The sequence below is a fragment of the Pristis pectinata genome, chromosome 1 (genome assembly GCF_009764475.1).
Source record: "Pristis pectinata isolate sPriPec2 chromosome 1, sPriPec2.1.pri, whole genome shotgun sequence".
Classification (NCBI taxonomy): Eukaryota; Metazoa; Chordata; class Chondrichthyes; order Rhinopristiformes; family Pristidae; genus Pristis; species Pristis pectinata.
Window position 1 is genome coordinate 2029606 of NC_067405.1, and position 72089 is coordinate 2101694.

General features: G+C 48.9%; 1 protein-coding gene across 3 annotated transcripts; it reads left to right on the forward strand.

Annotated features, from left to right (window-relative positions):
- Positions 1 to 15002: 15002 nt before the first annotated feature.
- On the forward strand, positions 15003 to 55986 carry LOC127569499 (FYVE and coiled-coil domain-containing protein 1-like). 3 transcript variants are annotated; one of them, XR_007956204.1, is made up of 13 exons: positions 15003 to 15271; positions 20330 to 20418; positions 20501 to 20607; positions 23571 to 23696; positions 28283 to 28389; positions 29635 to 29778; positions 30297 to 30422; positions 31638 to 31695; positions 33597 to 35630; positions 40208 to 40311; positions 49737 to 49871; positions 51716 to 52767; positions 52909 to 55986. XR_007956204.1 is itself a non-coding variant. In XM_052014212.1 (12 exons), the coding sequence occupies exons 2-12, from the start codon at positions 20367 to 20369 to the stop codon at positions 51822 to 51824; spliced, it is 3102 nt and encodes a 1033-aa protein (XP_051870172.1). In that variant the 5' UTR covers positions 15003 to 15271; positions 20330 to 20366; the 3' UTR covers positions 51825 to 55986. The 3 variants fall into 3 exon arrangements, 2 of the variants coding, with proteins under 2 accessions (XP_051870172.1, XP_051870181.1); XM_052014212.1 differs by having other exon boundaries at positions 51716 to 55986; XM_052014221.1 differs by having other exon boundaries at positions 15182 to 15260; positions 51716 to 55986.
- Positions 55987 to 72089: the final 16103 nt, after the last annotated feature.

Sequence of the window (72089 nt, forward strand, 5' to 3'; positions counted from 1 at the left end):
TGTTTATGAGAATGTGTCTATGTGTGTGTGTGTGTGTGTGTGTGTGTGTGTGTGTGTGTGTGTGTGTGTGTGTGTGTGTGTGTGATGAAGTATACAGCACAGAAACAGGCCCTTTGACCCACCGTGTCCATGTTGACCAAGTTGCCTACCTGAGCGAGTCGTGTTTGACCCCCGTCCCTCTGAACTTTTCCTATCCATGGACCTGTCCAAGTGCCATTGTTCTTGTACCTGCCTCACCCACTTCCTCTGGCAGCTCGTTCCACACACCCACCACCCTCTGGGTGAAAAACTTGCTCCTTGGGTCCCCTTTAGATCTTTCTCCTCTCACCTTAAACCTTTTCCCCCTCGTTTTAGACTCCCCCACCCTGGGGGAAAAGACCGTGACCATCGACCTTATCTCTGCCCCTCATGATTTTATAAACCTCTATGATGTCACCCCTCAGCCTCCTTCGCTCCAGGGAGAACAGTCCCAGCCTCTCCAGTCTCTCCTTGTAACTCCAGCCCTCCGGTCCCAGCAACGTCCTCATGAACCTTTTCTGCACCTTCTCCAGTTGAACAACGTCCTTCCTGTAGCTGGGCAAGTGCACACTCAACATCTGTAACATGATGTCCACCTCCCTTGTACTCAGTGCCCTGACCGATGGATAGAAGTGTGCCAAACACCTTCTTCACCACCCTGTCCACCTGTGTCACACCACCTTCAGGGAACGATGCTCCTATACCCCTGGGTCTCTCTCTGGAGCCCTACCATTGACCGGGTAAGTCCTGGCATGATTTAACTTCCCAAAATGGATCACTTTGCACTTGTCTGAGTTAAATTTCATCTGCCATTCCTTGGAAGGGCAAGATGGGGAGGGGGAGGATCGGTTGAGTTTCAACCCTCCTCCACACACTGAACCCCACCCTGCGTTCACCTGATACTCTGGGTGCCTGGGAAACACACCCCACAAGGGCTGCCCTTCTGTCTACTTCCTCAGGAGGCTAAAGAAATTCGGTTTGTCCCCTTTGACTCTCACCAACTTTTACCAATGCACCATAGAAAGCATCCTATCTGGATATATCACAGCTTGGTACGGCAACTGCTCTGCCCAGGACCGCAAGAAGCTGCAGAGAGTCGTGGACACAGCCCAGTGCAACACGGACACCAGCCTCCCCTCCTTGGACTCTGTCTTTACCTCTCGCTATCTTGGTGAAACGGCCAACATAATCAAAGACCCCACCCACCCGGGACATTCTCTCTTCTCTCCTCTTCCATCGGGTAGAAGATACAGGAGCCTGAGGGCACGTACCACCAGACTTAAGGACAGCTTCTACCCCACTGTGATAAGACTATTGAACAGTTCCTTTATACAATGAGATGGACTCTGACTTCATGATCTACCTTGTTGTGACCTTGCACCTTATGCAAGAACAGTTTTTCACTGCACCTCGGTACAAGCGACAATAATATACCAATACCAATACCACCATGACCTTGGCGCAGAGCAGACTGTGGGGGTTGGTGGAAGTGGTTGGGGAGCAGGGTCTGGTGTTGGGGTGGGTGGTTGGTCAGGGGTGGAGGACGTTGCTGAGATGATCAGGAAGTGGCCGCTGGTTAACGTCTCTGTGGGAGCCCCAGCACAGGCACGGGGCACGTCAGTCGCAGGTTGAGTCCACATCTGCTGGGTATAAAGTTCTGCATTGCTGTGTGTCCAACACTGGCAGCCGGCCAGGACACCTCAGCCAATCAGACCCAGCTTTTACTCAACTGTTTGGGATTAACTAAAACTTGGCTTAGTATCGCCACCCAGTGTACTTCAGTGGTACTGCAGACCCAGGATCTAGATTTTTACTGGTATATATCATACATATATATACTGAATGTATAATTATTGGTTCATTATTGACACGTACTGAGATACAGTGAAAACCTTGTCTTGCATACCTACATCAATGGTGCTGAGGTCAAGAGGGTTGAGAGGTTCAAGTTCCTGGGAGTGAACATCACCAGTAGCCTCCACAGCCAAGAAAGCTCACCCTGGCCTCTACTTCCTCAGGAGGCTAAAGAAATTCGGTTTGTCCCCTTTGACTCTCATCAACTTTTACCGATGCACCATAGAAAGCATCCTATCTGGATGCATCACAGCTTGGTACAGCAAATGCCCCGCCCAGGACCGCAAGAAACTGCAGAGAGTTGTGGACACAGCCCAGCGCATCACAGACACCAGCCTCCCCTCCATGGACTCTGTCTTTACCTCTCGCTGTCTTGACGAAACAGCCGACATAATCAAAGACCCCACCCACCGGTCATTCTCTCTTCTCTCCTCTTCCATCAGGTAGAAGATACAGGAGCCTGAGGGCACGTACCACCAGGCTCAAGGACAGCTTCTATCCCACGGTGATAAGACTATTGAACAGTTCCCTTATACGAGATGGACTCTGACCTCACAATCTACCTTGTTGTGACCTTGCACCTTATTGTCTACCTGCACTGCACTTTCTCTGTAGCTGTGACACTTTACTTTGTACTGTTATTGTTTTTACCTGTACTGCATCAATGCACTCTGTACTAACTCAATGTAACTGCACTGTGTAATGAATTGACCTGTATGATCAGTATGCAAGACAAGTTTTGCACCGTACTTCAGTAAAAGTGACAATAATAAACCAATACCAATACCAATGCCAGATCAATTCATTACACAGTGCATTGAGGTAGTACAGGGTAAAACAATACAGAATGCAGAATAGAGTCACAGCTACAGGGAAGTGCAGTGCAGGTAGACAATAAGGTGCAAGGTACAAGGAGATTCCCCTTTCTCTGAGACAGTCCCTCTGGATCGAGAATTCAGGGAGATGATCAGGGAGGGTCGGGCTCCCACTCCGATTCTGTGGGGCTGGAGGTGACAGATGAGGTCGGTGTGGGACTCACAGACAGCTTCACAGAGGGCTGTGACGTGGTGGGGGTCAGTTTGTGAGGTGGTACACCACCCAAGTGGGGTCTCTGTGAGCTCCCGATGCACGGACTCCAAGTTCTCAGTCCCATCCCCTTCTCCATGTTAGGGATTCAGGAGTTATGGAATTATGAGAATATAGCAGATATTAATTCAAATGAGAACAAGCCTTCAGTTCTTGATGTAAATTGCAAGCAGTAATCAGTCTGAAATGAAAAGGACAGCTTTGTAAGCAGCCTGTACTGTCCACAGAGCAGGGGGCTGGCTGCTTGGGGCATGTGGTTTGCAAAGTAAAGTGACCATGAGATGTTCTTGTATGTAGGTAAACGTAAGACAATGGTGGTATGTTAGCTGGCCACATCAAAACTATGGCTAAGTTATTTTGCACCATTGTGAACAAGTCCAAGGAAGCTTGCAGACCAGACCGATATTGTCACCTTGCACATCAAACATAGGCAGATTTGATCGATCAATAGTTGGGATACCTGTGTAGTCAGAGAGTCAGCCCTTAGAGTGTTAACTCTGGGCATTAGAAGCTCTCAGACCATCCGTGTGAATTCCTTTGTCCGAGCAAAGGTGTTTGAACCTTCAGAGGTGTCTCCCATTGTAGACACGTAACTCAATGGCAGCATTGTCAGACTCTGTCATTGTAACCATTGAAATTGTATTGAGTCACCTGCCGTTACCTTTGATCTTAAGTGTATAAAAATGTGATGCACTTTGAGCTTGGGAGACTCTGTTGAGAAGGTCTCCAGGATAATTCCTGTTTATCGTGATGAATAAAAACTTTCATATCATCAGCTTCAGTGTCTCTCTGGTGACTCTGTTCACAGTCACAACACACCACACTGAGCAGGGGTGGGACAGGAGATTCCCAGGAGTCAGTGGAAATGAAGCATCACTTCACGGAGACTTTGGGAATGTCTTTGAACCTTCTCTTCTGTCCACCTGGGAATGTCTTCCCCTGACAGAGTTCAGAATAGAGGGTCTGTTTCCGGAGATTGGTGTCGGTCAAGTGAACGATATGACTCGCCCAAAGGAGAGACTGTGTGTGAGCAGGACCTTGGTTCTGGGACAGTTGGTCCCACTGACCTCAGTGTTGGGACGATCAGTCCCATTGACCTCAGTGCTGGGACGGTCGGTCTGGGGAAGACACTGACCTCAGTGCCAGGATGGTTGGTGTGGGGGAGACACTGACCTTAGTGCCGGGATGGTCGGTCTGGAAGGGTCACTGGGTCTGAACCCGGAACTCCCTCCCCAACACACGCTGCAGCACATTTGGACAACACGATGGTGCAGAGGAGATTTACAAGGATGTTGCAGGGACTCTGGGGGCTGAGTTACAGAGAGAGGTTGAGCAAGTTGGGACTTTTTTCCTTGGAACATAGGAGAATGAGGGATGACGCAGAGGTTTATAACATCATGAGGGGTGAATGGGCACAGTCTTCTTCCCAGGGTGAGGGAATCAAGAACTGGAGGGCACAGGTTTAAGCTGAGAGGGGAGAGATGTAATAGGAACCTGAGGGGCAACATTTTTACACAGAGGGTGGTCCGTATATGGAATGAGCTGCCAGAGGAAGTGGGTGAGGCAGGTACGTTAACAACATTTAAAAGACACTTGGAGAGGTTCACGGATAGGAAAGGTTTGGAAGGTTTATGAAGCTTTACATGACTCTGGTTAGGCTGCATCATTTCTGGTCACCTCATTACAGGAATGAACCCAGTGACTGAACTTCCACAAATTCACCATCTTCTGGGTGAAGAAATGTCTCCTCATGTCAGCCTTTTGACAGTTTAACCACCTTCCATTGACGTCCAATGGCATTCCTGTCACCAAGTTCCCACCATCAACACCCCAGGAGTCACCACTGACCAGAACTCAACTGGACCAGCCACATAAACACAGTGGGTACCAGAGCAGATCAGGGGGTGGGGATGTTGTGATGACACCTGAAAGGAGTGTGATGGAACACTCCCCACTTGCCTGGGTGGGTGCAGTTCTAATGACTATTGAGAAACTCAACACCAATCAAGACAAAGCAACCCTACTCGATCGACACCTCATCCATCCCCCTAAACACTCCCTCCCGCCACCACCGGCACACAGTGTCTGCAGCATGCACCGTCCTCAGAACACACCGCTGTCAGGCTACCCTGACAGCACCTCACCAACTCACCACCCCTCCCACTGAGAAGGACAAGGGCAGCAGGGGTGCACCACCACCCACAGGTTCCCCCCCAGTCACACCCCACCCTGATTCAGAAACACGTTGCTGTTCGTTCATCATCACTGGCAGTAGTTCCTGTAACTCCCTCCCCAACAGCACCGTGCAGCGCATTCTGACAGCACAGGGGTGCAGCCTCACAGCCCCAGTGACCCAGGTTCAATCCCGATCTCCAGCTCTGTCTGTGTGGCGTTTGCACGTTCTCCCTGTGACCGCGTGGGTTTCCCCCAGGGGCTCCGGTTTCCTCCCACAACCCAAAGACGTGCGGATTAGTGGGTTAATCAGCCTCTGTAAATTGCCTCTCACCCCCCCACCCCCACCCCTGTGTGTGGGTGAGAAGTAGAATGTGGGGGGAGTTGATGGGACAATACGATGGGATCAGTTTAAATGGATACTTGGTGGTTAGCACAGACTCAATGGGTGAAGGGCCAGATTCGATGACTCGAGATGCTTGGTAAGTGGGAGGCTTTCAAAAGTGAAATATTGAGAGCACAGAATCTGTATGTTCCTGTTAGGATAAAAGGCAAGGCTAACAGGTTTAGGGAACCTTGGTTATCGAGGGATATTGAGGCCCTGGTAAAGAAAAAGAAGGAGGTGCATATCAAGTACAGGCAGTTAGGATCAAATGAGGTGCTTGAGGAGTATAAATCAGGAGGGCAAAAAGAGGACACGAGGTTTCTCTGGCAGACAAGGTGAAAGAGAATCCCAAAGGGTTTCTATAGATATATTAAGTGCAAAAGGATAGCAAGGGACAAAATTGGTCCTGTTGAAGATCAGAGTGGTCACCTCTGTGTGGAGCTGAAAGAGATGGGGGAGATCTTAAATGAATTTTTTGCATCTGTGTTTACTCTACAGACAGACACAGAGTCTATAGAACTGAGGCAAAAAAGTAGTGAGGTCATGAACCATATCCGGATTACGGAAGAGGAGGTGCTGGCTGCCTTGAGGCGAATTAGGGTGGATAAATCCTCAGGGCCCAATGAGGTGTCTCCTCGGACCTTGTGGGAGGCTAGTGCAGAAATTGCAGGGGCCCTGGCAGAGATATTTAAAACGTCCTTAGCCACGGGTGAGGTGCCGGAGGACTGGAGGATAGCTCATGTTGTTCCGTTGTTCAAGAAAGGCTCTAAGAATAAAACAGGAAATGATAGGCTGGTGATCCTGACATCAGTCGTGGGTAGATTATTGGAAGGTATTCTGAGGAACGGGATATATAAGTATTTGGATAGACAGGGCCTGATTAGGGACAGTCAACATGGCTTTGTGCGTGACAGGTCATGTCTAACCAATCTTATAGAGTTTTTCAAGGAGGTTACCGGGAAGGTTGGTGAAGGGAAGGTGGTGGACGTTGTCTACATGGACTTTAACAAGGCCTTTGACAGAGTCCCACATGGGAGTCTGCTCCAGAAGGTTAAGTCATTTGGCATTCAGAATGAAGTAGTCAATTGGATTCAACGTTGGCTTAGCAGGAGAAGCCAGAGAGTGGTAGTAGATGGTTGTCTCTCTGACTGGAGGCCTGTGACCAGTGGTGTGCCGCAGGGATCGGTGCCGGGTCCGTTGTTGTTTATCATCTATATTAATGATTTAGGTGAGATGTGGTAAACTGGATCAGCAGATTTGCAGATGACACCAAGATTGGGAGTGTAGTGGACAGCGAGGAAGGCTATTAAAGCTTGCAAAGTGATCTTGGAATTTAATGCAGACAAGTGTGAGGTGATGCACTTTGGGAGGACCAACCAGGGTAAGACTTACACAGTGAATGGTAGGGCTCTGAGGTGTGCGGTAGAACAGAGGGACTTGGGAATACAGATCCATAATTCCTTGAAAGTGACATCGCAGGTAGATAGGGTCGTAAAGAGAGCTTTTGGCACATTGGCCTCCATAAATCAGGGCATTGAGTACAGGAGTTGGGATGTTATGTTGAAGTTGTACAAGATGCTGGTGAGGCTAAATTTAGAGTATTGTGTGCAGTTCTGGTCACCTACCTACAGGAAAGAAATCAATAAGCTTGAAAGAGTGCAGAGAAAATTTATACAGATGTTGCCAGGACTTGAGGACCTGAGTTACAGGGAAAGGTTGACTTGATTAGGACTTTATTCCCTGGAGCACAGGAGAATGAGGGGAGATCTTACAGAGGTATACAAAATTGAGGGGTATAGATAGGGTTTTATTATGCAAGTATGTAAGACAAGTTTTTCACTGTACCTCAGTACAAGTGACAATAATAAACCAATACCAATACCAATTTCACAATCATACGGAATTGGAATTGGTTTATTATTGTCACTTGTGGGACAGATTGGAGGGACTGAGTGGCCTTTGACTTTAATGTTACTCAGCAGGTCAGTCAGCGCCTGCAGAGAGAGAAGCAGAATTAATGTTTCTAGGAAAGTGAGGAAATGGGTGGGTTTTGTGTATCAGAATGTCTCTGATTGGGTGGGGACCGTGGTTGCCCAGGTGACATGATGCTTTTGCAGCCATCCAGTTCATAGATGAAGGAGGGCAGTTGGAGAGAGAGGTCACCCTGTTATAGGAAGGACGTCATTGAACTGGAAAGAGTGCGGAGGAGATTTACAAGTATGTTGCCAGGACTCGAGGGCCTGAGTTATAGAGAGAGGTTGGACAGGCTGGGACTTTATTCCTTGGATACTGAGGGATGACCTTATAGAGGTGTATAAAATCATGAGGGGCATCGATAGGGTGAATGCACTCAGTCATTTTCCCAGGGTTGGGGAATCAAAAAGGTTTAAGGTGAGAGGGGAGAGATTTAATAGGAAACCGAGGGTCAACTTTTTCACCCAGAGGGTGGTGAGTATATGGAACGAGCTGCCAGAGGGAGTGGGTGAGGCAGGTACATTAACAACATTTAAAAAACGTTTTGACAGGTCCATGGGTAGGAAAGGTTTAGAGGGATATGGGCCAAACGCAGGCAGATGGGACTAGTGTAGGTCGGCATCTTGGTCAGCATGTATGAGTTGGGCCGAAGGGCCTGTTTCTGTGCTGTATTACACTATGACCCTATGGCTAATAAAGATCTAAGGGACCTGTAGGGACTTAGGGACACAGAACACCACAGATGTTGGAAATCTGAGACAAAAGAGATTGCTGGAAATGCCCAGCAGGTCAGGCAGCGTCTGAGGTGAGAGAAACACTGGGCTAAAGTTAGAGATGGATATCCTGGGACAAAACAGGCCAGTTCTGACACAAATAGGACAAGCAAGTTACCTGATATTGTTGAACTCAGTATTGAGTCCAGAAGGCTACAACATGCCCAGGTATTGTCCCTCAAGCTTGCGTTGAGCCCTCTTGTAACAGTACAGGAGTTGATAGATCAGTGTGGGAGTGGGATGGGGAATTAGCGGGAAGCTCAGGGACGTCCCTACAGACTGAACACAGGTGTTCCACAAAGCGATCACCTAGTCTGTGTTTTCTGGATGAAAGGACATGTACTCTGAGGTGAGGTTGGACAACCTTGGCTTGTTTTCTCTGGAACGGCGGAGGCTGAGGGGAGACCTGATAAGATTATGGAGGCATAGATAGGTTAGACAGCCGGTATCTTTTCCCCAGGGTTAAAATATCTAATACCAGAGGGCATGCATTTAAGGTGAGGGGGGAAAGCTCAAAGGAGATGTGCAGGGCAAGTTTTTTTTACACAGAGAGTGGTTGGTACCTGGAACACGCTGCCAGGGGTGGTGGTGGAGGCAGATACGATAGAGGGGTTCAAGAGGCTCTTAGATACACAAATGTGAGGGAAATGGTAGGATATGGACATTGTGCAGGCAGAAGGGATTAGTTTAGTTGGGCATTTTATTACTGATGTAATTGGTTCGGCACAACATTGTGGGCCGAAGGTCCTGTTCCAGTGCTGTACTCTCCTATGTTCTATGTTCTAAGAAGGCTACATCTATTATCAAAGGTCCCCACCATCCAGTCCATTCCATCTTCTCGCAGCTACCATCAGGCAGGAGGTACAGAAGCCTGAAGTCCCACACCACCGTTCGGGAACAGCTACTTCCCTTCAACCATTCGGTTCTTGGACCAACCAGCACAACCCTGATCACTGCCTCAGTACAGCAACACTGGAACCACTTTGATCACTTTGCACTAAAATGGACTTGGTTTGTTTTTGTTCTAATTGTGTTCTTTCCTGTAAAAATTGTGTTTAATTTATGCTTAATTCATGTTTTTCTTGTGAGTGCTGCTTATCTGATGCTCTGGGCCTGTGATGCTGCTGCAAGTTTCCCATTGCACCCGTGCACACATGGACTTGTGCATCTGACAATAAACTCGTCTTTGACTTGACTTGACTTGGTGTCTCCAGTGTTGAGGAGACCACAGTGTGAACACTGGATCCAGTGCACAGAACTGGAAGAAGTACAAGTGAATCACTGCTTCACCTGGAAGGACTGTTTGGGTCCCCGGATGGTGTGATGGGAAGAGGTGAACGGATGTGTTGCACTGCCTGTGTTTCCACGGGAGAGTGCTGTGAGAGGAGAGTTGGTGTTGGTGGAGATATAAGAGAGGACCACAAGTTCACGTAGAGAAAGGTTCCTTCAGGACACTGGAAGGGGAGGGGAGGGAATGTGCCTGTGGTGGGCTCGATTAATTACTGAAGTGGACAGATTGTCTTACGAGGGAAGGTTGGACATGCTGGGCTTGGGTCTGCTGGAGTTTTGAGGAGTGGGAGGGGACTGGATTGGACTGAGGGGCCTCGCCAGGGTGGGTGTGGAGAGGATCGTTTTCTCCTGTGGAGAATCTGGAACCTAGGGGCATGGTTTAAAACCAAGGAGTTGCCCATCCAAGCAACATTTTTTTCTCTCTGAGGGCGGTGACTCTGGAACTTTCTTCCTCAGTCGGAGAGAAACAGACTCTCTGAATGTTCTTAAAGCAGGGATAGGTCGATTCTTGATAAGGGAGGAGGTGAAAGGTCACTAGGGGAGAGGGCCATATCTCAAATAACAATGAGTCGGAGTACAGGAAGGAGAGCTTAGTGACATGGTGTCATGACAACAACCTTTCCCTCAATGTCAGCAAGTCAAAAGAGCTGGTCATTCACTTCAGGAATGGGGGCAGTGCACATACACCTGTCTACATCAATGGTGCTGAGGCTAAGAGGGTTGAAACTTTCAAGTTCAGAGCAGTGAACATCACTAATACCCTGTCCTGGTCCAACCACGTAGATGCCATGGCCAAGAAAACTCACCAGCACCTCTACTTCCTCAGGAGGCTAAAGAAACTTGGCATGTCCCCTTTGACACTCACCAATTTTTATCGATTCACCATAGAAAGCATCCTATCTGGATGTATCACGGTTTGGTATGGCAACTCCTCTGCCTGTGACCACAAGAAACTGCAGAGAGTTATGGACACAGCCCAGCGCATTAAGGAAACCAACTCCCCTCCATGGATTCTATCTACACTTCTCACTGCCTTGGTAAAGCAGCCAGCATAATCAAAGACCCCACCCACCGTGGACATTCTCTCTTCTCCCCTCTCCCATCGGGCAGAAGATACAAAAGCCTGAAAGCACGTACCACCAGGCTCAAGGACAACTTCTATCCCGCTGTTATAAGACTATTGAACGGTCCCCTAGTACGATAAGATGGACCCTTGACCTCACAGTCTACCTCGTTATGGATTTGCATCTTATTGTCTGCCTGCACTGCACTTTGTCTGTAGCTGTGACACTTTATTCTGCATTTGTCTTGTTTTCCCTTGTACCACCTCAATGCACTGTGTAATGAAATGATCTGTATGAACGGTGTACAAGTTTTTCACTGCACCTCAGTACATGTGACAATAATAAACCAAATGACCAAAAGACAAAAAAAAGACACAGATTGTGGGTGCCTGGAACGGGCTGCCAGGGGTGGTGTTGGAAGCGGATACATTAGAGGTGTTTCAGAAGCTGTTAGTCAGAGACATGAATGTGCAGGGAATGGAAGGAGGTGGATCATGTACATTCAGAGAGATTTAGTTTAATTCAGCATCATGGTTGGCACAGACATTGTGGGCTGAAGGGCCTGTTCTTCTGCTGTACTGTTCTCTGTTCCGTGATCAGGAGACGTCCCCAACTCTCTGATCCTGCAGGGAGGCAGGGCATCTGTCAGGCATTTCTCTGTTGAGTTATTTTCCTTCCAGCCCAGCCCTGGTGAAAGATTTACTTCACTGAGTTAGGCAGTCATCCAGGCGTGAACGGTTAAATCACTCTCTGGTTTGATTAAATTAACTGAGTGTTGAGGTAAACAGCAGTGTGGCCCCTCCCTCTCCCCTCTCCCCACACCTTATCAAAACACAAGGCCCCTCCCCCTCCCCTCTCCCCTCTCCCCATACTGTACCCAAACACAAGGCCCATCCCTCTCACCACAACTGCCAACTCTCACCGTCAGGTACAAAGGGCAAATCAGTCAAGGCCCAGCCCAGCTGCCAACCCCACTCAATATCAACGTTCTTCATTCCTTTCACTCTTCATTTTGCTTTAAAAAAGTGCACATTACAACATCGGTCTCTAACCCCAGGACACACTCCAGTCCCTGCAGTGTCCACGGGTCTTGGAAGACCTCCAGAGAGTCAGTGGACACCATGTGCTCCCTCTCCAGGGACACCTGGATACAGATGTATCCTCGGAACATAACAACATAAGAAATAGGAGCAGGAGGAGGCCATCTGGCCCATCGAGCCTGCTCCGCCATTCAATAAGATCATGGCTGATCTGGCCGTGGACTCAGCTCCACCTACCTGCATTGTCCCCATAACCCTTAATTCCCCGACTATGCAAAAATCTATCTAACTATGTCTTAAATATACTTAATGAGGTAGCCTCTACCGCTTCCCTGGGCAGAGAATTCCACAGATTCACTGCTCTCTGGGAAAAGCAGTTTCTCCTCATCTCCGTCCTAAATCTACTCCCCCGAATCTTGAGGCTATGTCCCCTTGTTCTAGTCTCACCTACCAGTGGAAACAACCTTCCTGCCTCTATCTTATCTATCCCTTTCATAATTTCATGTGTTTTTTGTGTACAAGATGATAAGAGGCATAGATCGAGTGGACAGTCAGAGACTTTTTCCCAGGGTGACAATGGCTACACGAGGGGACATAGTTTTAAGGAGATTGGAGGAAGGTAAAAGGGGGATGTCAGGGGTAAGTTTTTTACACAGAGAGTGGTGGGTGTGTGGAACGCACTGCCGGCAGAGGTTGTGGGAGCAGATATATCAGGGACATTTAAGAGACTCTTAGATAGACACATGAATGATATAGAAATGGGGGGCTAAGTGGGAGGGAAGGGTTAGATAGATCTTAGAGCAGGATAAAATGTCGGCACAACATTGTTTGCCAAAGGGCCTGTACTGTGCTGTAGTGTTCTATGTTCTATGTTTCTGTGAGATCCCCTCTCATTCTTCTGAATTCCAGTGAGTATAGTCCCAGGCTATGATGGGATATGGGCAAGACCCACATCTGCCTCTTCCATCAGGAGTACATGAAGGGGTCGACCAGGAGGCGATCGTCTGAGATCGAGCGGCTTGAAAGGGGGGTCCCAGGTATAGAGGGTCAGGCAATTGGCTTAGGGCAGAACCCTTGATGCCTGCTGCCTGGACCTGTGAACGGCCACCTTGGCCAGGCCCAGGAACAGACCGACCAGGTGGTTCTTCCGACTGACTCACCCCCTCCGCACCGGCTGACCAAAGATCAGGAGCGTGGGGCTGAAGTGTGAGCAGAACCTGAGGAGCAGCCCCTTCAAACACTGAACCAGGGACTGCAACCCCTCACCCTCCGCACAAACATGGAACACAGACTCCTCCTGGCCGCAGAAGTGACAGGTGACCTGGGAGTCTGTGAACCAATTTAATGACCTGTAGCACAGCACTGCCCTGTGTAATACTCTCCCCCCAAGGTCCCCCATGTAAAGGAGGAGGGACTCCCACGTAGAGAGACCTCCACTGGGGACCCCCTCACTGCCGGACGACAGACGGACCCCCACGGTGTGTCCGGCTGGCAGACACGGGTGAGGAAGCAGGAGCAGCCCGTACAGGGAACACCCCATGGAACGGGACGGAGGGCATTTTTCCAATGAGTAGAAGAAGAGTGAGACATGGTCCAAATCAGACAAGGTCTGAGCCAGCGACCTCACATACTGCCTCAGGACCTCTCACGCTCCAGGTACCTGAGTGCCCTGGTGTTCTGTTCACCTGCCACAGGACCGGGTCCTTGATAGCTCAACACAAGTGGGACTCCAAGCCAAGCACCCACCTCTCAAGCTGCTCGATCTCAAACAATCGCCTCCTGGTTGACCCCTTCACATACTCCTGGCGGTTTTGCCCATATCCCACCATAGTCTCAAGGAGGGTAAGTCATTGAGTCTGGAGCAATACAGCACAGAAACAGGCCCTTCGGCCCAACTGGTCCATGCCGACCAAATCTCCTACTTGAGCTGGTCTCATATGCCTGCACTTGGCTCATATCCCTCTAAACCTTTCCTATCTATGTACCTGGCCAAATGTCTTTTAAACGCTGTAATTGTACCCGCCTCTACCACTTCCTCTGGCAGCTCGTTCCACACACCCACCACCCTCTGTGTGGGAAAACTTGCCCCTCAGGTCCCCTTCAAATCTTTCCCCTCTCACCTTATACCTGTGCCCTCTGCGGAAATAGGGTGAATGTGCACAGTCTTCACCCTATCTATGCCCCTCATGATTTTATAAACCTCTATAAGGTCACCCCTCAGCCTCCTTCACTCCAGGGAAAACAGTCCCAGCCTATCCGGTCTCTCCTTTTAAATCTCAAGCCCTCCAGTCCCGGCAACATCCTGGTGAAACTCTTCTGCCCCCTTTCCAGCTTAATCACATCCTTCCAGTAGTGTGGTGACCAGAACTGCACACAGTACTCCAGGTGCGGTCTCACCAACATCCTGTTCAGCTGTAATATGATGTATCAACTTGTGTACTCAATGCCCCAACCGATGAAGGCAAGCATGCCATACACTTTCTTCACCAGCTTGCCTCACTGTGTTGCCGCTTTCAGAGAACTATGTCTCTGTACCCCTCGGTCTCTCTGTTCCACAACACTTCGAGCCTTGTGAAGTCACTTGATTCCCACTTGAAGTGCAGCTTCCCCGTGGAACTGTCAGCCCACCCCTGTGACCTCCCAACCTTGTCAGCTCCCCCCACGCTCTGCACACCCACCCACCTTATTGGACTTATAACCACCTTCTCTTCCTCTGGGATGTTCCTCCTTTTTCTTTCCAGCGACAGAAGTTGTTGAGATGCAGTCAGCCTCTCCCTCCGGCTCTCCCCCTCCAGCCTCTGACCCTCCACACAGCGGGTTCATGGATCTCACACAGGTGTCTCCAACTGGCAATCACCTCGTACTGTCCCTGCCCCAGGGGTGTGTGATGGGACGGTGTAGAGGGAGCTTCACTCCGTGTCTGACCCCGGGAGTGTGTGATGGGACAGTGTAGAGGGAGCTTCACTCTGTGTCTGACCCCGGGAGTGTGTGATGGGACGATGTAGAGGGAGCTTCACTCCGTGTCTGACCCCGGGAGTGTGTGATGGGACAGTGTAGAGGGAGCTTCACTCTGTGTCTGACCCCGGGAGTGTGTGATGGGACGGTGTAGAGGGAGCTTCATTCCGTGTCTGACCCCGGGAGTGTGTGATGGGACGGTGTAGAGGGAGCTTCACTCTGTGTCTGACCCCGGGAGTGTGTGATGGGACGGTGTGGAGGGAGCTTCACTCTGTATCTGACCCCGGGAGTGCGGAATGGGACAGTGTAGAGGGAGCTTCACCCTGTGTCTGACCTTTTTTTTAAACAAAGCAAATTATTTTATTTCCAAAACTGGAATATTACCGAAGTTTGCTTCTTGGACATTGTTGGAGCTGAACAAGCCCAGGAGGGAGAGAGGAGGCTGTGGGCTGGGAAGGGTTAAGGAACTGGAGGTGGATCCATTGTAAAGTGGGACACTTCCTCTGCCGGCAAGGCAACTTCTGCAAACGAGCCAGGCGCTGTGAGAAGCATTCTGTGGGACAGGAGCTCCCAGAGTCTGACTGTGAACCAAAGCCCCACAGGCACAGCCGGGGACATGAGGCTGACTCCAAGGAGGGATGGGAAGCAGGTGAGGAGGAGGTAAGGAGACTCCCACCCCACACAGCAGGTCGTCCTGTCAACTGCACTGCTGGACTCAGCGCAGACCGAATCCTGCAGACACATGGGCAGTGGGGCACAGGCAATCCAGCCGAGGCAGGCACAGACGGAGACCGAGAGACAGAGAGCGAGACAGAGTGAGACAGAGGTCAGGCAGAGGGGGACCGAGATTGCGGGGGAACCCACAGCAGGGAGTCAGGTGCAGGGCAGGCTGGGCCTCAGAGGGTGCTCAGCCACCCTGGTGCCCGGTTTAGGGTTGTTTTCCTCAGTCCCTTTCACAGCTCCAGAGACAGTCCTGCTGTGGTCAACACCCATCGTAGAAGACGTTGGCGAGGCAGCATTTGGAATATTGTGTTCAGTTTTGGTCACCCTACTGCAGGAAAGATGCCATTAAGCTGGAAAGAGTGCAGAGGAGATTTACGAGGATGTTGCCGGGACTCGAGGGACTGAGTCATGCAGAGGTTGAGCAGGGTGGGACTTTATTCCTTGGAGTGTAGGAGAATGAGGGGTGATCTTACAGAAGTGTATATAATCACGAGGTGTGTAGATAGGGTGAATGTGCACAGTCTTTTCCCAGGGTTGGGGAATCCAGAACTAGAGGGCATTGGTTTAAGGTGAGAGGGAAGAGACTTAATCAGAAACTTAATGGGAACCTGAGGTGTAACTTCTTCACCCAGAGGGTGGTGATTATATGGAACGAGCTGCCAGAGGAAGTGGTTGAGGCAGGTACAATAACAACATTTAAAAGACATTTGGATAGGGACATGGATAGGAAAGATTTGGACGGATATGGGCCTAAGGCAGGCCAATGGGACCAGTTTGGATAGGCACCTTGGTCAGCTGTATAACCCTTTGGCTCTGTGTCTGCATCAGGTCAGGAATAGACAATCCACCCAGGCAGTTCTCAAGGGGAAAAACTGAACTGCCAACTCTCCTACCCACACCTGTGGGGTTCTGATGGAGCCCTGGTTTGAAGCCACATCTCAGAGGTGGGACCAGGGAACCCTGTCCCAGGAACAGCACCAGAGGGAACTCCGGTCCCAGATTGAGAAGTGAAACCTCAATGTTCTGGCAACACGGTTACCTTGGGATGAAGGGAGGTGGAGCCAGTAATGAGGGAACAGAGTTCCGTACAAAACACCAACACCAGCACTGGAGATCACAGTACAGGTTCATCACACCTTCTGTGGGAGGACCTCAGCAGGTCGAGCAGCATCTGTGGGGAGAGAGGAATTGTCAACGTTTCAGGTGAAACCCTGCATCAGAGTGGACATGGAGAGGATGTTTCCATTAGTAGCTCCAAGATCCGAGGGCACAGCCTCAGAATAAAGGGATGTCCCTGTAGAACTGAGATGAAGAGGAATTTCTTCAGCCAGAGGGTGGTGAATCTGTGGAATTCCTTTCCACAGAGGGCTGTGGAGGCCAAGTCATTGGATGTATTTAAGGAGATTAACAGTTTCTTGATTGGTAAGGGGGGGGGTTAAGGGTCACTGGGAGAAGGTGGGAGAATGGGCCATGATTGAATGGTAGAGGAGACTCGATGGGCCGAATGGCCTAATTCTGCTCCTATGTCTTGGTCTTATGGTTTTATCAGGACTGGTTGTTCCACCAATGGTCACGTTGGTGTTTGCACCCCACTTGTTCTCACTCTCAGCCCTCTCAAATCTCTTCACTGGACGGTGGTGAACCAGTGGAGACCAAGTCACTGAATATAGTTGAGAAGGAGATCGGGAGACTTCTGGACATAAAAGGGATGTGAGGAGAGCGCGAGTAGATGCTGCTGAAACAGAATATCAGCCATGATCATGGTGAATGATGGGGCGGTTTGAAGGGCTGAATGGCCTCATGTTTATCCAGATTCCCACCCTGACTAATTGCCTCCACCTGAGGGATCAAGTTCCACTCTCCCCATCTCCAGATAAAGACGTTTCTCCTGAAATCCTTGTCAGTTATCATTGTCCAACTATTATTTATTACCCTTGTTCTGAGTCAGTCCCAGTTGTTTACCCAACCAAAACCCTTCTAATCTTCACCTCTCTCAGAGCTCGGAGCCTGTGCTTTAACAACTCTGTCTCTACAACTGTCCCCTGCACCTTCACCAGGTGACTCTGGCTGCTTCTTACTAAATGCAATTCCAAAATGTGGGCAGTGTCCAGACTCCTCCTTGACGAGCTTCAGTGAGGTGAATATAACGTTCAGCATTTGCATTATCTCCCAGAAACCTCAGTGCTTTGACTGGATCTTTGACCTGACTTTTCCCCTTCCAGCACTCCTGTTGTGTTCAGTCATGTTTACTTCCTTTATACCCAAGCAGTCTCTGTTCCTCTTCATTCTTTCGACCAAAGCTTACACCCCGTTTGTTTTTAAAGGCAGCACAACTCATGCTGAGTGAGTGAGATCCGGAGAGCTTTCCCTCTCAGAAACACAGCTGAAATCCACAAATTGCAGCAGGGTTTCCGAGTGCCCCTGGTGCATAGACTCCAGGCCCCTGATACCACATCATGTTGTGGGAGAAGTGAAAGGGAGGGCGGAGAGCCGGAATGAAAGGTGCAGCCAAAAGCCGTATTCAGGATTAACCCTGCAGGTTCCCAGTGAGTGTAAGGAGTTTATAAAATGAGTGCTGTTGAAGGAAGCAAGCATGATGTTAAAGTACGATCTGCCCTTGTAGGTAGACACAAAAGGTCCCTGGTCCCATTTGGAGGGGTGTTTTCCGCTTTGACCCGGGGCCAAAGTTCCTAACACACGTGTGTACACGTGTTCCTTACCTCACACCTGAGGAATGCAGAGAAACATACAGAGAGGCAGAGAGCTGCAGGAACTTGTGTAACATGTTTATCTAAATCCCTAACTCCTTCCCAGGCAGTCCCTTGGGGTCGAGGGCCATCTTGCTCCCACTCTGGTTCTGTGGGGACAGAGGTGCAAACCATAGATACTTTCCCGGATGGGGCAGGAGGGACGTGAATGGGGGATGGTGGGTCAGGGGGGTAGTTTGTGAGGTGCTACGCCTCTCCCACCATCCACGTGGGGTCTCTGTGAGCTCCCGATGCACGGACTCCAGGTTCTCAGTCCCGTCCCCAATGTTCCTTCTCCACACTGAGCCGTGGGGGGGGACACAGATCCCCAGGGGTCAGTGGGGTTATTGACCTTAGTTCTGCTGCTGTAGGTTGAAGAGTTTCTATGTTGGCCTGTAGTTTAGCTCTATTGGTATTGGTATTGGTTTATTATTGTCACTTGTACCAAGGTACAATGAAAAGCTTGTCTTACAAACTGATCGTACAGGTCAATTCATTACGCAGTGCAGTTACATTGGGTTAGTACAAAGTCCATTGATGTAGTACAAGTATAAATAATAACAGTACAGAGTAAAGTGTCACAGCTACAGAGAAAGTGCAGTGCAATAAGGTGCAAGGTCACAACAAGGTAGATCGTGAGGTCATCGTCCATCTCATTGTATAAGGGAACCGTTCAATAGTCTTATTACAGTGGGGTAGAAGCTGTCCTTAAGTCTGGTGGTACGTGCCCTCAGGCTCCTGTATCTTCTACCCAATGGAAGAGTAGAGAAGAGAGAATGACCCGGGTGGGTGGGGTCTTTGATTATGCTGGCTGCTACACCAAGACAACGAGAGGTCCAAGGAGGAGTGGCTGGTGTCCGTGATGTGCTGGGCTGTGTCCACAACTCCCTGCAGCTTCTTGTGGTCCTGGGCAGAGCAGTTGCCGTACCAAGCCGTGATACATCCAGATAGGATGCTTTCTATGGTGCATCGGTAAAAGTTGGTGAGAGTCAAAGGGGACAAACCAAATTTCTTTAGCCTCCTGAGGAAGTAGAGGCACTGGTGAGCTTTCTTGGCCCAGGGACAGCCCGTTGGAGCTGAGGTGAAGCATTTTGTTGAGAAAGATTGAGAAAACTGAGGAAAGGACTCTGATTACAGGAGTTGGGACGTTATGTTGCAGTTGTATAAGACACTGGTGAGGCCGCACTGGTACTGTGTACAGTTTTGGTCACCCTGTTATAGGAAAGATGTGATTAAACTAGAAAGTGTGCAGAAAAGATTTACCAGGATGTTGCCTCGACTTGGGGGCCTGAGTTACAAGGAGAGGTTGTGTAGACCAGGACTTTATTCCCTGGAACATAGGAGATTGAGGGGTGACCTGATAGAGGTGTATAAGATCATGAGGGGCATAGACAGGGTGAAAGCACACAGTCTTTTTCCCAGGGAGGGGGAGCTAAAAACAAGAGGGCGGAGGTTTAAGATCAGAGGTGAGAGATTTAAAAGGGACATCAGGGGCAGCTTCTTCACACAAAAGGTGGAGCGTATTTGGAATGAGCTGCCAGAAATAGTGGTTGAGGCGGGCCCATCAGCAATGTTTAAAAGCCATCTAGATAAGTCCATGGATAGGAGCGGTTTAGAGGGCTATGGGCAAACCCGGGTAGATGGGACTAGCTCGCTGGGCAACACAGTCGGCATGGACGAGTTGGGCCGAAGGGCCTGTTTCCATGCTCTGGGACTGAATACGAGACGATGGTGCAATCTTGCTTGTCAGGGGTCTGCACTCATCGGTTAACATCCAATTAAGAGCTGCAACATTAACTGATTCTCTCTCCATAGATGCTGCCTGACCTGCTGAGTGTTCATAGAGTTTTCTGTTTTTATTTCATATTTTCACCATTTAAAAATTTTTCCATTAACAGATAATGCCGCTACCCAACAGCTCCAGAGACCCGGGTTCAATCTCAAGTTCTGGTGCTGTCTGTGTGGAGTTTGCACGTTCTCCCTATGACCGCGCGGGTTTCCCCTGGGTGCTCCAGTTTCCTCCCACATCCCAGAGACACTCAGATCGGTGGGAATTGTCCGCTATGAATTGCCCCTGGTGTGTGGGTGAGGGGTAGAATCTGGGGGGGGGGGGGTTAGTGAGGACGTCAGGGTACGATGCAGGGACAGGTGGGATAGATCTACTGGAAATGATGGCTCAATGGCCTCCTGTTGTGGGCCTGGCCCTGGTTCTATCCCCTGGTCACTAACACAAGACGTGTCCTTACAGGTGAACCGGTCTGCTGTGGAGCAGGCAGCCCCCAGCAATGGCAGCACACTGTGACCTTCAGCTCCTTCTGGTGGTCAAAGACCTGCATGGTGAGTCAACCCAATTCCGCCCCAAACCCTTGCCCCCGTCAGCAGTCGCTCGCACAGTCACTGACCCACTTCTGTTCTCCAGCTTCCATCCAGGAGCTCAGCGAGTGTCACGGCAGAGACAGGCGGCCCATCACTGATGGCAGTGCCTCACTCCACCGGCTGTGCACCAGGCTGGAGTACCTGCTGCAGGTAGGAGCTCGGCCAGTTCTACACCGACACACCGTCTGGGCATTCCCACTGCTGGATAACACGGGAGTGCCTGTGGAAGTACCTCTGTCTCTCTCCCGATCCATCCCTGCCCTCTTCTGCCTCCATTCATCACACCAGTCCACCTGTACATCTGTCTCTAACTTTGTGCCCTCATAGAGTCACAGAGTCACACAGCATGGAAACAGGCCCTTCGGCCCAACTCGTCAATGCCGGCTGTGTCGCCCAGCGAGCTTGTCCCATCTGCCCGCGTTTGGCCCATAGCCCTCTAAACGATAAGACGGGACTCTTGACCTCACAATCCACCTTGTTATGACCTTGCACCTTAATGTCTGCCTGCACTGCACTTTCTCTCTGTAGCTGGGACACTTTACTCTGCCTTCTGTATTGTTTTACCTTGTACTACCTCAATGCACTGTGTAATGAATTGATCTGTATGAACAGAGGCAAGACAAGTGTTTCACTGTACGTCGGTACAAGTGACAATAATAAACCAATTCCAGTTCCAATAGACCTCTCCTATCCATGGACTTATCTAGACAGCTTTTAAATGTTGCTGATGTGCCCGCCTCAACCACTATTTCTGGCAGCTCGTTCCAAATACGCACCACCCTTTGTGTGAAGAAGCTGCCCCTGATGTCCCTTTTAAATCTCTCACCTCTGATCTTAAACCTATGCCCTCTTGTTTTTTGCACCCCCTCCCTGGGGAAAACACTATGTGCTTTCACCCTGTCTATGCCCCTCATGATCTTATACACCTCTATCAGGTCACCCCTCAATCTCCTATGTTCCAGGGAATAAAGTCCTAGTCTCCTTGTAACGCAGGCCCCAGAGTCCAGGCAACATCCTGGTAAATCTTTTCTGCACTCTTTCTAATTTAATCACATCTTTCCTATAACAGGGCAACCAAAACTGTGCACAGTAGAAGTGCGGCCTCACCAATGTCTTATATTATTGTCTTATATCAATGTCTTATATCAACTGTCTCATATCAAGTGTCAATGTCTTATATTTCTTTTAATTAATTTACTGTCAAGGAAAGCATTTATTGCCCATCCCAAACTGCTCTCGAGAAATTGTACAACTGAGGGTGCTTCAGGATCAGAGTTGTTTGTGGTGTTTATTAACAGCTTGGATGTGAATGTAAGAGGTGTGATGGGTAAGTTGGTGATGTTGTGGACAGTGAGGAAGATTGTCTGTTGTCCATGGATCAGAGGGAATGTTGGGCGGGGAGCTGGAATATGCAATTTAATCTGGATGTGTGAAATGATGCATTTTGGGAAGTCAAATGAGAGGCAGGACGTGAACAGTAAATGGCAGGGCACGGAGGGATGTTGACGAACAGAGGGAGCTTGGGGTTCAAGTCCATAGTTCCCTGAAAGTGACAACACAGCTGGATAGGATGGTGAAGACATCATATGGCATGCCTGCCTTCAAAGGTCGGGTCTAGAATATAAAAGCTGGGATATTATGCTGCAACTTTACCAAATACTGGTTTGACCACACTTGGAGTACTGTGTTGTCACACTATGGCAAGGATGGGGTTGCACTGGAGAGGGTGCAGAGGAGATTCACCAGGATGTTACCTGGACTTGAGGACCTCAGTCATGGGGAGGGATTGGACAGACTGGGCTTGTTTTCCCTGGAGTGAAGGAGGCTGAGGGGTGACCTGGTAGAGGTGTATAAAATTATAGGAGCCGTAGAGAGGGAACACGGACAGAATCCTTTTTCACAGAAAGCATATCAAGAACAAGAGGGTATGGGTTTCAAGTGAGAGGAAGGAGTTTTAAAGGGGACCTGAGGGGTAAGTTATTTCACACAGAGATTGACTGATATCTGGAACTCGCTGCCAAAGGAGCTGGTAGAATCAGATACAGTCACTACTCTCAAGACACATTTAGACAGACAGCAACACACAAAATGCTGGAGGAACTCAGCAGGTCAGGCAGCATCTGTGGAGGGAAATGAACAGTCAATGTTTTGGGCCAAGACCCTTCATCGAGACAACAGGACCCTTCTGATGAAGGGTCTCAGCCTGAAACATCAACTGTTCACTTCCCTCCACAGATGCTGCCTGGCCTGCTGAGTTCCTCCAGCATTTTGTGTGTTGCTCCAGATTTCTAGGATCTGCAGAATCTCGTGTCTACATTTAGACAGACACTTGAACAGACTCTCCTCTTCCATCAGGTAGAAGATACAGGAGCCTGAGGGCACGTACCACCAGGCTCAAGGACAGCTTCTACCCCACTGTGATAAGATTATTGAACGGTTCCCTTATACAATGAGATGGACTCTGACCTCATGATCTACTTTGTTGTGACCTTGCACCTTATTGCACTGCACTTTCTCTGTAGCTGTGACACTTTACTCTGTACTGTTATTGTTTTTATCTGTACTACATCAATGCACTCTGTACTAACCCAATGTAACTGCACTGCGTAATGAATTGACCTGTACGATCGGTATGCAGGACAAGTTTTTCACTGTACCTCAGTACAAGTGACAATAATAAACCAATACCAATACAAGGTATAGAAGAACATGGTCCTAATGCAGGCAAATGGGATTAGCATAGATGGGCAAAAAGGTCAGCATGTACGTGATGGGCCTGTTTCTGTGCTGTAGAACTCTGTGATTCAACCGTATTGGTGGGTCTGCAGTCACATATTGGATAAGGATTTCATCCCCGGTTGGGTTTCTACAACAGTCCACTGGTTTTAATGGTCTCTGTTGCGAAGAATAGTTGGTGATTTTTCCTCCACTTATTAATACAAACTCCACAGCTGCTGCGGTGGGAATCGAACTCTGATCTCTGGGGTAGCTAGTCCCGCCTTCTGGATGACACCAGTTCACGACATCTCTGCTCCTCCCTCCCCCTTTCTCTCTGAAGCTCTCACCACGTCCTTCCTTTCAAAACAAATTTATCCCAACTTCTCTCTCCCCAGTACGATCAGAAGGAGAAGAAATCCATTCTCGGCACACGGAAGGATTACTGGGATTATTTCTGCGTGTGCTTGAACGGCCACAGGTGTGGTGTGGAAGTCCTGAAGTTTGTTAATGGCACACCAAAGGTGAGTCTGACTGAGTCAGCTTCGCTGAAAACTTTCCGCTGATGTTTCCTGTGTGGGAGCTCTATGACTAAATTGTGGGGGAAATGAGGAGGGCAGGAGGGGGGAATGGGATGGTGGGATTGTTCCGCTAGGAGCTGGTATGTATTCAATGGGCTGAATGGCCTCCTTCTGCATTGAAATGGAAGTGATGAAGAGCCACCCTGCACACCTTCCTGTCTGCTCCATGTACTGGAACCAATTCCAATTCCAAGTATACGGACCACACGGGAAGGCACATCATCACTTGCATTACAATACAGAAGCAGGCCATCTGGCCCATTAGGTCAGTGCCAGCTCCCACCATCACATAGAAAATACTAAAAATGGAAATCAGGAAGGCAAAGAGAAGACATGAGGTTGCCTTGGCAGATAATGTGAAGGTAAACCTAAAGGGTTTCTACAAGTATATTAAGAGTAAAAGGATAGTAAGGGATAAAATTGGTCCCCTAGAAGATCAGAGTGGTCGTCTATGTGTGGAGCCTCAGGAGATGGGGGAGATCTTAAACAGTTTTTTTGCATCAGTATTTACTCAGGAAACGGGCATAGTGGATATGGAAGGAAGGGAAAAAGCACTAGTGTCATGGAACATATAAAGATTAAAGAGGAGGAGGTGCTTGCTGCCTTACAGCGAATAAAGGTAGATAAATCCCCCGGGCCTGACAGGATATTTCCTTGGACCTTGAGAGAGACTAGTGTAGAGATTGCAAGTACCCTGGCAGATATATTTAAAATGTCCTTAGCCACGGGTATGGTGCCAGAGGACTGGAGGACAGCTCATGTTGTTTAAGAAAGGCTCTAAAAGTAAACCAGGTAATTACAGGCCAGTGAGCCTGACATCAGTAGTAGGTAAATTATTGGAAGGTGTTCTGAGAGATCCGATATACAAGTATTTAGACAGCCAAGGGTTGATTAAGGATAGTCAGCATGGCTTTGTGTGTGGTAGATTGTGCTTAACGAATCTTGTAGAGTTTTTCGAGGAGGTTACCAAGAAAGTAGATGAAGGAAAGGTTGTGGATGTTGTCTACATGGACTTTAGTAAGGCCTTTGACAAGGTCCCACATGGGAGGTTAGTTCAGAAGGTTCAGACACTAGGTGTCCATGGAAAGGTTGTAAACTGGATTCGAAATTAGCTGTGTGGGAGAAGACAGAGAGTGGTAGTGGATGATTGTTTCTCAGACTGGAGGCCTGTGACTAGTGGTGTGCCTCAGGGATCTGTGCTGGGACCATTGTTGTTTGTTGTCTATATCAATGATCTAGATGATAATGTGGTAAATTGGATCAGCAAGTTTGCTGATGACACTAAGATTGGAGGTGCAGTGGACAGCGAGGAAGGATTTCAAAGTTTGCAGAGGGATCTGAACCAACTGGAAGAATGGGCCAGAAAATGGCAGATGGAATTTAATGCAGACAAGTGTGAGGTGTTGCATCTTGGAAGGACAAATCAAGGGAGGACACACACAGTAAATGGTCGGGCACTGAGGAGTGCGGAGGAACAAAGGGATCTGGGAGTTCAGATACATAATTCCCTGAAAGTGGCGTCACAGGTAGACAGGGTTGTAAAGAAGGCTTTTGGCATCCTGGCATTCATAAATCAAAGTATTGAGTATAGGAGTTGGGATGTTATGGTGAGGTTGTATAAGTCATTGGTGAGGCCAAATTTGGAGTATTGCTTGCAATTCTGGTATCAGTAAGGATATCAGTAAGATTGAAAGAGTGCAGAGGAGATTTACTAGAATGTTGCCAGGTCTTCAGGAGTTGAGTTACAGGGAAAGATTGAACAGGTTAGGACTTTATTCCTTGGAGCGCAGAAGAATGAGGGGAGATTTGATAGAGGTTTACGAAATTATGAACGGCAGATACAGGGTTAATGCGAGTAGGCTCTTTCCACCTAGATTAGGAGAGATAAGTACGAGAGGACATGGCTTTAGGGTGAAAGAGGAAAGGTTTAGGGGGAACATTAGGGGGAACTTCTTCACTCAGAGAGTGGTGGGAGTGTGGAACAAGCTGCCATCTGATGTGGTAAATGCAGGCTCACTTGAGTTTTAAGAATAAATTGGATAGATACGTGGACGGGAGAGGTCTGGAGGGTTATGGACTGGGTGCAGGTAAATGGGACTAGCCGAGTAACGTTTCGGCACAGACTAGAAGAGCCGAATGGCCTGTTTTCTGTGCTGTAGTGTTCTATGGTTCTATGGTTCTATGGTTCCACCACAATTTACTCTTTATCACATTCCTGTCCCCTCACCCACACACTGGGGGATAACTTAGCCTATTAACCCACCTACCTGCATGTCGTTGAGATGTGGGAGGGAACCGGAGCACCCGGGGGAAACCCACGCAGTCACAGGGAGAACGTGCAAACTGCACACAGACAGCACCGGAGGTTGGGATCGAACCTGGGTCTCTGGAGCTGTGAGGCAGCAGTACTACCCACTGCATGCTGGAGGAACTCAGCAGGTCAGGCAGCATCTATGGAGGGAAATAAACAGTTGACATTTGGGGTCGAGACCCTTCATCTGGACTGGAAAATAGAAGAACAAGCTTAAGGAATCTTGACAGATGTCGTATGAAGGGTCTCGACCCGAAACGTTGACTGTCCAGTTCCCTCCACAGATGCTGCCTGACCCGCTGAGCTCCTCCAGCAGCTTGTTTTCCGCTCTAAGTACCTGACACTGAATTTGGTGGTAAGAGCTGCAGGCTGCAGTGTGTCCAGTCAGAAGATGAGGTGCTGCTCCTTGGGCTTCTGTTGGGCTTTATTGGACCAGTGCAGGAGGGCACAGACAGAGGTCAGGCTGAGGGTCAGTCCTGTGGACTGAACTCACATGTTCCCCAAGGCAATCACCCAATCTGTGTTTGATTTCTCTGATGTAGAGGAGACCCCACTGTAAGCACCGGATAGAGTAACTGACAGTAAGTACACAGTTAATGGCAGGACTCTTAACAGCAGTGATGCACAGAGAGGTCTTGGGGTCCAAGTCCACAGCTCCCTGAAAGTGGCAGCACAAGTCGATCGGATGGTAAAGAAGTCGTATGGTATCCTTTAGTTGAGGTATTGAGGTATATTGAGGTATTTAGTTATGGTATGCTGTTAGTTGAGGCATTGAGTTCAAGAGTCAGGAAGTTATGTTGCAGCTTTATAAAACTCTGGTTAAGCTGCATCTGGAGTATTGCATTCAATTCTGGTCGCCCCATTACGGGAAGGATGTGCAGGCTTTGGAGAGGGTGCAGGAGAGGTTCACCAGGACGCTGCCTGGATTAGAGGGTATGAGCTATAAGGAGAGGTTGGACAAACTTGGGTTGTTCTCTCTGGAGCGGCGGAGGCTGAGGGGAGACCTGATGGAAGTTTATAAAATTATGAGAGGCACAGACAGAGCAGACAGTTGGTATCTTTTTCCCAGGGTTGAAATGTCTAATACTAGTGGGCCTGCATTTAAGACGAGAGGTGGAAAGTTCAAAGGAGTTGTGCGGGACAAGATTTTTTACACAGAGAGCGGTGGGTGCCTGGAATGTGCTGCCAGGGGTGGGGGTGGAGGCTGATCCAATAGTGGCGTTTAACATAGAACATGGAACATAGAACAGTACAGCACAGAACAGGCCCTTCGGCCCACAATGTTGTGCTGACATAGCTAATCCCTCCTACCTACAGAATGCCCCATCCCTCCATTTTCCTCTCATTCATGTGCCCATCCAAGCCCCACTTAAAAGCCTCTAATGAATTTGCCTCCACCACCCTATCAGGCAACGCATTCCAGGCATCCACCACTCTCTCAGTAAAAAACGTACCCCTCACGTCTGTTCTGAACCTACCCCCCTCACCTTAAGTGCATGCCCTCTGGTATTGGATCGCTCAATAATGGGAAAAAGATATTGCTTGTCCACCCTATCTATCCCCCTCATCATTTTATACAACTCCAACCGATCACCCCTCAGCCTCTGCTGCTCCAGAGAAAAGAGCCCAAGTTTGTCCAGCCTCTCCTGATAGCACATGCCCTGTAATCCAGGCAGCGTCCTGGTAAACCTCCTCTGCACCCTCTCTAAAGCCTCGACATCCTTCCTGTAGTGAGGTGACCAGAATTGCACGCAATACTCTAAATGCAGCCTGACCAGAGTTCTATAGAGATGGATCATAACTTCTTGACTCCTGTATTCAATACCTCGATTTAAAAGGCTCTTAGAGAGGCACGTGAATGTGCAGAGAATAGAGGGATATGGACATAGTGCAGGTAGAAGGGATTAGTTTAGTTAGTCGTTTAATTACTAGTTTAATTAGTTCAGCACAACATCGTGGGCCGAAGGGCCTGTTCCTGTGCTGTACTGTTCTATGTTCTATGTTCCATAAGTTCAGTTCTGCTTCTTCCAGAAGGAGTGTTAATGGGCTCAGATGGGAGAAGTCTGTTCAAACAAGCTGAGCCGGGGTGAACCTGGGCTAACTCTGTGTGGGCTAAGGTTGGTCTGGGTTACTGGCTTTGATCCATGGTACCCGCACACCCTCCCGATGCGTGTTCACAGCACCAGGTGGTGACCTTTCACACTCTCCCCTCCCACAGCTAAGCACCTCGCTGGGGAAGGGGCGTGCGTTCATCCGATACTGCCTGGTATGGCAGCAGCTCGCTGACTCCCTGCAGCTCTGCTTCCACAATCAGAAGCTGGTCAGGTAAGGAGAGGGTTACTGCAGCGCACCTCATCTGGGAGGGGGTTGTTGGTATTGGTATTGGTTTATTATTGTCACTTGGACCGAGGTCCAGTGAAAAGCTTGGCTTGCATACCCGACATACAGGTCAATTCATTCCACAGTGCAGTTACATTGGGTTAGTACAGAGTGCATTGATGTAGTACAGGTAAAAACAATAACAGAACAGAGTAAAGTATCACAGCTACAGAGAAAGTGCAGTGCAATAAGGTGCAAGGTCACAACATGGTAGATCGTGAGGTCATAGTCCACCTCATTGTATAAGGGAACCGTTCAATAGTCTGATCACAGTGAGGTAGAAGCTGTCCTTAAGCCTGGTGGGACGTGCCCTCAGGCTCCTGTATCTTCTACCTGATGGAAGAGGAGAGAAGAGAGAATGTCCCGGGTGGGTGGGGTCTTTAATTATGCTGGCTGCTACACCAAGACAACGAGAGGTAAAGACAGTCCAAGGAGGGGAGGCTGGTGTCTGTGATGCACTGGGCTGCATCCACAACTCTCTGCAGTTTCCCTGGGACACGTCCACTGACGGCCAACGGACGGTGGATCCTCACTGGACAATCCCTCAGTCTCTCCACACCCTTATCCATCAATCTGTCCATTCCTCCTTCCCTCAATGTCTCCATCCCTCTATTCCCTCTTTCACTGGACTGGTTGGATGCAGGGAGGATGTTTCCTGGTCCTGGGTGCTAGTTCCAGGGCTCACGGGCTCAGAGTAAAGGACTGGTCATTAGGACAGAGATGGGAAGAGGGTTCTTGACCCAGGGGAGCAGTGCCTCTCTCTGCCTCTGATTCTTCTGTAATTAAAGGTTCCAGAGGGCAGAGGGAAAGAAAGCTTCTCCACAGCGAGTCGATATGATCAGGAACGTGCAGCCCTGAAGGCAGTTGGGAGCAACAGGGAAACACCAGAGGGTCTGAGGTCTGGGGAGAGAGCAGATGAAACAAACACAATGGGAGAGCTAATTCAGAGGGCCAGCACAGCACAGTGGGCCAAAGATCCTACCCTGTGAAGGCAGTTACAGTGGGAGTCTGTGAATGCACATTTCTCTGCATGGTGTCATGACTGTTAGGATTTGTTCTGAGGGTGAGTGATCGGTTCAGGTGTGCGAGGTACGCACCCATTGTGACTCCAACGTCTGGTAGATTGAGTTAACAAGGAGGCAGAATTCCTCAATGTTTCAAATACTGTCTGCATGGACCATTCTCTTTCAGTGACTGGTACTACGCCAGGAGCCCCTTCCTATCAGACAGGCTCAGGGAAGACATCGTGGAACAACTGTACGCATTGAACGCGATCACCTTTGACCTGCCTTTGATGGGTGTTGACCTGGACACATCATGGCCCATTGCCAGATGGTGAGATAGCAGAGAACAAACAGGGAAATAATAGACATCTTGTCATCACGTGGAATGTCACTGGAGAACAGTCCCACACACTGACCCTCACTGGGGGACGGTCCCACACACACTGACCCTCACTGGAGGACGGTCCCACACACACTGACCCTCACTGGGGGACAGTCCCACACACACTGACCCTCACTGGAGGACGGTCCCACACACACTGACCCTCACTGGGGGACGGTCCCACACACACTGACCCTCACTGGAGGATGGTCCCACACACACTGACCCTCACTGGAGGACCGTCCCACACACACTGACCCTCACTGGGGGACGGTCCCACACACACTGACCCTCACTGGAGGATGGTCCCACACACACTGACCCTCACTGGGGGATGGTCCCACACACACTGACCCTCACTGGGGGATGGTCCCACACACACACTATCTCAAATGCAAATAAATTAAGTTGCTTTGTGTGTCCTGAAATTATTGTTTGCAATGAATGCACCCTTCATTTTAAAAAAGGGAAACACCGTTTGACAGACCAGTGAGCAGGACATCACCAAACGGCACCGAATCCCGAAGGTCTGTGGAAAACGAAAGTACTCAGGGGATCCCCAGCCCGACAGCAGCGACAGACGCTGAGACAGAGTGAGTCAGTAATTATGTCTGGGGTGGGTGCCTGGGGTGCCTAGGGTGGTGGTGGAGGCAGATACGTTGGTCAAGTTCAAGAGGTTGTTAGATAAGCGTATGGAGGAATTTAAGATAGAGGGATATGTGGGAGGAAGGGGTTAGATAGTCTTAGGTGTGGTTTGAAGGTCAGCACAACATGGTGGGCCGAAGGGCCTGTATTGTGCTGTACTGTTCTGGGGTTCTATCATTCTATATCAGACAGTGCTGGCTGTTTGTTTGACAGAGAATCTGGAATCCCTTGATCAGATGCCTTCTCCTACCGATTCCTCCTTCTTCAGCACTTTGCCTCTTCTACCTCTCAGTTTATTACATCTCCCCCTCCCCCACCCTCCTACCTTCCCCTCCTCACCTGAACTCACCTGTCCCCTGCCAGCCTGTGCTCCTCCCCCTCCCCCCACCTTCTTATTCTGGCTTCTGCCCTCTTCCTTTCCAGTCCTGATGAAGGGTCTCGACCTGAAACGTCGACTGTTTATTTCCCTCCATGGATGCTGCCCGACCCGCGGAGTTCCTCCAGCACTGTGTGTGTTTTGCCATTAACTGTGTACTTTCCCTTTACGTTTGATCTCCCAAAGTGCAACACCTCACACTTGCCCAGATTAAACTCCATCTGCCATTTCTCTGCCCATATCTGCAACTGGTCTATATCCCACTGTATCCTTTGGCAACCTCCTACACCGTCCACAACACCACTGACCTTTGTGTCGTCTGCATATTTACTAATCCACCCACCCCCGTTTTCATCAAAGTCATTGATATGCTGTCGTGTTCTGTGACTCTATGACTCGTGTGTATATGTGTACATGTGCATGTACATCTCCAAACAGCAGAGAACCCAGCGCTGACCCCTGTGGAACACCACTAGTCACAGACCTCCAGCCAGATAAGACCCATCGACTACTACCCTCTGTCTTCATGGGTGGGGTCCGGTGGGGAGTGTGTCTGCCCCACACAGGGTACACAGAACAGATGATGGACAGCAAGTGAGGCAGGGGGGTGGAACGGGTAACCCACTTGTCTTCGATGAAGAGGCCTCAGAGAAATTTATCGTCTGGCCAAAATAGCCCAAAATGTGTTGGACCAAAGGAAGAATTCGCCTGTTTAATTAACATGTGCAGCATTATTGTGTCACAAACATCACTGATGCCACAAATTCTCCTCTTCCTGTTCATACAGTAAACTTAAAACATCCACAAGGATATCAAGGAGAGATCCATCAAACAGCTCCTTTAAGGTACAGTACAGCTTCAAAATGGTATTCACTGCAATAGTTGAGTGAGGTACGGGGCAATTTTAAATTCCTTGTCCATAGGGTTCACTACGGGTCAGAGACAGGGTGAAGCTCCCTCTACACCATCCCGTCACACGCTCCCAGGGTCAGACACAGCGGGAAGCTCCCTCTGCACTGTCCCATCACATACTCCCAGGGCATTATATATATTTATTTATTAGTCATATGTACATTGAAACACACAGCAAAATGCATCTTTTTGCATTACTGAAAATGTTCTGGGGGCAGCCCACAAGTGCCACCACGCTTCAGGCGCCAACATAGCATTCCCACAACTTCCTAACCCGTACATCTTTGGAATGTGGGAGGAAACCAGAGCACCCGGAGGAAACCCACGCAGACACGGGGAGAACGTACAAACTCCTTATGGACAGCGGTGGAGAATTAAACCTGGGTCATTGGTGCTGTAATAGCGTTACACTAACCGCTACACTACCGTGCCCCTCACTAGTTGTGTACACGTGAGGACTCTCTGCCTTGGCTACCTGGATGCAGCCAAGGTTACTGAAGAGAGTGAGCTGCACTGGTGTTTGTGGCTGAAGCCGCTGACGCTCATAGCAAAATGGGTGTTAGAACATCGACATCAAACAGATAACAAAGAACACAAAACAGTGCAGCACAGGAACAGGCCCTTCGGCCCACCATGGCTGTGCCGAACATGATGCCAAATCAAACTAATCCCATCTGCCTTCACGTAGCCCACATCCCTCCATTCCCAGCCTCTTCATGTGCTGTTGTACCTGCTTCCCCTGGCAGCCTGTTCCAAGCACCCACCACTCTGGATGTAAAAGACGGGCCACGCACTTCTCCTTTAACCTTCCCCCTCTCACCCTGAAGCTGTGCCCTGCTGTATATGACATTCCCAGCCAGCAAAAAGGATTCTGACCGTCCACCCTATCTATGCCTCCCGTAATCCTATAAACTTCTATCAAGTCTTCCCTCAGCCTCTGACAATCCTGAGTAAACCTAAGTTTGTCCAACCTCTCCTTATAGCTTATGCCCTCTAATCCAGGCAGCATCCTGGTGAACCTCTTCTGCACCCTCTCCAAAGCCTCCACATCCTCCCTGTAATGTGTTGACCAGAACTGCACACAATATTCCAAATGTGACCTGACCAAAGTTTTATACAGCTGCAACGTGACCTCCTGACTTTTATACTCAACGCCCCAACCGATGAAGGCAAGCATGGCGTATGCCTTCTTTACCACCCTATCTACTTGTATGGCCACTTTCAGGGAGCAATGGACTTGTACCCCAAGATCCCTCTGCACATCAATGTTCCTAAGGACCCTGCCATTTACTGTATACTTTCATCTTACGTTTGACCTCCCAAAGTGCAGCACCTCACACTTGTCCAGATTGAGAGGGTTCATGAGTGCTGGTGGTCCCGAGTAGGCTAAACCCCCACGTGGCTGGAATTGTTAGGCCCTGAAAGTCTCCTCAGGAGCTGGTCCCACACAGCACATCTCTTGGGAATGCCCTCCATGCCATCCTGTACCACAATTCTGTCCCCTGCTCACTCCGTGTGTGACCTCCACTCTCTGCGACGTTGAGAGATTGTGGCAGAAACGGTCTAGCTTCTGTGGGCTGTCTGGGGGGGATATTGGAGCCATCCCTCACTTCAGGTGACCTCCTCTCCGGGGGTGTCCAGAGCTACCACTGGCAACGTTGGCTGAGCTGCCTTGCTCCACATGTCCCGTCAAACACTCCAGCGTATTCAGTGGACACAAGTGGAGCTCTCTGCTTCATTTGGTAACCACTTCTGACCGCCCCTGTCATATGGGGTTAGGAACCTCGTGGGAACTCTGCCCACTGCCTTACGTTTAACATTTGCTTCTCCTCAGGGGATGTCCAAGAACACAAGTCAAGACCCAGAGGAGGACCAGGTAGACACCGAAGGGACGAAAGAGTCCGGGAAAACCGATGTAAGGGGAGTAACATCTGGAACGGCAGAAACGGCCGGTATCTCAGACAACGATGGTCATCCAACGGGGAGACAAACATTAGCCCTGGAAACAGCGGAATCTGGCTCAACCCCAGAGCAACTTCCACAAAGTGAACACGGTGCACCAGTGTGTCAGCAGGAGGAAAGGGCAATAGGGGTGCACCAAGTATCTAACTGTTCAGTGCAACCATTGGAGGGAAGCGATATTGGTGGTCCAGGAAAGGGCCAGGGAGTTGTGACCATCTTAGCTGCAGGTGATCAGAGGGAGGGTGAACTAAGCAAGGAAGCTGAGCAGCAATCTCTAATAGAGGAACTCAAGAGAGAGCTCCAGGAGAAGGAACACATCATTGAGGAACTCCAGGGTCTTCTCAAAGAGAAAGAGAAGATCAAGGTGGAGGAGTGTTCCAAACACCAGCGAGAGATCGCAACCCTGCAGGAGATGCAGAAGGAAAGTGCAGAAAAGTTGAACAGGCTGGGGCAGCTGGAGGACAGTAATAAGTTCTTGAACGAAACAGTCGAGGAAATGGATAGCATCCTCGACGGACTGAGACGAGCTCTGGCTGCAAAAGAGCAGGAGGACATTTTGCTGAGGAAGGAGCAAATGGAGAAGATGGCTGCGGCCGAACAAGTCCACCAGGAGGAGATGGAGAGGCTGAAGCTCGTGCTCAGAGGACACCGAGAGCGGGGCGATGAGATGGAGCAGGAAGGCAATCACTGGCCCAAGGAGTCAACCCTGGCTTCGGTTCAGAGTGGGAAAGAGTTGGAGGTGGGTGAGCCATCAATGGAGATGAAAAACCTACAGAGCAAGCTTCGGTGCCTGGAGTCTCTCAACAAGTCGCTGGAAGGCAAGTACCAGCAGAGCCAGCAGCAGATCAGAGAGCTAGAGATGTCTGTCGTCTCACTTCAGTCAGAGGTCGGCAGGCTCCAAGGTTGCGAACAGCAGACCTGGGACACCATCCTCCCTCCTGACAGAAACCGGAGGGAAGCGAACGAGAACCTCGAAGGAAACATGAGGATGATCCAAACGGAGAGTGAAAAGCTGGAAGACGGGCAGCTGGAGAGGGAAGGACTGGCAGAGGAGGGGGCTCTGCTCTTGGAGTCCCTCACTGCCTTGGAGCAAGAAAAGCAACAAGCCCAGGAGAAAATTTCCGACCTTGATCAACAGCTGAGCCCCGAAGAGAACAGAAACACAGCGGCAAAGAATGATCGGTGTCTAAACACCTTGAAGGAGAAACTTGAGGAGATTATTCTGAAATTGGAGCCAAAATGTGAAGAGAAGCCTGATATTAAAGCCAAACTAGAGGAAGCTCTTGCCCAACTCTCCATGTTAACAGCAGAGCTGACAGAGCCGAGGAAGAGGGCAGTGGACGAGGTCCTTGCAGAGGAGAAGATGGAGCTGTCTCTACTCCAGACTGAAGACACTGAAGTGGGGTACAGTTTACAAGAAGCTTCCTCCGAGATCAGGCCCACCCAGAGAAATCCTTTCTCTGAGCTCTCCACTCTGGACAAATCCACTCGGGAAGTTGCCCAAGTCAAGAAACAGATGGAGGAGCTGGAGTACAGCCATGGGCAGATGGTCCAAAGGATGGAGGAGAGAATTGAGAGCCTTAAAGCTGAGCGGGAATCTCTGGAGTGCCAGAAGGAAGATCTGGAGAAGAAGGTCTCTGCCCTGGAGGAGGACCTCCTGCAATTGAAGGACACAGCTGGCAAACTGGAGCTGGACAACAGCAAGGTGCGGAGTGAGCTGCAGGAAGCCCAGGCGACTGTGGGGGAGTTGCGTGCACGGAGTGTGCGTCCAACCACCAACGCTGCGCTGGATCGAGCGGCTGTGAAGGTGAAACAGCGGCAAGAGGAGTGCGCAGCTGGGGGGATGCAGCCAGCTGTGGGACAGCTGTCGTGCCCCACGCAGGAGGAGGGTGTGTCTGCGCCCCACGTAAGTGCAGCAGGCAAACACTGGCCTGTGGCCACACACAGTTCCAACAGGGAGGTGACAGGCTGACACAGGTACAACCAGCTTGGGACAGCTGCAGAACCAGGTTTATTATCACTGACATCTCGTGAAATGTGTTGTTTTGCGGCAGCAGTACTGTGCAAGACATAAGAATCATGATAAATTACAAAGTAAATATATAGTGCAAAAACAAAGGAATAACTAGGTGGTGTTCACGGTTTCATGGACCATTCAGAAATCTGATGGCGGAGGGGAAGAAGCTGTTCCTGAATCGTTGAGTCTGGGTCTTCAGGCTCCTGTACCTCCTCCCCGATGGTAGTAACGAGAAGAGGGCATGTCCCGGATGGTGAGGGTCCTTAGTGATGGATGCCGCCTTCTTGAGGAACCGCCTCTTGAAGATGTCCTTGATGGTGGGGAGGGTTGTGCCTGTGATGGAGCTGGCTGAGTCTACAACCCTCTGCAGCCTCTTGCGATCCTGAGCATCGGAGCCTCCGTACCAGGCGGTGATGCAACCAGTCAGAATGCTCTCCACCGCACATCTGTAGAAATTTACAAGAGTCTTTGGTGATGTACTTCCCACCTTACAAGCAACTAACAAACTGCAGGAGGAACTCAGAGGGTCAGGCAGCATCTGTGGAGGGAAATGGATGCTGATGTTTCAGGTCAAGGCCCTGTATCTGGACTGTAAGTTAAGAGGGGAGGGAGGCGGCATGATGAGGTGGGGGGAAGGGGTGGAGCCAGAGCTGGCAGGTGAGAGGTAGATCCAGGTGAGGAGGGTGGCAGGTGGATGGGGGAGGGGGAGAGTGGGGATGGCATCAGAAGCTGCGATGTGATAGGTGGACGTGACAAAGGGCTGAAGATGACAGAATCTGGTAGGTGAGGAAGGTGGAGCCTGGAATAAAGGGAGGTGGGGAGGGGAACCGGTGGGAGGGGTGTGTGGGTGAGGGGCAGATGGAGAGAGGGTGGGAGAGGGGAAAGAGAGGGCGATGGGGGCTGGGTGGGTGTCGGAGGAACTGGATGGATCAGGAGAAGAGATGGGGAGCAGTTACCAGAAGTTGGAGAATTCAATGTCCGGGCCGTCGAGTTGTAGACGACCTGGGGGGATATGAGGTTAATGGCAGGACTCTCAGCAGTGTGGAGGAACAGATGGATCTTGCGGTCCACGTTCATAGATCCCTCAAGGTTGCCGCACAGGTCGATAGGGTTGTTAAGAAGGCGTATGGTGTGTTGGCCTTTATTAGTTGGGGTATTGAGTTCAAGAGCCACGAGGTGATGTTGCGGCTCTGTAGAACTCTGGTTAGACCACACTTGGAGTATTGTGTTCAGTTCTGGTTGCCTCATTATAGAAAGGATGTGGAAGCTTTAGAGAAGGTGCAGAGGAGATTTATCAGGATGCTGCCTGGATTGGAGAGCGTGTCTTATGAGGATATGTTGAGTGAGCTAGGGCTTTTCTCTTTGGAGAGGAGGATGAGAGGTGACTTGATAGAGGTGAACTAGATGATAAGAGGCATAGATTGAGTGGACAGTCAGAGACTTTTTCCCAGGGCGACAATGGCTAACACGAGGGGGCATAATTTTAAGGTGATTGGAGGAAGGTATAAGGGGGATGTCAGGGGTAAGTTTTTTACACAGAAAGTGGTGGGTGTGTGGAACGCACTGCCGGCAGAGGTTGTGGGGGCAGAATAATTAGGGACATTTAACAGACTCTTAGATAGGCACATGAATGATAGAGGAATGGGGGCTATGTGGGAGGGAAGGGTTAGATAGATCTCAGAGCAGGATAAAATGTCGGCACAACATTGTGGGCCGAAGGGCCTGTACTGTGCTGTAGTGTTCTATGTTCTATGAGGGGCTCTTCCTCTACTTTGCATTTGGCCTCACCCTGGCAGTGGAGGAGGCCGAGGACAGACAGGTCGGTGTGGGAATGGGGAGGGGAATTAAAATGTCTGCCACCAGGAGATCCAAACGGCCACGGCAGACGGAGCGAAGGTGCTCAGTGAAGCGGTCATCCAGTCCGTGGCCCGTCTCGCCGCCGTGTCTCCATTTTGCTGAAGGAACTCAGTGGGTCAAGCAGCATCTGTGGGAGGAAAGAAATTTCAGGTAGAAACTCCACATCAGGACTAAAGCAGGGGTGGGGGCGGTGGTTGGTCAGTATTGAGGAGACGGGGGCTGTTGAAGGATGACAGGCAGATCGAGCCGGGTAGGGTAGGGGTAGAGATGGGAGTCACACTGGAAGGAGGCAGATGGAGGGAGGAGGGGAGGGTGAAGATGGAGATGGCTGCTGGAGGGAGATAAGCAGGAACACAAAGGGCTCCCAGTAAAGGTGGTGAGAGTGGGAATCATTAGGGGAGAGGTGTATGGCAGAGGGAACCAGGACCAGATTGGGTGGTGTTGGGGGGGTGGGGGGGGGACGCGGAAGATGGTGGGTGACCTGTGTGGCAAGTGGATGATGGGACTGGGAGGGGGACGGGAAAAGGGTGATGGGAAGGCTGGAGGGTGGGAAAGGGGCCAAAAATAGGGAGACCAGAGGGGGAGAGAGGCGAGTGGGGGAGAACCGGAGGTGAGGGTTACCAATTTCAGAGCTGAGGATGCATGAGGGCAAACAACCAACTGCTGGAGGAAAGGTTCCAGCATCTGCAGTCTCTCGTGTCTCCAGAGACACACCGGGATCTGGGGGTCCTGGGGCAGGATTCACAAAAAGGCTAGTATGTAGGTACAGTAAGTCATTGGAAAAGATAACAGAATGTGACCATTTATTACTGGGGAAATCGAATTCAAAAGCAGGGAGGTTTGTACTTCAGTCATACGGCAGAGTGGTGAGACCACATCTGGACACTGTGCACAGGGTCGGTCTCCTTACTCCAGGAAGGATGTTTATGTCTTGGAAGCAGTTCAGGGAAGGTTAACTGGACTGATACATGGAATGGATGGGTGGTCTCATGTTGGACAGCTTGTGTTTGTCCCTACTGAAGTTTCAAAGTGAGAGGGAATTTGATTGAACTGTATAAGATCCTGAAGGCTCTCGACAGGGTGGGTGTGGAGAGGATGTTTCCTCTTGTGGGAGAATCTAGAACCATGGGTCGCCGTTCGAACATGGAGGATTGCACATTTAAGGGAAAGATGTGGTGCGATTTTTCTGTCAGAAGGCGGTGAGTATTTGGAATTCTCTTCCTCAAAGGGGGTGGAATATCTGAATATTTTTAAGACAGAGGGAAAGAGATTCTTGTTGAGTGAGGGAGGACAGGTCACTGAAGGTGGAGCTAAGTTACCCTTAGATCAGCCGTGATCTTGTTGAATGGGGTAGCAGGTTAGAGGGGCCGAGTAGCCTACTCCCACTGTGAATTCACATAAGTGCGTGACTGTAGTAAAGCTTCCCACCTCTGTACTCCCAAACCCCCTGGACATCAGCATTCACTGGTCTCTCAGCTTTCTGTTTCTCCAATCTGGACAAGATTGCACATCCGGACAGGGTGCTGCATCCACTGCTTGCACCGCACGTCCTGTGTAGGGATGAGCGGAGAGCGTGTGGGAGGGGACGGCGGGAGGAAGGCAGTCTGTAATGAGAGAGCGAAGGGAGAGGGCGTGTAGACAGTGAGGAACGAGGGGAGGGAGTGAAGGGATCATGGAACATCACCAGACAGTCTGTGCTTGAGAGAGGATCAGGACTCTTCCAACCTGGTCTTCATCAAGGTAATAGCTGCTCCCCTGCCTTGGCGCCTTTTCCTGCACTTCACGTTGCAGCTGTATAAAACTTTGGTCAGGCTGCACTTGGAGTACTGTGTGCAGTTCTGGTCGCCCCATTACAGGAAGGGTGTGGAGGCTTTGGAGAGGGTGCGGAAGAGGTTCACCAGGACACTGCCTGGATTAGAGGGCATGAGCTATAAGGAGAGGTTGGACAGACTTGTGTTGTTTTCTCTGGAGTGTTGGAGGCTGAGGGGAGACCTGATAGAGATTTATAAAATTATGAGAGGCATAGATAGGGTAGATGTTCAGAATCTTTTTCCCAGGGTGGAAATTTCAAGAACTACAGGACATGCATTTAAAAGATAGGGGGTAAGTTCAAAGGAGGTGGGCGGAGCAAGTTTTTTACACAGAGAGCGGTGGGTGCCTGGAACGGGCTGCCAGGGGTGGTGGTGGAGGTAGACATGATAGAGGTGTTTAAACCTGCACCCTCGAGCTTTTGATTCCTTTACCCTGGGAAAAAGACCGTGCACATTCACCCCATCTCTGCCCCTCATGATTTTGTTTGCCTCTATAAGGTCACTGTTCAGTTCCCTACGCTCCAAGGAATAAAGTCCTAGCCTGGCCAACCTCTCCCTATACCTCAGGCCCTCGAGTTCAGGCGACATTCCCCTACATCTTTTTTGCACTGTTTCCAGTTTGGATACACACCCAGCTGAGACTTGCTGCCCAGTTTCACCACGAGCTGTGGTCCTCAGAACAGTCCTAGTGGGAGTCGGTGTGTTCAGGGGAAGGGCTAACTGGCATAAAGTGAGATGTGACTGTGAACCATCACCCTCAGTCCCAGCTGAATTCCTCCCCTTTGTGTCTGTTGCCAGGACCACAGTGATTTCCCGACGGATGGGACAGGGACTGGAGTCACGGAGGAGAAGTCGAGCTCCAGGGAAGCTGAAGTGAAGTTACTGGTTGCATCACTGACACAGTAAGGAACCTCAGTCCCACTCACTGCACACACAGTGTGTACACACCCTCTCACACACACAGTGTGTACACTCTCACACATAGTGCAGACAGTGTGTATACAGCACACAGTTGTGCACACACAGTGCACACACACAGTATGTGTACACCACACACACAGCACACACAGTACACATACAAAGTACACACATACACGCACAATGCGCACACACAGACTATGCACACAGACAGTGCGCATACACACACTGCACATGCAGTGCAGTGCACACACAGAGCACACAATGCACCCACACACATACAGCACATAGACACACAGTGTGTACACACACACACAGTGTACACACACAGTGCACACACACACACACACACACACACACACACACACAGACACACACACACAGGGCACACTCTCACACACACACACACACACACAGACACACACAGACACACACACACAGGGCACACTCTCACACACACACACACACACAGACACACACAGACACACACACACAGGGCACACTCTCACACACACACACACACACACACACACACACACACACAGACACACACACACAGGGCACACTCTCACACACACACACACACACACACACACAAGACTGGTCTTTTCAAATTCTGTTCACACCTACAATTCTTTATAGTTGCTACAATTTGCTTATCCACCAAAGGAGCCACAGCCTAGTGGACTCTCCCAGGCCAACAAACTCAGAAACTCAGACTGCCCGACACAGTCAGCATTGTCCGAGACAGGAGCCTGGTGTTGACTGATGCTGCCGGCTCAGTACCCCAGCTGTGTCACACAAACACATTCAAAACCTCTTTACAGAAATGCACCATCCCCACTGACCTGGGAATCTCTGACCCATCACTGCTGGAAGGTTGTACTGAGAGCTGAGGGTCCGTGCATCAGGAGCTCACAGAGGCTCTGCGGACAGCCCACAGGGGACCATCAGCCACCGGTACTGAGGCAAACCAGGGAAGGCAGCAGCCACTCATAGAGTCATAGAACACAGAACAGTACAGCACAGGAACAGGCCTTTCGGCCCACGATGTTGTGCCAAACCAATTACATTAGTAATAAAATGCCCAACTAAACTAGTCCCTTCTGCCTACACAAGGTCCATATCCTACCATTTCCCTCACGTCCATGTGCCCATCTAAAAGCATCTTAAATGTCTCTGTCGTATCTGCCTCCACCCCCACCCCTGGCAGCACATTCCAGGCACCCACCACACTCTGTGTAAAAAAACTTGCCCCACACATCTCCTTTAAACTTACCCCTTCTCACCTTAAGTGCACGCCCTCTGGTATTAGACATTTCAACCCTGGGGAAAAGATACCGGCTGTCTGCTCTATCTATAGGGGGGTCTGTAGTATAATCCCATCAGAGTGATTGCACCTTTCTTATTGAGTTCTACCCATATGGACTCAGTGGATGAGCCCTCCATTATGTCCCCTCTGAGTGCAGCTGTGATATTGTTATAGAGTCACACAGCACAGACACAGGCCCTTCGGCCCAACTGGTCCATGCCGACCAAGATTCCCATGCAAGCTAGTCCCATTTGCCCATGTTTGGCCCATCTCCCTCTAAACCTTTTCTATCCATGGACCTGTCCAAGTACCTCAGAATCAGGTTTATTATCGCTGACGTATGTCATGAAATGTGTTGTTTTAAAGCAGCAGTACAGCGCAGGACATAAAAATTAATATAAGATTACAAAAATAAATTGTCACGAACCAGCAACAAAAGAAACACACTGAGCATGATTCAGTGTTAAAAACTATTTTATTAATCACTACTTATGATAATATGTAAAATAAAAGTAAAAATGTTAGTATGTTAGAATTCAAAAATGTTAAACCTCGAACGTTAACCCCAAAACTAAACTCTTAGTGTGTGTGTGTGACAAAGTCCCAAACTCCAAGTTCCGGAATGGTTCTTAAAGTTCAGTTCCGCAAGCCATAAGGTGAAACATGAGCAAGGGCTTCTTCAACAACCACCGTTGTCTGAAGATAAGACGTAGGTGTAGAGAACATAGGGAGAGTAAATACGAAATCCAAATGTTCCACGATGGAACCCCAAACGACACTTCAGTGTTTACTCGGTAGTGACTTCCTCACCCTGAAAAGCATCCGAACCGTGGTCGTCCACACACAAATACCTGTTTCCTTCTACAGGTCAGCAACAAAGTGAACTCCACCGGATTACTTCCAACTTCCATACATGGATTTCAGTAGCAAACAGTTATTGTTCCTCATCCATCGATAGAGAAAACAAGCAGGCTGGTGTCTCTCTCCCTTCTCTCTCTCTCTCTCCTTCTTCTTCTGCTTCTTCAACAACGTCATTACGTCCTTTATCTTCTATTGACGTAAGCACGCCCCACACACACACACACACACACTCTCTATCTTAAAGGGACTTTCACTGAGTCCGTAACACCTCCCACCTAAAAAAAATTTTTTCCCAAGAAAAATTTAACCGCGCATACAGTTAGTAATGTTAATAATTATCATTTTACACAACTACAGACTATCAGATTAGTACAGATACATTTTTCCCATTTAACATCGAGAAAGACAATCAGCAATCACATTATCTTTGCCTTTAATGTGAGTTATCATGAGATCAAACTCTTGCAAAATTAAACTCCAGTTTAACAGCCTTCTGTTCTTGTTTTTGACTCGGCTCAGAAACACCAGTGGGTTATGATCTGTATATACAGTCAATGGTTTCTGAGCGGTGCAAACATATACACTGAAATGTTGCAAGGCTAAAACAAGCGACAGTAATTCTTTCTCTATGGTGGAATAATTCTTTTGATGCTCATTAAATTTCTTTGAAAAGTAAGCTACAGGATGGTCAATATCATCAAGGTCACCCTTCTGCAACAACACAGCTCCTGCAGCTTCATCACTGGCATCTACTGCTAATGAAAATGGCTTTTCAAAGTCAGGTGTCTTGAGCACAGGATGGTAGCATAAAATGGCTTTCAGCTTCTCAAATGCTTCTTGACAAGAATCTGTCCAAACAAACTTTACTCCCTTCTTCAGAAGATTAGTCAGGGGAAGAGCAATATCAGCAAAATTTTTACAAAATTTTCAGTAATATCCAACCATTCCCAAAAATCTTCTAACAGTCCTCGTACCTGTGGGAATAGGGAACTCAGATATTGCTTGAACTTTTGCCTGAACAGGAGCTTACTTGCCTTGACCTACAACATAACCAAGATACGTCACAGTGGCATGGCCAAATTCACTTTTAGCCAAGTTAACTGTAAGGTTAGCCTTGGAAAGTCTTTCAAACAACCTTTCTAACGCAGAGATGTGATCCTCCCATGTATCATTCCCAGTCACTAAGTCGTCAATGTAGGCATCTGTATGTTTTAACCCATGAATCACTGAATTAATCATTCTTTGAAATGTTGCCGGAGCATTTTTCATTCCAAATGGCAAAACATTGTATTCATGCAATCCAGAAGGGGTTACAAAGGCTGAAATCTCCCTTCCTCTATCTGTTAATGGAACACACCAGTACCCTTTTAATAGGTCAATCTTTGTAAGAAATTTTGCCTTTCCCACTCTATCTATGCAATCATCCACCCTAGGAATAGGGTAAGCATCTGACTTCGTTACAGCATTCACTTTCCTGTAATCTGTGCAAAATCTAACAGTTCCATCAGGTTTAGGTACAATAACACAGGGCGAACTCCAATTTGAAGTAGAATGTCTAATAATATCATTTTCCAACATGTATTTTATTTCCTGATCAACAAGTTGACTTTTTTCCACATTCATTCGATACGGGTGTTGTTTGATTGGTTTTGCATCCCCAACATCAACATCATGGGTAATTATCGATGTTCTGTTTGGAACATCTGGGAACAGATTTTTAAATTTTAAAATTAATTCTCTCATCTGTTGTTTTTGTGAAACTTGTAAATGGTCCAACTTCGTTTCAAGGTTCTCCAGGATATTTTGGTTTTTTAGTTTTGATGGAACAATATTTGGTCTAAATTGGCCTTCCTCAACATCAACATCAGGCATTCTAGAAACAACCTTTCTATCATCCACCAAGGCCACAACTGAATCCCTCTCATAATAAGGTTTTAGCATGTTTACATGACAGAGTTGTGTTTTCTTGCGTCTATCTGGTGTTTTGATTATATATGTTAAATCAGTCACTCGAGATTCAATAACATAGGGTCCAGAAAAATGAGATAGCAAGGGATTATTTTGGCTAGGGAAAAATACCAACACCTTTTTCCCCACTGCAAATGTCCTAGGCCGAGTACGTCTATCAAAATATGTCTTCATTCTTATCTGGCTAGTTTTCAAATTCTCTCTCGCTAGCTGGCAGACTCTCTCCAACCGAGTTTTAAATTTTTGGACATAGTCCAACAGACTCAAGTGCACTTCCTCATTAACCCATTGCTCTCTTAACAACTCCAAAGGTCCTCTCACCCTATGTCCAAATACAAGCTCAAACGGACTAAATCCTATTGACTCCTGGATTGATTCTCTAACGGCAAACAAAAGTAAATGAATACCTTCGTCCCAATCCTTTGTGTTTTCAAAGCAATAAGTCTTCAGCATATTTTTGAGAGTAGAATGAAATCTCTCCAGAGCTCCTTGAGATTCTGGGTGATATGCAGATGATACAATCTGCTTTGCTCCCAGCTCATAGACTAGTTGTTGAAAAAAATTTGACATAAAATTACTACCTTGATCAGATTGGATTTCTTTTGGCAAACCAAACAAGGAAAAAAATTTTAAAAGAGCCTTTGACATCGTCTTGGCCTTAATATTTCTAAGGGGTATTGCCTCTGGAAATCTAGAAGTGGCACACGTGATGGTTAACAAATACTGATTTCCAGTCTTAGACTTTGGTAAGGGGCCAACACAGTCCACAATCACCTTCGAAAAGGGTTCACCAAAAGCAGGAATTGGCTTCAACGGAGCCACAGGGGGTTTTTGATTTGGTTTACCTACCATCTGACATGTGTGACAGTTTCGACAAAACATCACCACATCTTTTCTCAAACCAGGCCAATAGAATTGTTTCAAGATCTTCCCTACAGTTTTATTCACCCCAAAATGACCACCCAAAGGCATACTGTGGGCCAGGTTTAAAATCTCATCCCTATAAACTTTTGGAACAACAACCTGATGAATAACTTCCCATTCCTCAGTAACAGGAACATGAGGAGGTCTCCATTTCCTCATTAACACTCCATTTTTGACATAATATCCAATTGGCACTTTTCCAATCTCCTCACATGAGAGAGCTTTTTCTTTCAATTCTGTCAACTCAGGATCCTTTGTCTGTTCCACCATAAAATCCTTCCTCGACAAAGACAAATCTTTAAATTCAGGCTCACTATAAGGATGTTGATCCTCCAGTGAAGACAGAAAAGTCTCAGATAAGGCATCATAATTTTCTTCCTGTTTAGGACTGTCACAAGGAACCACATCAGACTGCACCGGACTGTCTGTCTTGGCTAATTCTTTAGCTCTAGCTCGAGTCACCGCACATGATGGGTAAACATCTGGATCATCCTCAGACTCATCAATCCTTGGTTTGGTCGTTAACCATACCACAGGAACACTTTCTCCATCTGCAAGGTCATTTCCCAATAACAAAGAAACTCCTTCCACTGGCAACCTAGGTCTTATCCCTATCTCGACTGGTCCTTCTACGAACTTTGACTTTAAAATCACCCTGTGTAAAGGGACAGACATGGTGTCATCTGTAACGCCTCGCACTAGATTTACCTCACCAGTGTCACTTTCTTCACCAAAATTTAAAACACTGTCCAGCAAGAGAGATTGACAAGCCCCAGTATCTCTAAGAATTTTCACTGGCACCTGGGGTGACTCATCATTCAGTGAAACAAAACCCTCTGATACATACGAACGGAATTCCTTTCTCACCTCCTCCAACTTTTCCATTTTTACCTCTTGCAAGGACTGATCTTTAACAGCATCTCCTAAACCTTTTTGATTTTTAATTGCCTGAAAGCAAGCATTGGGCACAGCTTCCTTCCTTTTCTTCAAAAGGGCACAATTAGATATCACATGGCCAGGTTTCTTACAGTAATAACAAGTACGCTCAACAGGTTTCTCCAGCCCTGGCTTCTTTTCATCCTTCCCTTTTTGATTACCTCCCAATTTAATCTCCGGTTTACCTGGATTGTCTTTGTAACTCTTTTGAAAGGTTTTAGGTTGTCCTCATTTTGATTTATGGGTTAAAGCATAATCATCTGCCAACCTAGCAGTTTCTTGTAAAGTTTCCACTGCCTTTTCATTTAAATATGTTGTTAACTCAGCTGGAACACATCTTTTAAAGTCTTCCACCAGTATCAATTCTTTCAATTTATCAAAATCCCCATCTACATTTTTAGCCATGTACCATCGTTCAAAACATATTCTCTTTCCATTGGCAAATTCCATATAAGTCTGATCTGCAGATTTCCTCAAGTCTCTAAATTTTTGTCTATAAGCTTCAGGTACCAATTCATAGGCCTTCAATATAGCTTGTTTTACCTTGGTATAATCAGCTGCATCCTCAGCAGACAAAGCAGAATAAGCTTTTTGAGCTTTACCTTTAATCACACTCTGTACCATAAGAGCCCATCCTTTCCTTGGCCAGTTTGAACTCACAACAACCTTTTCAAAATGTTGGAAATACTGATCAACCTGATCTTCTTCAAAAGGAGGGACTAATCGAACCTCCCTGCTGGCTGAAAAAACCATCATCAGAATCAGATTCCAAACTCTTTCGCTTCATTTTTAACTCATGCTGCCTCTGTTTCTCCTTCTCCTCACTATCCAGCTCCATCCTTTTCAATTCCATCTGCTTCATTCCTAGATCAGCCTCTATCTTCATCTGAGTTAGCTTTTGTTCGGCCTCTAATTTCTCTCGTTCGGCCTCTATCTTTAACTGGGTTTGCTCTCGTTCAGCCTCTAATCTCTTTTGTTCTCGTTCAGCTTCTATCTTTAACTGGGTTTGCTCTCGTTCAGCCTCTATCTTTGCCAGCTGCACCTGTGCCTCAGAAATTGCTATTTCACTGCCAGGAAACTGTTTTAACACTTCCTTCTCAAACACCTTCTTTTCCACATAATGGCCAGCTATCAATCTCTGAATATCTGCCTTTCTCATAGACTGCTTTACTTCTGTAAGGTTTAACCTTGTAGCAATCTTTATCAGATCATCCTTTTTCGCCCCCTCCAATCCCTTTTGGGTTGGTGACTCCAAAAATGCCTTAATATCCATTGCTGCTGGTTTCCACACACACAAGCCAATTAAAAAGAATTTATCAGACCTCCCTCAAAAATCTTTGGATTGAATCCCGAACAAATCTCGTCAATCTGGGAAACGATCCCAGACAATACTCGTTAATCTTTGGATTGGATCCCGAACAAATCTCATTAACCTTGGGAAAATATCCCGGACGAGCCCCCAATTTTGTCACGAACCAGCAACAAAAGAAACACACTGAGCATGATTCAGTGTTAAAAACTATTTTATTAATCACTACTTATGATAATATGCAAAATAAAAGTAAAAATGTTAGTATGTTAGAATTCAAAAATGTTAAACCTCAAACGTTAACCCCAAAACTAAACTCTTCGTGTGTGTGTGTGACAAAGTCCAAAACTCCCAGTTCCAGAATGGTTCTTAAAGTTCAGTTCCGCAAGCCATAAGGTGAAACATGAGCAAGGGCTTCTTCAACAACCACCGTTGTCTGAAGATAAGATGTAGATGTAGAGAACATAGGGAGAGTAAATACGAAATCCAAATGTTCCACGATGGAACCCAAACGACACTTCAGTGTTTACTCGGTAGTGACTTCCTCACCCCGAAAAGCATCCGAACCGTGGTCGTCCACACACAAATACCTGTTTCTTTCTACAGGTCAGCAACAAAGTGAATTCTACCGGATTACTTCCAACTTCCATACATGGATTTCAGTAGCAAACAGTTATTGTTTCTCATCCATCGATAGAGAAAACAAGCAGGCTGGTGTCTCTCTCCCTTCTCTCTCTCTCTCTCTCCTTCTTCTTCTGCTTCTTCAACAACGTCATTACGTCCTTTATCTTCTGTTGACGTAAGCACGCCCCACACACACATAAACACACACACTCTATCTTAAAGGGACTTTCACTGAGTCTGTAACAAAATAAATAGTGCAAAAGAGGAATAACGAGGTAGTGTTCATGGGTTCATGGACCATACAGAGATCTGATGGCAGAGGGGAAGAGGCTGTTCCTGAATCGTTGAGTGTGGGTCTTCAGGCTCCTGTACCTCCTCCCCGATGGTAGTAATGAGAAGAGGGCATGTCCCGGTTGGTGAGGGTCCTTAGTGATGAATACCACCTTCTTGAGGCACCGCCTCTTGAAGATGTCCTCGATGGTGGGGAGGGTTGTGCCCGTGATGGAGCTGGCTGAGTCTACAACCCTCTGCAGCCTCTTTCGATCCTGTGCATTGGAGCCTCTGTACTAGGCTGTGATGCAACCAGTCAGAATGCTCTCCACCATACATCTGCAGAAATCTTCAAGAGTCTTTGGTGACATACCAAATCTCCTCAAACTCCTAACAAAGTAGAGCTGCTGGCGTGCCTTCTTCGTGGTTGCATCAATGTGTTGGGCCCAGGATAGATCCTCTGAGATGTTGACACCAAGGAACTTGAAGCTGCTCACAGGAACTTGAACCTTTCAAATGTTGTTAATGTACCTGCCTCAACTACTTCCTCTGGCAGCTCGTTCCACGTACTGACCACCCTCTGGGTGAAAAAATTGCCCCTCAGGTTCCTATTAAATCTCTCCCCTCTCATCTTAAACCTACACCCTCTAGTTCTTGATTCCCCAACCCTGGGGAAAAGACCGTGCACATTCACCCCATCTATGCCCCTCTTGATTTTATGCACCTTTATAACATCACCCCTCATTCTCCTACTCTCCAGTGAAAAAAGTCCCAATCTGCTCAAGCTTCCTCCACAACTCAGTCCCTCGAGTCCTGACAACATCCTCATAAATCTCCTCTGCACTCTTTCCAGTTTAATGGCATCTTTCCTGAGGCAGGGTGACCGAAACTGAACACAACTTTCCAAATACAGCCTGCACAACAGCAGCATAACATCCCAACTCTGATACTCAGTGCCCTGACTGAGGAAGGCCAGCATGTCAAACGTCTTCTTCACCACCCTGTCTACCTGTGACCCCACTTTCAGTCAGTGCTGACGGTAAGGCCAAGGAGCTGAGGGATGCAGACTGACCACCAGACTGGCTGGTGGGCTCCGTGCTGGGGATGGGGAACTTCCCCATGAGGAACTCAATGGGGAGGGGAGGGCGGGCAATGGTGCGTGTGATCCGGACCAGTCGCATTTATCTTCCTGTGTCCTTTCACAGAGCCAAGGTGACAGAGGAGGAATTAAGACAGCTGCTGAAAAAGGCACAGGAAGATGCAAAGAGCAGGGAGGAAGAATGCCGGGACCTCAAGGAGATGGTGGTGTCACTGAAGGAGAGGACAGTCCAGCTCCTGAGGTGAGAGTGGGGACCAGGAATGGAGAGTGAGAGAACATCACCTCCAGCTTCACGCTGGTAGAACACAAGATCTGATGAGGGATGGTCAGCATGGCTTAGTGCGTGGGAGATTGTGTTTCATGTATTTGATTGAGTATGTTAAAGAGGATTGACAAGGGCAGAGTAGTAGATGTAATCTACCTACACTACAATTAAACTACATTTTAGCAACACTATGACCACTTTGATCACTTTGCACTAAAATAGACCTTTTTTGTTCTAATTATGTTCTTTATTGTAAAAATCATGCATAGTGTATGTTTAATTCATGTTTTTCTTGTGAATGTTGTGTCTCTGATGCTCTGTGCCTGTGATGCTGCTGCAAGTAAGTTTTTCATTGCACCTGTGCACACATGGACTTGTGCAGATGACAGTATACTCCACTTTGACTTTGACTATCAATGTGGCCTTTAGCAAGGCTTTTGACAAGGTCCTGCATGGTAGGCTAGTCTAGAAGTTTAGATCACATGGGATCCAGGGTGAGCAAGCCAGTTGGATACAGCCTGGTGGGAGGAGTCAGAGGGAGGCAGTGGAAGGTGTTTCTCAGACCGGAGGCCTGCGACCAGCGGTGTGCCGCAGGGGTCGGTGCTGGGTCCCGTGCTGTTTGTCATCTATATGAATGATTTGGATGCCAATGTGGTTAGTCAGTTTGAAGTTGACACCAGACTTGGTGGTGCAGTGCACTGTGAAGAAGGTTGTCTTCGAATACAACAGGATCTGGACAAAGTGGGGAAGTGGGATAAGTAATGTAACTTGGAGAAGTGCGGAGGTTTGGAGACACAAAAAGCTGAGGGAACTCATCAGGTCAGGCAGCATCTGTGGAGGGAAATGGACGGTCGAGAACCTTCACCTGGGTTCAGTTAAACCATGGCAGGACCTACACAGTAGTAGTAGGGCCCTGGAGAGTGTTGTAGAACAGGGAGCCCTACATTGTCCATGAAAGTGCACAGGGTATTGAAGAGGGCGTTTGCGTCACTGGCCTTTGTCAGTCAGGGTGTTGTCAGCAGTTGGGACATTATGTTACAAGTGTACAAGTCATTGGTGAGACCACACTGGGAGTATTGTGAGTTATAAGGAGAGACTGGACTGGCTGGGACTGTTTCCCTGGAGCGAAGGAGGCTGAAGGGTGACCTTATAGATGTTTATAAAATCATGAGGGGCAGAGATAAGGTGGACGGTCACTGTCTTTTCCCCAGGGTAGGGGAGTCTAAAACTAGACGACGAAGACTTAAAGCGAGAGGGGAAAGATTTAAAGGGGACCTGAGGGGCAACTTTTTCACACAGAGGGTGGTCAGTATATGGAACGAGCTGCCAGAGGAAGTGGGTGAGGCAGGTACAGTAACAACATTTAAAAAGCATTTGGACAGGTCCATGGATAGGAAAAGTTTAGAGGGATACGGGACAATTGCAAGCAAATGGGACTAGATAAGATAGACATCGTGGTTGGCATGGACCAGTTGGGCCGAAGGGCCTGTTTCCGTGCTGTGTGACTTTTATGACTCTATCTATGACTCAATCTGGGTGTGAGCAGTGAGTGTGCTCGGTGTGAGCAGTGGGTGTGCTCGGGTGTGAGCGGTGAGGGTGTTCGGGTGTGAGTGGTGAGGGTGTTTGGGTGTGAGTGGTGAGTGTGCTCGGTGTGAGCGGTGAGTGTGTTCGGTGTGAGCGGTGAGTGTGAGCAGTGAGTGTGCTCAGTTGTGAGCGGTGAGTGTGCTCGGGTGTGAGCGGTGAGTGTGCTCGGGTGTGACAGTGAGGGTGTGTGTCAGGGTCACTCTGCTCCCACTGAATCTGCCTGTTGTGTTGAGCAGGGAGAAGGACCTCCTGTGGCAGAAGGCGGAGAGGTTGGAGAGTCCACAACTGGCTGGGCCAAAGGCATCCCTGAGGAGGAATCAGCTCGGGAGCAAGAAAGGGATTTGAGTGCCGAGATGTCGCTGAGGGGAGCCTCTCCCAGGATCCCTGCTTTGGTGGAATTCTGCTGCCTTCCGACAGAATTCCTGTACCGGTGCAGATACATTCCCATTCCGGCTGTTCCCGAGTCCAATGGCAGACAATCCGATGGGGTTCAAGGGCAGTGACTGCTCCTGAGTTCACATCAAGCAGCGATGGATTCCCCTGGAATTTGGGAGGCCATGGGCTGACGTTTACTGCTGTCCAGCTGTTCACGGGGTCTCAGAGCCGATGGAGGGGAAACATTCCCGCTGATCCAAGAGTCTGGGAGTGGGGACAGTCTGGGAAGTGGAGTCAGGCTTGGCGAATGAGGTTTGGAGACACATCTGCACCCTGAGTGCCAGGGAGGCTGGGACACTTTCCCATAAACAGCGACTGGGGAGTTTTAAACCTCAGACTGGAGACCTAGGGGTGTTGGGAGAAGGAGCGTGGGTCCAGATTATTGCATGTTGGACCAGACGTGTCGGAATGTCCTCTTCCTTGCCCACTCCAGCTGCCTCTGAGAGTGTACAAGGTCCTGACCCAGGGCTGGTCACACAGCCAGTGGGTGACCACCTCCAGCCACACCAGGTTCCTCCAGCAGAGTGTGTCTTGCTCTAGGTTCCAGCACGTGCAGTCTCCTGTGTCTCCAGTTCCTCTTCCCCCATGGATGCTGCTCGGCCCACTGAGCTCCTCCAGTGGATTGCTTGTTGGTCCAACCACGTTCTGGAGGTTTCACCCTTCGCCTCCCACAGCTCAGGTCTGCACCCCCTCCAGCTGCCCCAGTGAGATGTCTCCTGTCCCACTCTGTATCTCCATCCTTCTACCCCTCTCTTGACTGAGACTGAAGACTGTGGATGCACTCACTCTAGGAGTGCCTGTCTGGAGAACACACTCTGCCCAACATCAGCTTCCCTCAACTCGAGCAGGGAAGGTCAGAGATACTCAACAGGTCAGGCAGCATCTGTGGGGAGAGGAACATGTTGATGGCCCTTTCACCAGGTCCCCTTCCCCTCTCGGTCTTTCCAGACCAAAAACAGAATCATCACCTGACCTCTGGAATCGAGCAGACAAGGTCGGAGATACTCAACAGGTCAGGCAGCATCTGTGGGGAGAGAATGGGAACTAGTGTTTCGAGTTGGAGACCCTAGGTCAGGACCTGACCTGCTGAGTGATTGTCCCTCTTGCCAGACTCCTGGCTGATGTCCATCCAGAAAGTTCATCGGGCGGGAAGTTTATACTTGTTCAGAGATACAGCAGGGAAACAGGCCCTTCGGCCCATTGAGTCCATGCCCACCATCACCCACCCATTTACACCAATCCTACCCTGATCCATTTCATTTCCCCCACATTTCCACCAACTCCCCCCAGATTCTACCCCTCACCCATACACAAGGGGCAATTTACAGCAGCCAATTATCCCGCCAACCCCGCACATCGTTGGGATGTGGGAGGAAACCGGAGCACCCGGGGGAAACCCACACAGTCACAGGTAGAGCGTGCAAACTCCACACAGACAGCGCCGGAGGTGGGGATCGAACCTGGGTCTCTGGAGCTGTGAAGCAGCAGCTGTACCAGCTGTGCCACTCTGCCACTTCTGGTCAACAGGAACTGCAACAGATGATGTGGTTTTTGGGACACAGAAACGAGCTGCCTCAGGAGTTCAGGGCATAAAGCAGCTGTGAAAGGTGCAAGCGAGAATCCAGATGTTAGAGATGTACAAGATGATAAGAGGCATAGATCGAGTGGACAGTCAGAGACTTTTTCCCAGGGCGACAATGGCTAACACGAGGGGCATAATTTTAAGGTGATTCGAGGAAGGTATAAGGGGGGTGTCAGGGGTAAGTTTTTTACACAGAGAATGGTGGGTGCATGGAATGCACTGCCGGCAGAGGTTGTGGGGGCAGATAAGAGCTCTTAGATAGGCACATGAATGATAGAGAAATGGGGGGCTATGTGGGAGGGAAGGGTTAGATAGATCTTAGAGCAGGATAAAATGTCGGCACAACATTGTGGGCCGAAGGGCCTGTACTGTGCTGTAGTGTTCGATGTTCTGTGTCTGGAGCTGGTGATGACCACGTGCAGTAGATTTCTGCCCCATTTTCCTGCCGCCTCCCCATGACTGTGCCCAGCCCATGTCCATCCATACCACCCTTCCCAGACTGCCAGAGACCTAGCTCCACTCTCAGGTTCTTGGTCCTGGAAATAACTCCACATTCCCAGGCCCCACCACTGCCCCAGGATCATCCAGGGACCTGCTCCCATGTCCCTCAATCTCCGGGGTACCTGGGAATCAGCCCCTAAAACCAGACGGCACAGGTTTAAGGTGAGAGGGGAAAGATCCAAAGGGGACCTGAGGGGCAACTTTTAGAGGACACTTGGACAAGTCCATGGATAGGAAAGATTTAGAGGGATATGGGCCAAATGCAGGCAAGTGGGACTAGGTTAGGAAGGCAACTTGATTCAGGGCCTGTAGTGTAAAACTCTCCGACTCTAGACAAAGTGTACTGCATAATACACAGGACTATCTTTATGTCTGGTGTGGACAAGCCATAAGTTTCTTTGATTCTATAAAAGGCACAGTCTACATTTGTAGAACGCAGAAAAATGGGACTAGCTCAGGTCAGCAACTTGGTCGGCATGGACGAGTTGGGCCGAAGGGCCTGTTTCCATGCTGTACAACTCCATGAATCTAGTCTCTCTCCCTCTGCCTTAAAAATGTTCAGACTCTGCCCCCACTGCCCTTGGAGGAAGAGAGTTCCAAATGCTCACAAACCCCTTGTATTTGAACACTGACTCATTTGCCGAGTTCTAGATTCTCCCACAAGAGGAAATGTTGTCTGCACGTCCAACCTTAAGGTTGTCAAAACAAAACGAAAGAGGAATAACTGGGTTAAAGTCAGCACAAAATCAGCTGTCTGGGTCTCCACAGACTCAGTCACCCAGCCCACAGGAACTGGCCATTTCCTGTGATTAAACCCACCCCATGTGCTAGGGCAGGACTCGTCCAGCTGGTGAATTGTAATAAAATGTACTTACACTGGGTGGCAGTGTGGAGCCAGGAATGAGGAGCCTGGGTCTGGCTCGCAGGGTAGTGTGTTGGGATCTACCTATTGTCAAGTCGTCGAGTTTATTGTCACAAGTACGTTGGGGTACAAGTACAATGAAACATTTGCTTGCAGCAGCATCACGGGCATGTAGGTACAGGCAACACACGGAACAAAAATTATACATAAAATGCTGCTTATAAGATGCTGTGTGCCTGTGATGCCTGCTGCAAGATTTTCATTGCGCCTGTGCACACATTGGTGTTGGTTTATTATTGTCACTTGTATCGAGGTACAGTGAAAAACTTGTCTTGCAAACTGATCGTACAGGTCAATTCATTACACAGTGCAGTTACATTGGGTTAGTACAGAGTGCATTGATGTAGTACAGGTAAAAACAATAACAGTACAGAGTAAAGTGTCACAGCTACAGAGAAAGTGCAGCGCAATAAGGTGCAAGGTCACAACAAGGTAGATCGTGAGGTCATCGTCCATCTCATTGTATAAGGGAACCGTTCAATAGTCTTATCACAGTGGGGTAGAAGCTGTCCTTGAGTCTGGCGGTACATGACCTCAGGCTCCTGTATCTTCTACCCGATGGAAGAGGAGAGGAGAGAGAATGTCCCGGGTGGGTGGGGTCTTTGATTATGCTGGCTGCTTCACCAAGACAACGAGAGGTAAAGACAGTCCAAGGAGGGGAGGCTGGTGTCCGTGATGCACTGGGCACATGGACTTGTGTGTATGACAATAAACTCAGCTTTGACTTTGAAATTATACCATACATTTATAAAAAAAAGATTTAGCAAAAACAGGACAGTGCAAAAAAAACCCCAGACACAACTGAAGGTATGTCTGTGGCAGCGCAAGACGTGGTTCGTAGTGTTCTGTTTGTGAAGCAGTGATCAGGGTTGTGCCGGTTGGTTCAAGAACCAAATGGTTGACGGAAAGTCGCTGTTCCTGAACCTGGTGGTGTGGGACTTCAGGCTTCTGTACCTCCTGCCTGATGGGAACAGCAAAAAGATGTTTCTCCTTTTCTAGTAAAATCCCACTGGAGTTGTTTATAGATGTATCTAAAACATGCTGCAATATCTTCCACTGGCATTAAAAGAAACTAAAGCAATGATAAAATGCAGTAGTTCTGTAACCCAACTGCTGGGTGGTCTTAGACTTGCTATCACCTTGTTGAGTGCCCTTTGGGGGTGGTGGGTGATGCAGCCACGCAGGGAACGCACAGTTGCTGGGCTGCTGTTGCATCTCCAGAGGCAGTGGAGATGTGAGGCTGGAAGACCATTCCCCGGGGAGCCTGAGGCCAGGTCTCTGGTGAGGCATACTCACTCTGATTTTACTGTGTGCGTTTGGTAAAGCACGTTCCACATCAGTGCGGGAGAACGACAGAGACCGCAGTCACTGATGGAGTCAATGCTTATAGAAAGTGAGGCCGTTCATCCCTTCGAGCCTGCTTCCTGACGAGAAATTGACCAAGCTTCCATGATCCTGAATTCCCCCCGAGGAACTACAAGGCTTTTAAACAAACTTCCAAAACAGGTTGTCAGCTGAAGGAATGGAAATGTCTCTTTCCTTCTCTGGTTCCCTGGTGTGGCTGTCACAAGGGAAACAGTAACCAGGATCTATCCTGGGCCCAACACATTGATGCAGTCACAAAGAAGGCACATCAGCAGCTCTACTTCATTAGGAGTTTGAGGAGATTTGGCACGTCACCAAAGGATCTTGCAAATTTCTACAGATGTGCGGTGGAGAGCATTCTGACTGGTTGCATCACAGCCTGGTATGGAGGCTCCAATGCACAGGATTGCAAGAGGCTGCAGAGGGTTGTAGACTCAGCCAGCTCCATCACGGGCACAACCCTCCCCACCATTGAGGACATCTTCGAGAGGTGGCATCCATCACTAAGGACCCTCACCACACATGACATCTAAGTCAGTGATAATGATTCTGATTCTGGATCCACTGAGACAGGATCATCCCCGAAACCTTCTGCATTGGTTTCAACTCAAAACATCGACAATTCCTTTCCCTCCCACAGACTCGCTGAGTTCCTCCAGCAGATGGTCGGCTGTCTAGTAACCATACCCTCTTATCAATCACGATTCAAACAACTCAAAAGATTCACTCTGTAGTTCCAACAAGACTCAGTAAACTCTTCAGTTACTTAACTCTTTGTTGCACAGCTCTTTAGTTTATTTTCATAACTTACAAAACCTATGACTAGATATTACCCACTCACATGAAGCTGGCTGGGGTTCAATCCAACGAGTTCGAGTCCTGTATTCAGGGTTCTCTCCTGCAGTGGTTGTCTCCGGAGTCATTACTGTTGTGAGGGACATTCTTGAAGGTATTTAGACAAACCTTCTAGACATTGCTCCAACTCTTAAGCTTCTGTTGACATTGTTCCAGTGTCATTTTAGACACTTGGTCCACAGTTATCAAGGTGTCTGTTTTTACACTTTACCAGACTCTCCCTGGTACATGGTCCCCAAGATGTCTGCTCGTTTTTCTGCTTTCTCCATGCCCAATGGTTGAGAAACGTTCGCAGGGCCGTTAAGCTGTCTGAGTTACAGTTCTGTCCCAACACTGACCAGGTGACCTCATGTCAGTGTGACCCACTTCACACCGTCTCACTTCATGTTGACCTGCCACAAACAAGATGTTGGAGGAACCTGGTGGGTCAGGCAGCATCTGGGGAGGGAAGTCTTGTGTCTCTTGTGTCTTCATGTTAACAAGACCTCTTTTATTTCCAATTCTTCCCTTAGTTTTTCTCTCTCTCTGACTGTCAACACTTCTGCTGTGGGCGAAAAGTTTTCTAACCTCAAAATTTTGTATTGTGTACCTCAGCCTCCTCTGCTCTGAGGAAAACAAGCCCAGACTATCCAATCTTTTCCCAAAACTAAGGTCCTCTGATCCAGGTAACATCCTGGTGAATCTCCAGTCTAATCACCTCCTTCCTACAGCGTGGCAACCAAAACTGTGCACAGTAGTCCAGGTGTGGCCTTACCAATGCTTCACAATGTTGTACCGAGACCTTCTTAATCTCATATCTCTGCCCTGGGTAATGAAGGCGAGGATCACACTTCCTTCTTCACCACCTTATCTATCCGTGTGGTCACCTTCAAGGAACGTTGGATGTTCACCTGGGTCCCTCTGTTCCTCAATACTGCCTGCTGTCCTGTGCTTCCACTCATGGTGTAGGTCCCACCCTGCAGGCTGGTGAACTTCATGTGTGTGCTGGGGAAATTTCTGAGGGACAGGATTCATGTACTTTTGGAAAAATGGGGGCTGATCAGAGAGAGCACGGTTTTATGCGGGGGAAGTCCTGACTCACTAACTCGATGGAGTTTTTTGAGGAGGTAACAAAGGAGATCGAGGAGTAGGCAAGACATAGACCGTCCTACTGTGGGCAAATGGGATAAGTCTGGATGGGCAACAAAGACAGCCAGCGTCTCCTTCCCAGGGCACCAATGCTCAAGACGAGAGGACATGGCTTTAAGGTTATGGGTGGGAGGTTCAGGGCAGATGTCAGGGGGAGGTTTTTCACCCAGAGAGTGGTTGGTGCATGGAATGCACTGCCTGGGGTGGTGGTGGAGGCAGATACATTGGACAGGTTCAAGAGTTTGTTGGATAGGCATATGGAGGAATGTGAGATAAAGGGATATGCAGGAGGAAAGGTTTAGATAGTGTGAGGGTGGTTTGATGGACGGCACAACATGGTGGGCCGAAGGGCCTGTTTTGTGCTGTATGGTTCTATGGTTCTATGGTTCTAAAGGTCAGCCCGGATGTGGTGGGCTGAAGGGCCTGTTCCTGTGCTGAACTACTCTATCACTGCATGACATTCATTTTCAGAATGTGGGTGTCACCAGCAAGGCCAGCAGTTATTACTCATCCCTAATTGCCCCCTTGAGAAGGTGGGGGTGAGCTGCCCCCTTGAACCACAGCAACCCTTCTGGTGAAGGATCTCCCACGGAGCTGTAGGGACAGAGTTCCAGGGTTTGGACCCAGTGACGGTGAAGGAACAGTGATGTATTTCTACATTTATGCAGCTCAAGCGAAGGTTATGATGTTCCCATTACTTGCTGCTCCAGTCCAAAGTGTTGTCCACATCAGCCGATGATCTGATTGTCCAGAGCAGGGTCTGAGCCCCACGAGCCAATATCCTGCTTCCATGTCTCCCCATCTCACCGTCCCCAGGTTCCTGCTGTAACAGGGCTAGAGGTGCCCAACCCATCGTTCCAAACAGGAACCTGAGGAGCGGGGTAGGGAGAAGGGAGGAAGGGGGAGGGAGAGAGGAGGGGGGGAAGTGCTGAGGGGGAGGGAGAGACTGGGAATGAAGAGGGGAGGGAGAGACAAGGGGGGGTGAATGAAGAACTCCCCACCCAGATAAAGGACAACTAGAGTTAGTTTGGCTGTGATATCTCCAAGGATCTATTCACCCTGCCCCACCTAACCCATTTCAAAACATCCTCTGTTCTCCTGATTTCCTCCTTTGCTCAACACCAGACCTCAGTCTGACAAACCAACAATGGTGCTGCAAACCTTGCCCAAGCGGGTGAATCATCTGACTGGTGGCTTGACACTGTGGTAAGCTGTACCGTTACACAAGGTTCAGTGTGAGCTTTCCATTGACTCATTGAACAATGATCACTGCACTGTCTCTCCCTGAGTGTCTCCCTGACCAGCGTCACCGGCCTCAGAGAACATCCTGAATACAGAGGACAACTTCTTATCCCAACAGTGCTGTGGTGATGTTTTAGAACATAAAACATAGAACATTGATCATAGAACATAGAGCATGGAACATGGAACAGTGCAGCCCAGGAACAGTTTATAAGATTATGAGAGGCACAGATAGAGTAGACAGCAGGTATCTTTCTCCCAGGGTCGAAATGTCTAATGCATGCCCTCTGGTATTAGACATTTCGACCCTGGGAAAGTGGGGGGGATTTCAAAGGAGATGTGTGGGGCATGTTTTTTACACAGAGTAGTGGGTGCCTGGAATGTGTTGCCAGGGATGAGAGTGGAGGCAAATACAATGGAGGGGTTTAAGAGGCTCATAGACAGGCACATGACTGTGCAGAGAATGGAGGGATGTGGACACTGTGCAGGCAGAAGGGACTAGTTTAGTTAGGCATTTAGTTACCAGTTTAATTAGTGGCACCCGCCACTCTCTGTGCAAAAGAACTTGCCTCATAAATCTCCTTGAAGCTTTTCACCTCCCACCTTAACCCTCTGCCCTCTGGTATTTGACATTCCCACCCTGGGAAACAGACTCTGTCCACCCTACCTGTGCCTCACAGTTTTATGCACCTCAGTCAGGTCTCCCTCAGCCTCCAACACTCCTCGGCTTAATAAAGTTAGGTTGAAAAAAAACACAACACAAAATACTAACTGGTTGAATAAAAATCAAAATATAATAAAAGTGGTTTAAATGGAGACACAAGAGACTGCTTTAAATATGAAGTAATGTTCCAAATACAAAAGCCTGAAAGCACATACCACAGGCTCAAGGACAGCTTCTATCCCACTGTTATAAGACTATTGAATGGTCCCCTAGTGCGATAAGATGGACCCTTGACCTCACAATCTACCTTGTTATGACCTTGCACCTTATAACAGCGGGATAGAAGCTGTCCTTGAGCCAGGGGGTACGTGCTTTCAGACTTTTGTATCTTCTGTCCGATGGGAGGGGGGAGAAGAGAGAATGTCCGGGGTGGGTAGGGTCTTTGATTATGTTGGCTGCCTTACCGAGCTTTTGCAGACCTGAAGGAGACACAAGGGCCACTTCTGTGGATGCTGAGAGATTGGTGCCTGACTGCAGAAGACCCTCAGACGAGGAAGGAGAGTTCCTAACATCCTGGGGTGGGGCCACCTAACCATACACAGGGGGTCAGTACTTCCACCCTCCAGCCAGCTCAATTCCTTCTCCGTCCCAGCCCTGCAAGCCTACACCAGTAACGCTCCCCAACTCTTTCTCCACTACACTGATGACTGCCCTCACCCGTGTCTCCTCCACTTCCTGCACGTCTGCCCTCATCCCTCCCTCCCCTTGTCCTCACCTACCACCCCACCAGCCCCCGCATCCAACACATCATCCTCTTCAAGTTCCGCCACCTCCGATGGGATCCCACCACCAGGCACATCTTCCCCTCCCCCCTTCCCTCCACTTTCCCCAGGGATCGCTCTCTCTGCGGCTCCCTTGTCCACTCGTCCCTCCCCACTGACGTCCCTCCCGGCACTTATCCCTGCAACCGCACCAAGTGCTACACCTGTCCCTACACCTCCTCCCTCACCACTGTTCAGAGTCCCAGACAGTCCTTCCAGGTGAGGCCGTCCACCTGTGAGTCCGAGGGTGTCATTTTTTGCATCCGGTGCTCCCGGTGCAGCCTCCTGTACGTCGGTGAGACCCGACGCAGATTGGATGACCGCTTTGTCAAGTGCCTTCACTCCATCCACTGCAAAAGCAAGTATCTCCCGGTGGCCGCCCACTTCAATTCCACATCCCACTCCCACACTGACATGTCCATCCACGGCCTCCTCTACTGCCATGTTGAGGCCAGGCGCAGGGTGGAGGAACAACACCTCATATTCTGCCTTGGGAGTCTCCAACCTGACGGCCTCAACATCGATTTCTCCAACTTCCAGTAACCTCCCCTTTTACCCCCCCATCTCCCCCCCTTTGTCTTCCCTCATTCCTGTGGTCCCTCCCCCCTTCTCTTTCCCCTCCCCCACCCTCATGACCTGTCCGTCTATTCCCCACCTCCTTTATTCCACGGTCCACTGCCCCCTCCTACCGGATTCCTTCTTCTTCAGCCCTTTGCCCCTTCTACCCATCACCTCTCAGCTTCTTACATCTCCCCCCTCCCCCACCCACCTACCTCCCCCCTCTCACCTGGACTCACCTGTCACCTGCCAGCCTGTGCTCCTCCCCCCTCCCCCCCCACCTTCTTATTCTGCCTTCTGCCCTCTTCCTTTCCAGTCCTGACGAAGGGTCTCGACCCGAAATGTCGACTGTTCATTTCCCTCCGTGGACGCTGCCCGACCTGCTGAGCTCCTCCAGTATTTTGTGTGTTGTTCCAGGTTCCAGCATCTGCAGAAAGTCTTGTGTATACCCACCCCTCCCACCTGGTCCAGGTCAACTGGGACATCAGAACGAGGAAGGTGTCCTCCCAACAACCCCGGGCCTTGGAAAGATCTGGGCAGCTCCAGCTGACCTGGGTGAAGGCACCTCCCCCAGTTAAAGATCTATCATTAGGACTGTGTAAGTCTACCAGTCCTTGGCGTTCCTCCTCCACCCATCTCAGTGCATCTCCACTCTCCCTCCCCTCTCACTTATTTTGTTTCTGGTAATATTTGAGCAGAGGGTGGGGTGAATCCGAGCCCCTGTGGCCATCCTCTCTGGGGGGACCATCCCACAGGAATGCTGGTGGAAGTACAGCCCCTCCCCAACCTACAAGCGCCCACCCTATGTACAGCCCGTCCATCCGAGCGAGTGTCTGGGAGATTGACGGGGTGGATTTGTGAGGCTGCAGATGACAGCTCTTGACACTGACTGGAACTTTATCTCATCAAACCCAAAAGTCTGGTTTTGAGGTTACTGTTGAATGTTATCTGCACAAGTCCATGTGTGCACAGGTGCAATGGAAAACTTGCAGCAGCATCACAGGCACAGAGCACCAGATACGCAGCATAACAGAAATGTCATTAACATGACTTTTACAAGAAAGAACACAATTACAAAAACACAATTACAGCAAAAATTAAACAGTCCGACAATGTTCATTTTAGTACAAATACATTTGAATTAACACATTTAGAACATAGAAGATAGAACATTACAGCACAATACAGGCCCTTCAGCCCACAATGTTGTGCCGACATTTTATCCTGCTCTAATATCTATCTAAACCTTCCCTCCCACATAGCCCCCCATTTCTCTATCATTCATGTGTCTATCTAAGAGTCTCTTAAATGTCCCTAATGTATCTGCCCCCACAACCTCTGCCTGCAGTGCGTTCCATGCACCCACCACTCTCTGTGTAAAAAACTTACCTCTGACATCCCCCTTATACCTTCCTCCAATCACCTTAAAATTATGTCCCCTCACCCTGGGAAAAAGTCTCTGACTGTCCACTCGATCTATGCCTCTAATCATCTTGTACACCTCTATCAGGTCACCTCTCATCCTCCTCCTCTCCAAAGAGAAAAGCCCTAGCTCACTCAGCCTATTCTCATAACACATGCTCTCCAATCCAGGCAGCACCCTGGTAAACCTCCTCTGCACTCTCTCTAAAGCTTCCACATCCTTCCTATAATGAGGCGACCAGAACTGAACACAATACTCCAAGTGTGGTCTAACCAGAGTTCTATAGAGTTGCAACGTCAATTCGTGGCTCTTGAACTCAATACCCCGACTAATGAAGGCCAACACACCATATGCCTTCTTAACAACCCTATCGACCTGTGCGGCAACCTTGAGGGATCTATGGCCGGGAACAGAGAGATATGGACCAAGTGCAGACAGGTGGGATAAATTTAATTTGGCATCATGGTCAGCACAGACATGGTGGGCCGAAGGGCCTCTTCCTGTTGTATGCCTCTGTCCCGTGTCAGTTATAGTGAGCATGGGGTTTGCTCAGCTGGGAGCGGCTGCTGTACCACCCTGGGCTGCTGAGGTGGAGATAGCAGCACTAGGCCCGGGCAGGTCTCCTGAATGGACCCCAACCTGCTATAAGGGAGCATGTCTGAGTCCAGAAGTCATGGCCGGCTCTCCCCTGGAACTGGGCACTATACTGTCATATAGAGCCATACTGCACAGAAACAGGCCCTTCGGCCCAACTGGTCCATGCCGACCAAGATGTCCATCTAAGCTAGTCCCACTTGTCCATGTTTGGCCGCATCCCTCTGAACCTTCCCTGTCCTTTTCTGTTGAACAGTGAAGACATGGTGGAGGCTGCTCCCACGGGCACCGAGCAGGATTGGGGTGTTCCCCGACATCCCCTCTCCCAGATGGTGCAGGTAGGGGAAGGGGAGCTCACCAGGAATGACAGACGGGACATCGAAGAGTAGGACCCTCTGCTCAACGGCCTCCGGCGGATCCACCAGGAGGAAGGTCCCGCCCGCGAGAGCCCCTTGCCCAGGATCAGGGACGCAGCCCACTCAGACCCCAGGAAGAAGACAGCATTCCTGTACATTTTCCAGGTTGCAGCAATGGCCATACAGCTGACAACATCGGGCATTATCTTCAGCCAGGATTCGATGGTCACACTGGAGTGACTGTAACTTACAGTGACTGGAACTCTCACCCTCACACTGAAGTAAGTAGTTGAATTGTCTTTGTGGATGAGATGAAAGTCCATGTTATTGGTGTAAACTGTTGTAAATGTAAATTGGTGTAAAAATTGGTGTAAATGTGACCAATAGATCTGAGGAGTGAACATCACCAATAGCCTGTCCTGGTCCAACCCATGTAGACGGCCATGGCCCAAGAAAGCTCACCAGCGCCTCTACTTCCTCAGGAGGCTAAAGAAACTGGCATATCCCCTTTGACACTCACCAATTTTTATCGATGCCCCATAGAAAGCATCCTACCTGAATGCATCACGGCTTGGTTATGGCAACTGCTCTGCCCAGGACTTCAAGAAACTGCGGAGAGTTGTAGACACAGTTTCAGCACATCTGAAAACCAGCCTCCCCTCCATGGACTCTGTCTACACTTCTCACAGACTCAGTAAAACAGCCAGCATAATCAAAGACCCCACCCACCCCGGACATGCTCTCTTCTCCGCCCTCCCATCGGGCAGAAGATACAAAAGCCTGAACTCACATACCACCAGGCTCAAGGACAGCTTCTATCCCACTGTAATAAGACTATGGAACAGTTCCCTAGTACGATAAGATGGATCTTATAATCTTATCTTTTCCCTTTGTACTATCTCAATGCACTGTGTAAGGAAATGATCTGTATAGATGGCATGCAAAAATATTTTTCACTGCACCTCAGTACATGTGACAATAATAAACCAATTACCAAAGTTGGTGCACTTTCTCTGTAACACTATATTCTGCATTCTGTTTTCTTTTTACTACGTCAATGTACTTAGGTATGGAATGATCTGGCTGCATGGCGCACAGACAAAAACTTTTCTCTGTACATGTGGCAATAATAAACCAATACCAATACCAATGCCAAAACTAAACATCTCAAGGCATGTCCCTTGGAAACGAGCAGGCTGACCCTGAGCTTACCCTGGACCTGGACCTGGACCTGACCCTGGGGACCCCACCTGCCCTGTGGCTGAGCTAGGCTCCTGGAATGGCACATCAGTCATCTTAGTCCCATTTCCAGTGGGGTGGAGATCTTGTTCACCTCAACTTCCCAGCATGAGACCTTGGGGGTCAAGGAGCTTATGCTGGGTCACCTGTCCCACCTCACGGTGCACCTGGGAGGCAGGCTGTTACATTTTGTGAACATCCCAACTGCATTAACCCCATCTTGACCGCAGTAACCTTGTCCCGATCAGTGGTTAGTAAGTTTGCAGGTGACACTAAAATAGGTGGTGTCATAGAGAGTGAAGAAGGTTCTCAGGGTTTACAGAGGGATCTTGATCAGCTGGGTAAGTGGGCCGAGGAATGGCAAATGGAGTTTAATTCAGATAATGTGAGGTGTTGCATTTTGGGAAGACAAACGAGGGTAGGACTTTCAGTGAACAGCAGGGCCCTGGGGAGTGTTGTACAACAGAGGGACCTAGGAGCACAAGTACATGGCTCGCTGAAAGTGGCATCACAGGGAAGTGAAGAAGGCATTTGGCACGCTGACCATCAGTCAGGGCATTGAGTATAGAAATTGGGATGTCACGTTGCAGTTGTACAAGACGATGGCGAGGCCGCATTTGGAATATTGTGTTCATTTTTGGTCGCCCTGCGATAGGAAAGACACCATTGAGCTGGCAAAAGTGCAGAGGAGATTTACAAGGATGTTGTCAGGACTCAAGGGACTCAGTTGTGGAGAGAGGTTGAGCAGGTTGGGACTTTTTCCATTGGAGCGTAGGAGACTGAGGGGTGATCTTAGAGAGGTGTATAAGATCATGAGGGGCATCGATAGGGTGAACAGTCTTTTTTCCAGGGTTGGGGAATCAAGAACTAGAGGGCACAGGTTTAAGGTGAGAGGGGACCCGAGGGGCAAGTGTTCCACACAGAGGGCAGTAGGTACATGGAATGAGCTGCCAGAGGAAGTGGTAGAGGTGGATACAATAACAATGTTTAAAATACTTGGACAGGCACATGGACGGGAAAGGTTTAGAAGGATAGGGGGCAAACGCGGTCAAAGGGCCTTTTTCCATGCTGGAAATTTCAATGAAGCTATGAATAAACTCCTGAATGTCAGCATTTCTGGAAGCTTCTTTGAACAAAGTTCAGAAAACACCAAGCACATACTTCACCCCAGTATTGTGAAGGTCGTGCCCTGTGCATACACGGACACCCCAGGTGGTCAGGCCATCTGCGTCCCCACACTCACCTTCCTAAATTCTGCTTCTGTCAGAACATGATGGGAAGGGGAAATGTGTTGGTTATAGAGTCATGGGTACGGGCCCTTCGGCCCAACCAGTCCGTGCTGAACACAGTGCCCACCCAGCTAGTCCCAATTTCCTGCGTTTGGCCCATATCCCTCCAGGCCCCGCCCCTCCATGTACCATGTATCATGTATCCCCAGACCAGGTGACATCCTGGTCAATCTTTTCTGCACTCTTTCCAGGTAAGGAGAGGTACTGGTATTGGTTTATTATTGTCACATGTACCGAGGTACAGTGAAAAACTTGTCTTGCACACCGATCATACAGGTCAATTCATTACACAGTGCAGTTACATTGAGTTAGTACAGAGTGCATTGATGTAGTACAGGTAAAAACAATAACAGTACAGAGTAAAGTGTCACAGCTACAGAGAAAGTGCAGTGCAATAAGGTGCAAGGTCACAACAAGGTAGATCGTGAGGTCAGAGTCCATCTCATCGTATAAGGGAACCGTTCAATAGTCTTATCACAGTGGGGTAGAAGCTGTCCTTGAGTCTGGTGGTACGTGCCCTCAGGCACCTGTATCTTCTACCTGATGGAAGAGGAGAGAAGGGAGAATGACCTGGGTGGGTGGGGTCTTTGATTACGCTGGCTGCTTCACCAAGACAACGAGAGGTAAAGACAGAGTCCAAGGAAGGGAGGCTGGTGTTCATGATTACGCTGGGCTGTGTCCACAACTCTCTGCAGTTTCTTGCGGTCCTGGACAGAGCAGTTGCCGTACCAAGCCATGATACATCCAGATAGGATGCTTTCTATGGTGCATTGGTAAAAGTTGGCGAGAGTCAAAGTGGACAAACCAAATTTCTTTAGCCTCCTGAGGAAGTAGAGGCGCTGGTGAGCTTTCTTGGCTGTGGCATCTATGTGACTGAAACTGCGGTCACACTACATTGAGGGATGAGGGCAGCCCACTATGGCCTAGACCAAAGATTGAGTCTGTTAACCTTGACACCATTTTGCTCTGTTGCATTTGACTGATAAATATCTCCCTGAACAGCGTGCTGTAATTGCACTGAAATCAACTTGTACTTTCTACTGAGAAATCTATAAGCAGGAACTGGCTTCATTGGTCAACACCCCCCACGTCTCTGTTCCGGAAGAAATAATCTCTTGCCTCATTCAGCAAGCTGTCAACCACAATTTTAAAACAAATTAATGTTTGCCTCATGAAGATTTCTGCTCCCCATCACTCAAATCTTTGTTTTTATACTTTCTGAAATATCCTGCAGATAAGATGAAGAACTGATTAATGAGTGTTAAATCTACCACATAAATGTAGAAAGAGTTAGAAATAGAAGAGAGTGTACGGAATGTACGACTTTGCTTCAACTGGAAAGAGCACAGAGAAGATTTACGAGGATGTTGCCAGGACTCGAGGGCCTGAGTTACAGGGAGAGGTTGGCCAAGCTGGGTCTTTATTCCTTGGAATGTAGGAAAATGAGGGGCGACCTTATAGAAGTGTTTAAATTTACAAGAGGCAGAGATAAGGTGGACGGTAACAGTCTTTTCCCCAGGGGACGGGAGACCAAAACTGGGGGGCATAGGCTCAGGGTGAGAGGGGAAAGATTTAAAAGGGACCTGAGGGGCCACTTTTTCATGCAGAGGGTGGTGAGTGTATGGAACGAGCTGCCAGAGGAAGTGGTTGAGGCAGGTACAACAGTACATTTAAGAAGCACTTGGATAGGTACATGGAGGGGCGGGGCTTGGAGGGATATGGGCCGAACGCAGGAAATTGGGACTAGCTGGGTGGGCACCGTGGTTAGCATGGACTGGTTGGGCCGAAGGGCCTTTATCCATGCTGTATTGCTCTATGACTATGATTCTTCTGATGAAAGGTAGTCAACCTGAAACGTTTATTCTGCGTCTACTTATGCACTTTTACACAGAAGGAGGTCATTTAGCCCATTGGTTCATGCTGGTTCCCAGCTTAACGTATGAGGAGCATTTGATGTCTCTGGGCCTGTACTCAATGGGGTTCAGGAGGATGAGGGGGATCTCAGTGAAACCTACTAGATACCGAAAGGCCTGGATAGAGTGGACGTGGAGAGGATGTTTCCATCAGTGGGAGAGTCTAGGATCCGAGGGCACAGCCTCAGAACAAAGGGACATCCCTTTAGAACAGAGATGAGGAGAAATTTCTTCAGCCAGAGGGTGGTGAATCTGTGGAATTCGTTGCCACAGACGGCTGTGGAGGCCAAGTCACTGGGTGTACTTAAGGCAGAGGTTGATAGGTTCTTGATTGGTAAGGGGGTTAAGGGTTACGGGGAGAATGGGGTTGAGAGAAAAAGTATCAGTCCTGATTGAATGGTGGAGCAGACTCGATGGGCTGAATGGCCTAATTCTGATCATATATCTCATGGTCTGATACAATCCCATCAGCCCCATTCCCCCTCTTTACTTCCCTGAAGCCCTTCAACTTATTCTGTCTCTCACAAGCCCTTTAACTGATTATTCTGTCATTTACCTGAATTAAGGGTAATTTACAGCAGCCAATTCAACCCCCCCAGCCTGTCTTTGGGATGAGGGAAGAGACCAGAGCTCTGGGGAGAAACACACAGAGAGAACACACAAACTCCACACGGACAGTGCCCAAGGTCAGGATCGAACCCAGGTCCTGGGCTGTGAGGAGATGGTGCTCTACAGATGTTGCCTGACCTGCTGAGTATTTCTGCTGCTTTTAGTCTTCCCTTCAGATTCCCAGAGTCTGCAGGTTTTAACTTTAGTTTTCTCCTGAGTTTTCAGGCTTTCTGTGCAGCGCGGGTCTGTCACTGCCAGGAAACACTCACTGAAGCTCACTTAGTGTCAGGTCGGGATCAGAGCTAACAAGGGGGGATAGGGGCAGGTGACGGGGCCAGATACAGGAGACTGCAGATGCTGGAACCTAGATGAAAAACACGATGATGCTGGAGGAACTCAGCAGGCCAGGCAGCAATCCGTGGGAGAAAAGCAGCCGGTCAACGTTTCGGGTCAGGACCCTTCCTCAAGTCGGGTCGAGACAGGTGTTGCACCTCCTGCAGTGCCAGGCAAGGGGGAGAGAAGAGTGGACAAGGGACTCACGGAGAGAGTGATCCCTATGGAGAGGGGGAGAGAGAGGAAGACGTGGTTGGTGTTGGGGTCCCGTTGTAGCTGGCGAAAGTTGCCAAGGACGATGTGCTGGATGCGTAGGCTGGTGGGGTGATAGGTGAGGACCAGGGGAACTCTGTGTCTGTTCTGCCTGTGGGGTGGGTGGGGGGGGGGTGGTGGTGGTGAGAGGGGGCAAGGTCAGAGGTGCGGGAAATAACTGTTCCCACTCTCCCCTCCCCCATCCGCCCCTCACGTGAATCCACCTGTTCCACCCCTCCCTCCACCTTTTTCTATGGACTCTCTCCCCTCTGTCTTTCAGTCCAGATGAAGGGCCTCCAGCCAAAACGTCGACTGTCCATTTCCCTCCATAGATGCTGCCTGACCCGCTGAGATCCTCCAGCAGCTCGTCTGTTGTTCTGGGTTCCAGCATCTGCAGTCTTCTGTGTCTGGAGACAAGAAGAATCTACAACCACGATGTAGTAAATAACTCAGTGATCTGGTCTCCATCATCATAGAGTCACAGAGCCACACAGCACAGAAATAGGCTCTTCGGCTCATCTAGTTCATGCCAGCCTGGTTTTCTACCTGCACCCGGACCATATCCCTCCAAACCCCTCCCATCCATGTACCTATCCAAACCTCTCTTAAATGTTACAACTGAACCCGCATCCACCAATTCCCCTGGCAGCTCGTTCCACACTCGCACCACCCTCTGAGTGAAGAAGTTCCCCCTCAGATTCCCCTTAAATATTTCACCTTTCACCCTAAACCTATGACCTCTAGTTCTAGTCTCACCCAACCTGAAGATAAAAAGCCTGCATGCATTCACCCTTTCTATGCCCCTCATAATTTTGTACACCTCTATAAGATCTCCTCTCGTTCTCCTGCGCTCCAGGGAATAAAGTCCTAACCTGTTCAACCTTTCCCTATAACTCAGGTCCTCAAGTCCAGGCAACATCGGTGTAAATTTTCTCTGCACTCTTTCAAGCTCATTGATATCTTTCCCGTAGGTAGGTGACCAGAACTGCACACAATACTAAATTCAGCCTCACCAACATTTTATACAACTTCAACATGACATCCCAACTCCTGTACTCAATGCCCTGATTTATGAAGACAAAAATGCCAAAAGCTCTTTTTACAACCCTATCTACCTGTGACGTCAGTTTCAAGGAATTATGGATCTGTATTCCCAGGTCCCTCTGTTCTACCGCACACCTCAGAGCCCTACTATTCACTGTGTGAGTCTTACCCTGGTTTGTCCTCCCAAAGTGCATCACCTCACACTTGTCTGCATTAAATTCCATCTGCCATTTTTCAGCCCATTTTTCATAGAACATAGAACATCGAACACTACAGCACAGTACAGGCCCTTCGGCCCACAATGTTGTGCCGACACTTTATCCTCCTCTAAGATCTATCTAACCCTTCCTTCCCACATAGCCCCCTATTTTTCTATCGTTCATGTGTCTATCTAAGGGTCTCTTAAATGTCCCTAATGTATCTGCCCCCACAACCTCTGCAGGCAGTGCGTTCCATGCACCCACCACTCTCTGTGTAAAAAACTTACTTTGCAATCTTCGATAGTCTTCCTCACTGTCCACTACACCCCCAATCTTGGTGTCATCTGCAAATTTGCTGATCCAGTTTACCGTATTATCATCTAAATCATTAATATAGATGATAAACAACAACGGACCCAGCACCGATCCCTGCGGCACACCACTGGTCACAGACCTCCAGTCAGAGAGACAACCATCTACTACCACTCTCTGGCATCTCCTGCTAAGCCAACATTGAATCCAGTTGACTACTTCATCTTGAATGCCAAGCAACTTAACCTTCTGGAGCAGCCTCTCATGCGGGACTTTGTCAAAGGCCTTGCTAAAGTCCATGTAGACAATGTCCACCACCTTTCCTTCATCAACCTTCCCGGTAACCTCCTTGAAAAACTATTAGATTGGTTAGACATGACCTGCTACGCACAAAGTCATGTTGACCGTCCCTAATCAGGCCCTGTCTATCCAAATACTTATATATCCTGTCCCTCAGGATACCTTCCAATAATTTACCCACAACTGATTTCAAGCTCATTGGCCTATAATTTCCTGGCTTATTCTTAGAGCCTTTCTTGAACAACGGAACAACATTAGCTATCCTCCAGTCCTCCGGCACCTCACCCGTGGCTGAGGATGTTTTAAATATCTCTGCCAGGTCCCCTGAAATTTCTGCACTAGCCTCCCAAACCTCATTGGGCCCTGGGGGTTTATCCACCCTAATTCACCTCAAGACAGCAAGCACCTCCTCTTCCGTAATCCGGATATGGTCCATGACCTCACTTCTCTATTTCCTCAGTTCTATAGACTCTGTGTCTGTTTCCTAAGTAAACACAGATGCAAAAAATCCATTTAAAATCTCCGCCATCTCTTCCAGCTCGATGCAAAGATGACCACGCTGATCTTCAACAGGACCAATTTTGTCCCTTGCTGCCCTTTTGCTCTTAATATATCTATACAGACACTTGGGGTTCTCTTTCACCCTGTCTACCAGAGCAACCTCATGTCCTCT

Bases quoted from the DNA above. Each gene is read 5' to 3' on its own strand.
- LOC127569499 (XM_052014212.1), top strand. From the start codon at position 20,367: ATGGCAGCACACTGTGACCTTCAGCTCCTTCTGGTGGTCAAAGACCTG. The intron at 20,608-23,570 runs GTAGGAGCTCGG...CTCTCTCCCCAG, and splicing joins GGCTGGAGTACCTGCTGCAG to TACGATCAGAAGGAGAAGAA. The intron at 23,697-28,282 runs GTGAGTCTGACT...CCCCTCCCACAG, and splicing joins TTGTTAATGGCACACCAAAG to CTAAGCACCTCGCTGGGGAA.